General features: G+C 33.5%; 6 protein-coding genes across 6 annotated transcripts in view; 2 read left to right on the top strand and 4 right to left on the bottom strand.

Moving 5' to 3' along the window:
* The window catches only part of LOC133789457 (vesicle-associated membrane protein 711-like), a 1,427-nt gene extending 1,168 nt beyond the window's left edge, over positions 1–259 (top strand). Inside the window, exon 1 of the mRNA XM_062227305.1 lies at positions 1–259. This exon is cut by the window's left edge and continues 1,168 nt beyond it. The gene's annotated coding sequence lies outside the window, so the exon portion shown is untranslated.
* Positions 260–16,488: 16,229 nt separating this feature from the next.
* LOC133790645 (uncharacterized) lies at positions 16,489–17,603 on the bottom strand. Its single transcript, XM_062228344.1, has 2 exons — positions 17,330–17,603; positions 16,489–17,254 (listed from the first exon to the last, which is right to left on the bottom strand). The coding sequence occupies exons 1-2, from the start codon at positions 17,467–17,469 to the stop codon at positions 16,999–17,001; spliced, it is 396 nt and encodes a 131-aa protein (XP_062084328.1). The 5' UTR covers positions 17,470–17,603; the 3' UTR covers positions 16,489–16,998.
* Positions 17,604–20,934: 3,331 nt separating this feature from the next.
* LOC133790644 (protein neprosin) lies at positions 20,935–24,828 on the bottom strand. Its single transcript, XM_062228343.1, has 7 exons — positions 23,985–24,828; positions 23,767–23,853; positions 23,335–23,592; positions 22,653–22,823; positions 22,461–22,514; positions 21,603–21,749; positions 20,935–21,478 (listed from the first exon to the last, which is right to left on the bottom strand). Exons 1-7 carry the CDS (start codon positions 24,207–24,209, stop codon positions 21,101–21,103), a joined length of 1,320 nt encoding a protein of 439 aa, XP_062084327.1. The 5' UTR covers positions 24,210–24,828; the 3' UTR covers positions 20,935–21,100.
* Positions 24,829–28,757: 3,929 nt separating this feature from the next.
* LOC133790643 (protein ILITYHIA) lies at positions 28,758–56,932 on the bottom strand. Its single transcript, XM_062228342.1, has 60 exons — positions 56,708–56,932; positions 56,166–56,542; positions 55,837–55,977; positions 55,250–55,631; positions 54,921–55,067; positions 54,565–54,749; positions 54,340–54,466; positions 54,139–54,212; positions 53,966–54,042; positions 53,828–53,864; positions 53,578–53,744; positions 52,802–52,985; positions 52,262–52,339; positions 51,769–51,888; positions 51,604–51,663; positions 42,432–42,557; positions 42,198–42,279; positions 41,942–42,111; positions 41,530–41,832; positions 41,331–41,447; positions 41,109–41,210; positions 40,889–41,038; positions 39,677–39,841; positions 39,424–39,600; positions 39,088–39,210; positions 38,815–38,895; positions 38,587–38,703; positions 38,123–38,295; positions 37,566–37,643; positions 37,332–37,479; positions 37,066–37,188; positions 36,904–36,960; positions 36,713–36,823; positions 36,394–36,585; positions 36,106–36,279; positions 35,785–35,895; positions 35,627–35,696; positions 35,455–35,533; positions 34,983–35,085; positions 34,725–34,895; positions 34,504–34,626; positions 34,317–34,430; positions 33,863–33,969; positions 33,694–33,745; positions 33,485–33,591; positions 33,328–33,387; positions 33,133–33,247; positions 32,846–32,956; positions 32,411–32,548; positions 32,211–32,333; positions 32,015–32,086; positions 31,648–31,760; positions 31,034–31,192; positions 30,671–30,767; positions 30,407–30,589; positions 30,080–30,274; positions 29,819–29,998; positions 29,596–29,728; positions 29,277–29,355; positions 28,758–29,140 (listed from the first exon to the last, which is right to left on the bottom strand). The coding sequence occupies exons 1-60, from the start codon at positions 56,820–56,822 to the stop codon at positions 29,098–29,100; spliced, it is 7,878 nt and encodes a 2,625-aa protein (XP_062084326.1). The 5' UTR covers positions 56,823–56,932; the 3' UTR covers positions 28,758–29,097.
* Positions 56,933–63,838: 6,906 nt separating this feature from the next.
* On the bottom strand, positions 63,839–65,478 carry LOC133791361 (GPN-loop GTPase QQT2-like). Its single transcript, XM_062229291.1, has 3 exons — positions 65,377–65,478; positions 64,990–65,118; positions 63,839–64,725 (listed from the first exon to the last, which is right to left on the bottom strand). The coding sequence occupies exons 1-3, from the start codon at positions 65,476–65,478 to the stop codon at positions 63,961–63,963; spliced, it is 996 nt and encodes a 331-aa protein (XP_062085275.1). The 3' UTR covers positions 63,839–63,960.
* A 1,934-nt stretch (positions 65,479–67,412) lies between these two features.
* On the top strand, positions 67,413–71,390 carry LOC133791360 (uncharacterized). Its single transcript, XM_062229290.1, has 5 exons — positions 67,413–68,373; positions 68,432–69,917; positions 69,992–70,091; positions 70,180–70,814; positions 71,033–71,390. The coding sequence occupies exons 1-5, from the start codon at positions 67,413–67,415 to the stop codon at positions 71,388–71,390; spliced, it is 3,540 nt and encodes a 1,179-aa protein (XP_062085274.1).
* Positions 71,391–72,089: the final 699 nt, after the last annotated feature.

Here is a 72,089-nt window from a genome sequence, read left to right as displayed (position 1 = left end):
TTTTCTCTGTAATTTGGCCGCAAGTTCATATTTTTTGAAGTTTGATTTTAAGCTCTAAGCTGTGTTTTTGATGCAAAGTGATATTAGAAACCGTTGAAATTGTCAGTTTCTGATTGTTTTGGGATTAAAAGCTTAAAACGACATGTCGTTAATAGTTGCAGTGAGACAACCTTCAGCTCAAAGCACGACATGTCGTTTGATAGCTTTAAGAAAAAAATTAAAATATATCAGAAAAAATTTATGAAAAAAAGTTTGACCATCTTTCGTCAATTTAGGCGTTTTTAATGATTTGGCTCAATTTTATTTTATGCATATAATATTTATTTTGGTTTAGTTATATGCATTATTAATCTAAATCAAGTATATATGTTGATATTTGTGTTTGCATGAATTGACTATTTTTGTTCAGAATAACATTATATATGTAAATTTGGATGAGTATTTTGTATGTTTTTTAAAATACACATGATCAATTAAGTATACGCATAATATATAGAATTTTATTTTTTTTTTATTTTTTTTAGAGAAAACTTGTTTAGTGAAGAAAACAATTACATAGGATTTGGCAACTTGAATTGCTAATATAGTAGCAGATTCGATTCAGTACAATTGGAATTTAAACTAAAAGGAGCCAGTAAATGTGGCACCTTATTAGCATAAAAAAACAACCTTAGAGCACTCTCATCCGGTGCTCTACTTCAACCTTTAAAATATCTCCCAAAAACACACATTTTTCTATTTTATCTCTAAGTTTTACATTTTACCATACATCAGATTCTCTATTTTTTTCTCTATATCATTTAAATATTATATTTTCAAACATTTTTTATTCATTTCAAATATTTTTTATAACTATCAATAATATCCTAATATATTTTAATATTATAATATTGGGTTAAAGGATGAATAGTATACATTAAATATAGCTTGGTACTGTAGCTTTATGTAAAAATATTTGTAAAATACATCATCCAATGTATACACATTTTTGTTAGTTTTAGCTATTTTTTACATATTTTGGTAATATAACTCACCCAATATGAGTGCTCTTATAAGCATAAGAAAACATGCTGCTAAGAAAAAAACTCTTAAAAAATATGGTGTATATTTTGTGCTATATTTCGCCCAAAATATGTAGAAATGTTATATTTGGCCAACTTTTTGCATTTGTACTCAAATGCACAAGATGTAAACTAGCTAAAAAAGTCAACACATCTATTGATGCTTATTTAAAATATACAAAATAATTAGTTCACTACTAAAAATATAGGCTTTTACTTCGTCTTTTATACATACAATATAAAAAAACTAAAGTAAAAGTCTTTTAATGGGTTTTTACTTCGCTTTTGGGAATGGTAGAACATAAAAATAAGCTATTACTTCAGTTTCTTAAAAAAAACAAACTTAAAATAGAAAATGAGCAAGGGTCATGTTTGGTTTGCACACTATATTCGGGCTTTTCACTTCGGTTTTTATGAAAAAACCGAAGTGAAAAGTGGAGCAAACTAAACGCGGCCCTGAAGGCTTTTACCTCGGTTCTTATATAAAAACTGAAGTAGAAATGGTACTTTCTACTTCGGTTTTTATATAAGAACCGAAGTAAAATAGTTTTAATACCCTTAATATATAGCTCTCACCTCATTGTCTCTCTAAAGCAAAAATCACAAATGTCAAACCCAGAAAACCTTCATTGTTGTTGTACTCCCACGAGGGTTTCACTAAATATATCATTTTTTATGTTTTTTTTACCATTTGAAACCATTTTTCTTACTTAAAAACATAAATATTGGTTCCATTTTTATTTTTGAGAGAAAAAATAAAGACTTTGGGTGTGGGTATTTTTAGGGTTCGAAAATGGGTATTGTTATTGGATTTTAATTGGTTTTCTTACATTAAATGTGTTCTTGAGCTTCAAAAAATGTATGAATCACTAAATCTTTGTTTGAATGATTTTTTTTTATTTTCTATATTATTTTCATTTTTTTTAATGTGTTTATTATATATAAGTTTTAGAGTTGCTAATATTGATTTAGAGGATATTTTGAGCATCAAAGAATATTTGTTACCTTAAAACTTTATTTGTGTTAATTTTTTTTATATTATTCCGAATTTAATACTTATTTTTTAGTACATTTGTGTTATATTTTTTTATTTATTTTGTTATTTTATATAATGTTATTAATTATATATATATTGGTAAAATTTAAAAATTGTTGTGACTTGCTATTTAAATTTCTAAACATAGCTTCAATAGGTAATATTGTTATCAATGTTAGAACTTGAAATGTTTGGATTATTAGTGACATTTGTTTTTTATTTTCTATAACTAGCTAGCTTGATATGTTGTTTGATGATTATGTAACTAGTTTAATTAATTATGTAATTGATTTTTATTTGTTTTTGTTTAAGCATTTTAGTAGGGTTGTTGATTTAATTGTCAATTTGGTATTGATTTTGGGTGACTTCAAGAGTAATATTGGAGGTGAATAATCTTTAAGTTTTATTTATTACTATTGCAATATTTATTTATAAAATTAGAGTTAAATCATGCATGTTTTACTTTAGTGAAGTAGAATTTGGGAAATTTGTTGTTGGCGGTGATATAAGGATGGAATTATGTGTGTTGATTTTGTGTTTGTTTGTGTTGAATTTATATATAATTATAAAATTGGGATATGCTACAAAAACAAATGAAACTCTGCCAATTTTTTATAGATTTTATTAATTGTTTTCCTTTTTCAATTCGCACACTATGTCAAGATATTTTGTGTGTTATTTACAGGTTTTTAAATTTTTGGAGACGTTAAAATGTAATTATTATGCTACCGAAATTTTGTTAGACTTAAGAAAATTTAATAATTAAACTCCATGAAATTTGGATAAGAGCGCGAGAAACGAAGAAGACTCTTGTTGAAGATAATTTAGACAAAAAAATTGAAGAAAGAGTTGTAAGTATTTTAAAGTAAAGTAAGAATTTTTTTTAAGTGTTGTTACAAGTTACTAATTTAATCTATCATTGGTTTGTTTCGTAGAATGAACTAAATGATAAAGTTACTAGTAGCTGAATTGTCGCCAAGGGTTGGGAGGACATCTTGCCAATCCAACAAGAATAGTTAAGCCGATTGATGACTTAAATTTATTAGTAAGGCTATTTTGTTTATACATACCTTTAGTTTTATGTGAATGTATATATAAATGTTTAGGCTATTTTATTTAATTACAATTATGTGAATGTATATATGAATGATTAGATTATTCTACTTAACAATTATGTGAATGCATACATATTTTATTTTATAAGAATTTTAATTCTAAGTGTATAAATTTTGTGATTTTTATTTCTGTTATAAATTAAATGAAAATAAATCAATTCCAATTGTAAAAATATATATAACTATAAATTCATATAATTAGACTATTTAAAAAAAAATTATGGCAAAATATATATATAAATAGAGTTTGGCCATTTAAAAATAATTAGAAATAATTATTAAAAAATTGGGGCTTTCTACTTCGATTATTATGTAAAAACCGAAGTAGAAAGTGGGGATTCTACTTCGGTTTTTACATAATAACCGAAGTAGAATCCCCACTTTCTACTTCGATTGGATTCTACTTCGGTTTTTAACCGAAGTAGAATCCTCACTTTCTACTTCGCTTTTTACATAATAACTGAAGTAGAAAGCCTATTTTTAACTTCGGTTTTTAACTACTTTTTACTTCGTTCCGAACTACTGCGGTTGCGAATTTTAGCGAAAGCCGAAGTAAATCCAGCTTAAAAACCGAAGTAAAAACCTTTTTTTCTTGTTGTGATTTTTTTTATTAAAAGTTAAATTAAAAATTAAAAACTTTTTCAATTAATAAATCATATTGTGGGCTAAATTTGGCCCATTCTATATTTTGTGTTAAATTTGACACAACTTTTAGCCATTGGAAATGTAACGCCCCACGTCACTATGGTTGCTTACTGGAATAACGACTGGCCCTACAAACCAACATAAGTCTTTCCAACGTGTTTTGTCCTCACTCGCACGCTTCCTGGGAAAACTTCCCAGGAGATCACCCATCATAAAATTGCTCCAGGTCAAGCACGCTTAACTTTGGAGTTTTCAAGTGATGGGCTACCGAAAAGAAGATGCATCTTGTTGGCATAGGTAGTACCCATCAATCCATTTAAGTCATCTTCAAATGTGTAGTCCCATACCTACAAGTCTTAGAATAATAACATTTAACCTTCCCCAGGCGGTGTGGGATTGCACAGCTTTACCCGTTCTTTCCCCCTACGGATCACGGGATACTGACTGTCATAATCACCCACCTTTAGGGGTCCGACGTCCCCGTCGGCCACACTTTCGGCTGGATCAAAGCTCTGATACCATTTGTAACGTCTCACGTCACTATGGTTGCTTCCTGGAATAACGACTGACCCTACAAACCAACACAAGTTTTTCCAGTGTGCTTTGTCCTCACTCGCACGCTTCCTGTGAAAACTTCTCAAGAGGTCACCCATCATAAAATTGCTCCAAGTCAAACACGCTTAACTTTGGAGTTCTCAAGTGATGGACTACCGAAAAGAAGATGCATCTTGTTGGCACAAGTAGTACCAATCAATCCATTTAAGTCATCTTCAACTGTGTAGTCTTATACCTACACAGTCTTAGAACCATCACACTTAACATTCCTCAGGCGGTGTGGGATTGCACAACTTTATCCGGTCTTTCCCCTTACGAATCACGGAATACTGACTGTCACAGGAGATGCTCTTAAACTCTAATAATAACGTACTTCAATACCTTTTAAACAGTGAGACCAAAGGCAAAATATAAATTAGTAAACATTGATAGTAAATCTTTAACTCTAATAATAACATACTCCAACACATTTCTTTTTCTTAAAATTATGAATTTTTAATGCATATTAATAAGGTGTTAGCTTACGTTATTTTTATAATATAAATTGCTCCATCTAGATATTATACGGTTGTTCTTTCATTCATAACTTAGTCACATAAGGAAATTATTAATGTCAATTGGGGTTAGTTGGGTGTGGGGAAGGGAAGATAGAAAATATTAAATTGTTCATGATATATCCATTAAGATAGTTTAATACTATATTGTTATCAAGAATATAATAATGAAATCTTACAATTTTTATATCAATCAAATTAGATAATTATATCGTATGGAATGAAAAAACTCTCTTTCATATATATATAGGGTGGATGGATATTGATGGACTATGCTATTATAATAAAAAATAAAAAAAAAGAGCCACTCGCGAATTTGAAATGACTGAAACCAGCACCAATAATGAATAATACCACTTCCTCTATTTAGAAGGGGCTTTAAAAAATTTCTTTGCGTCCCCAAAATTTTGAAAAAAAAATATATAAATGTAATTTTATATATATAAAATAATTTTTTTAAAAAAATTATGTATTCCACCTGCTTTAATTTTTTTTTTTTTATGAAAATTTTCTTTTGGCGTAAATTCCTACTTCCATCTATCTTTCGTAAGTTAACATAATTCTCATTTGTATATATTACTATAATATTAGTATTAATTAATACCTAATAAATTGATTATGGATCCATCGATGACACTACAACAAAAATGGTGATTACCGGCGGAAGTATTACCGGCGGAGGTAGTCCGCCGGTAATAATACCTGTTAAAGACTCTACAGTTGCTGAACTGTAATTAGTTAGGATTAGTTGGTTTGTTATGGTTAGCTCTCTGTTTAGGCTAACTGTATTCAGTTAGCTGTTTTGTCTGTAATCTCTGTATATAAACAATTGTACTATTCTGTTCAATAATTAATTGAGATTACTTGTTCATTCTCTTTTCAATATTCTAAAACTTCACATGGTATCAGAGCTCTCTCGTTCAAAGCTATGAATCCTCTCAATTCCAACAATGGAGGTCCTTCGTCCACCCTGCAAAACCTTCTTCCCAAAACTAATCTTGTTTCGTTTTCTCATTCTTTGTCTGTTCGTCTTGATGACACAAATTACCTTCCCTGGAAACAACAAGTTCTTGCAGCAATCAAGGGAAGTCGTCTTCAACGCTATCTCGATCCCACTGCCGCTCCATCGAAGTTTCTTACCGACGACGATCGACGCAACCACTTGCTCAGTGCAGAGTTTGAAGACTGGGAACAGCAGGATAATGTTCTAGTTTCATGGCTCCTATCTTCAATGTCCGAAAAAGTCCTTACTCGAATGGTAGGGTGTGATACTGCTGCTCAAATATGGATCACTCTTCAAGAATATTACACAGCACTTAATCGTGCTAATATTGGTCAATACAGAACTCTGCTTCGCAACACCAAAATGAAAGATCCTCTCAGTGACTATCTACTAAAGATCAAGAATCTTGTGGACACACTTGCCTCCATTGGTCATCCTACCTCTGCGCAAGATCATATTGAAGCCATTTTCAATGGCTTAACCAGTGATTACAACGTGTTTATCACCTCTGTCAACACTCGTACCGATGCCTATAGTGTTGCAGAGATTGAAGCTTTATTAATGGCACAGGAAGTGTTCTTGGACAAATCTGCCAAGGAACTTGACATTGTTAAGCATGAAGTCCATATGGCTCACACAAGACCTCCAGCTGGCCGTGGTTCAAATTCATCATTTTACCCCCACTCTCCATATGGATCTGGACAACACCTGTCAAGAAATGGACCACCTCACTTTTACAATGGACAACCAGGACTGTCAGGACCACCTGGCTTCAGCAGTGTTTCCCCTGGTTCACGTGGTCCCCCACCAACTCGTGGCCAATTTGGAAATTTTCGTGGAGGAACATCTCGTGGCAGAGGAATCTTTACAGTGTGGGGTCAGAAAACCCAATGCCAACTTTGCCATAAAACTGGTCACACGGTCCAACAGTGCTTTTACAGGTTTGACAAAACTTTTCTTGGTCCTGAATCATTTCAAACCTTCTCTGGCAGTGCAAATGTTGCTGAGATGCAGGCCTATTATGCAACCCCTGAGGATGTAGCTGATCCTGGATGGTACCCTGACTCTGGCGCCACAAACCATCTCACTCCAAACAGTCACAATTTACACACCAGCACAGAGTTTCAAGGAGACCAACAGATACACATTGGTAATGGTAAAGGTTTGAACATTAGTAAAATTGGCAATTCCTCTTTCATTTCCCCTTTTGCATCTCAAAATCTTGTTTTAAAGAATCTGCTTCTTGTGCCTGACATAACCAAAAACCTACTTAGTGTGTCTCAATTTGCTCTTGACAACAATGTTTTCTTTGAGTTTCACCCATTCTATTGTGCTGTCAAAGATCAGGTTACTCAGAGGACTTTAATGCTTGGGAATCTTGAAAATGGTCTCTACAAGTTTGACACTACTCAGCTTATCTTGTCTCACTCCACTCCGAAGCCCTCAGATGCCACACTAAGTCAACCTCCTTCTTGTAACTCTCATTTTTTACATGATGAACATGATGACTGTTTTCTTTGGCACAAGAGACTTGGACACCCCTCATTTCGGGTTGTTCAAGCCACTCTTGCTTCTTGTAATATCAAGCTAAAGCATAATAAAAGTTCCTTTAATTCTGATCTGTGTAATGCTTGTTGTCTTGGAAAACATCACAAACTTCCTTTTCCACATTCTACTACTATATATACAGCTCCCCTCCAAGCCTTACACTCAGATCTTTGGGGACCCGCACCTGTCACCTCCTCCAATGGTTATAGGTACTACATAAGCTTCATAGATGCCTACACTAGACACACTTGGATTTACATGTTGAGAACGAAAAATGAGGCCCTATCTACTTTTATCAGCTTTAAAACCCAAGTTGAGTTACAACTAGATGCCAAAATCAAACTCATTCAATCTGACTGGGGGGGTGAATATCAAGCTTTCACAAACTTTCTTCAAACCAATGGCATTCTACATAGAGTCTCTTGTCCACACACTCATGAACAAAATGGCATAGCTGAGCGTAAACACAGACATATAGTAGAAAGTGGCCTTACATTGTTAGCTCAAGCATCACTTCCTCTCAAATTCTGGGATGAAGCATATAGGTCTGCTGTTTTTCTAATCAATAGAATGCCTACACATCAACTAGGTTACCTCTCACCTATGGAAAAACTCTTTCATGTCAAACCAGATTACACATCACTTAAAGTTTTTGGCTGTTTGTGCTTTCCTAACCTTAGACCCTATAATAAAAATAAAATGCAGTATAGGTCACAACCTTGTACTTTTCTTGGTTACAGTTTGGCTCATAAAGGCTACAAATGCCTCTCTAAAGAGGGCAGACTCTACATCTCTCGAGATGTTCTATTCAATGAAAGTGTGTTTCCTTTTGCTGTTGTAGCATCTTCACATACTACTCCTGTTTCTTGTCTTCCTTCCTCTTCTGCAAGACCACCTACACTATCATCTCCTCACTTTCCTCAACCCCCTCCACCCTCTTCCCCAAACTTCATTCCTATTATTGCTGCCACCCCAAATACTTCACCTCAATCTGAACCGTTAGTCTCTCCTATTGCCACTAATGTTCAAACTGCATCATTTGTCCCTACTAATATCTCTGCTGTAAGTTGTGTTAATGACAGGTCTGTTGTAGCTGTGCCCTCAGATAATGCAGAAACTGCTGACTCTCCTTCTCCTACTGCCGTAACAGCCCCTCAAATAGCATCCCAATCTGTTGTGGTCTCTGAATTTCATGCTCCAGCTGCATCAAATATTCATCCAATGACAACAAGGGCAAAATCGGGTATAAGGAAACCGAAGGTACTCATGGCCTCCATCACTCCCACATCTGTGAAGGCTGCTCTGCAAGATCCAAGGTGGTTCCAAGCTATGGATGTTGAGCATGCTGCTCTTAAAAAGAACAAAACCTGGACATTAGTGTTGCTTCCACCAAACCGAGTACCTATTGGTTGCAAATGGGTTTATAGGCTCAAGGAAAATCCTGATGGCAGTATTAACAAGTTCAAAGCTCGACTTGTTGCTAAAGGTTATCATCAACAAGCCGGCTTTGACTTCAATGAAACATTTAGCCCTGTTGTCAAACCTATCACCATTAGAATTGTCCTTACTTTAGCTGTCTCAAGAGCTTGGAAAATTCATCAACTTGATGTCGACAATGCCTTTCTCAATGGTGATCTTCAAGAAGAAATCTACATGACACAACCCCCTGGTTTTGTTGATCCAGCTCATCCTGAAATGGTTTGCCAACTCCACAAAGCCTTGTATGGCTTGAAGCAAGCTCCTCGCGCTTGGTTTGACAAACTATCTTCAGCATTACACAGCTTTGGTTTCATAAGTGCCAAGACAGATCACTCTCTTTTCATCAAATGTACCTCCCACAGTGCCCTCTATGTCCTTGTGTATGTGGACGATATCCTTATCACAGGGAGTGATCAAACTCAAGTTTCCTCTCTCATTGCTGCACTTAGCTCAACATTCTCTCTCAAAGACCTCGGTGTTGTCAATTTCTTCCTTGGTATTCAAGTTCTTAACACTGCTGAAGGGTTCTTACTCTCTCAACAGAAATATCTTCAAGATCTCTTGTGCAAAGCTGAAATGCAGGGAGTTAAGACTCAGAGTTCGCCTATGAATAGTGGACTGAGACTTTCCAATTTTGGAAGTGATCCAGTACTTGATGCAGCTGCCTACAAATCCATTGTTGGAGCCTTGCAATATGCGACCATTACCAGACCTGATATTGCCTTCAGTGTTAACAAGGTTTGTCAATTCATGCACAATCCTCTCCAATCTCATCTTGTTGCTGTAAAAAGGATACTCAGATATCTTGCTGGGACATTGGACTATGGACTTCATATTAAGAGATCACCCCAGTTGCATCTTGAAGCCTACTGTGATGCGGATTGGGCAGCTGATCCGAATGACCGGAGATCCACCACTGGATATTGTATTTTCTGGGGAGGTAATCTTATCGCTTGGAAATCTAAGAAGCAAAACACCATTTCCAGATCCTCTACTGAAGCTGAATTCAGAAGTTTAGCCTCTGTGGTGTCTGAAATAAGCTGGGTTCAATCGTTACTCTCTGAACTTCATGTGCCATTGCCCTCTCCTCCTCTTATTTGGTGTGACAACCTCAGCACTGTACTCCTTGCTGCAAACCCTGTACTTCATGCACGAACCAAACACATAGAGATTGATCTCTATTTTGTTCGAGATAAGGTCCTCAACAAAGAAATATTAGTGCATCATGTTCCTGCTGACCATCAAATAGCTGACTCTCTTACAAAACCAATTTCCAACTCCAAGTTTCCTTTCCTACGAGACAAACTTGGTGTGGTCTCCTCTACCACACTAAGTTTGAGGGGGCCTGTTAAAGACTCTACAGTTGCTGAACTGTAATTAGTTAGGATTAGTTGGTTTGTTATGGTTAGCTCTCTATTTAGGCTAACTGTATTCAGTTAGCTGTTTTGTCTGTAATCTCTGTATATAAACAATTGTACTATTCTGTTCAATAATTAATTGAGATTACTTGTTCATTCTCTTTTCAATATTCTAAAACTTCACAATACCATCTTTACGGTATTAATCTTATTTTTATTTTTATTTTTATTTTTTAAAATTATTTAATTATTACCGGCGGGAAATTTATTATTACCGGCGGAAATCCCGCCGGTAATAACCAAAATTTATAACCGCGGGAAACTTACCGCCCATTAAAATTTTCAATTATTACCGGCGGATTATTACCGGTGGGCTCCGCCGGTAATAATATTTCGATTATTGCCGGCGGATTATTGCCGGCGGGCTCCGCCGGTAATAATTAATAAAATATTACCGTTATTTAAGTATTACCGGCGGAGTTATTATTGCCGGCGGACCTCTGCCGGTAATAATAATCTATAAATAAAAACCATCCGTCTTCTTCACGGCCGATCCTCCAACTCTCCCTAAAAAAAACCAGAGAAAACCATTCGTTTTCAGAAGCTCTCTTTGTTCGTGGGCAGCTTTGGTTCATCAAATTTCTTCGTGGGCAGCTTTGGGTATGTATTTCTTTTAATGATTTCTTTGCTGATAGTATTTTTCATCAAATTCATGTATTTCATTTAATAATTTATTTGCTGACAGTTATAATCTTTGGTTATAAACCATTTATCTTTTTATGTATAGGTTACTTGCAGTATCTCTTTCGCTTTGACATCCATATTTTCGACCAAATTTCTGGTGCTAGTCAAGGTAAAATTTATTTTGTTAATTATATATATTGAATTTAATTATTCAATTAATTTATATCTAATATATATATATATATTTCAGGGTTTTATTGGGAGTACTGAATCTTGCTATTGTTGTACACTGGTAATTAATTTTCTATTTCATACATTTTTATTTTGTTCATTTAGTTTTAAAGAATATTAAATAATTATTTTTGGGTATTATTAATGTATAATTTTTTGTTATTGTTAAATTGTTATTATATTGTTAGAATGTTATAATGTATTTTTGTTATAGTTTAATTAAAATTATTTTAATATTGTGAAGTTTAGATTTTAATAAATTTGTTATTAATTATTAAAAAAATAGTTTAATGGTAGAGAAATAAAATATTAATAAATATTAAATTATAGAAAAAAGTTATTTTAATAACTTAGATAGTAATTGATATAAAAATAATAAAAATTAAATAATTAAAAATTTATTTATTAAAAAGTAAGTATTAAATAATATATATAAACAATTATTAATTAAGTAATTATATAAAAGAGTAGTTATATGATTAATTAAATAAAAATAATTTCAAATAATTACATATTAATTATTAAGTTTTTAGAATAGTTATAATTAAATATGTTAAATAACCAAATAAATAATTTATTAATTAATTAAGTAATTAATTAATTAATAATTAATTATATAATTAGGAAAGATTTAAATTAATAATATGATAAATAAATAATTAAATGAATATTAAATAAATAAATAATTAAGTATTAATTAAATAATTATTTTTTTAGTAAAGGAAAAATATTATATTAAATAATTAATTAAATAAATAAATAAATAATTAATTAATTAAGTATAAATTAAATAATTAATGAAGTAATTAGTAAACATTAGATAATAATAATTTATATAAATAACGGAAAAATTAGATAATAATTATCTAATTAATTAAATAATAAGTAAACATTTAAATTAATAATATGATTAATAAATAAATAAATAAATAATGAAGTATTAATTAAATAATTATTTTTTTAGTAAAAGAAAAATTAGATAATAGATAACTAATTAAATAAATAAATAAATAATTATAAATTAAATAATTAGTAAACATTAGATAATAATAATTTATTTAAATAAAGGAAAAATTAGATAATACTTAACTAATTTATTAAATAATAAGTAAACATTTAAATTAATAATATGATTAATAAATAAATAAATAAATAATGAAGTATTAATTAAATACTTAATTAAATAATTAGTTAACATTAGATAATAATAATTTATTTAAATAAAGGAAAAATTAGATAATAATTAACTAATTTATTTAATAATAAGTAAACATTTTAATTAATAATATGATTAATAAATAAATAATGAAGTATTAATGAAATAATTAATATTTTAGTGAAGGAAAAATTAGATAATAGATAACTAATTAATTAAATAATTAATTAATTAAAATAAATAAATAATTAATTAAGAATAAATTAAATAATAAGTAAACATTTTAATTAATAATATGATTAATAAATAAATAATGAAGTATTAATGAAATAATTAATTTTTTAGTGAAGGAAAAATTAGATAATAGATAACTAATTAAATAAATAATTAATTAATTAATTAATTAATTAAAATAAATAAATAATTAATTAAGTATAAATTAAATAATTAGTAAACATTAGATAATTATAATTTAATTAAATAAAGGAAAAATTAGATAATAATTAACTAATTAATGAAATAATAAGTAAACATTTAAATTAATAATATGATTAATAAATTTGGGCCGTTCATCCAGCAGCAGCCGGTATATCCTCATTATGGAGGATCGACACAGCAGCCCATTTATAATCAGCAGTACTACACTTCTCCGAATCAACAACAGCAGCAGTCTCCTTTGATTCGTCCACAGCCTCGACCATATTATCCTTCGCCGCCAGCACCACAGTCTCATGAAGGTTTGAGTCGAAGCACGAATGTTGAAGATTTTTTAAATGAAACTTTTGATGAAGACAATAATAATTAGTTTAGGTTTTATTATTTACTATTAAATTTAAGTGTATGTTTTTTTTATTTTTGAAAAGACAATTTTAGTATTTTAAAGTTGTATTTTTAATTTGGATATTAATTTAAATAATATTGATTTTATTTCTACATTTTTTTAATTATAAGTTTAGTTATTTAATATTAATTATATATAATTTATAAAAATTAATTTTTTTTTAAATATATTTTATTATTACCGGCGGAGACCGCCGGTAATAATGGGTCAGACGTGAATTCTGACCAAATTATTGCCGGCGGGATCCGCCGGTAATTATCCGCCGGTAATAATATTATTACCGGCGGGAGGCTAGTTCCGCCGGTAAAAATGGCTTTTAACGACCGGTTTTTACCGGCGGATTATTGCCGGCGGAGATCGCCGGTAATACTTTTACCGGCGGCTTTCTTGACTATTACCGGCGGTTTCCTCCGCCGGTAATGGCTTGTTTTCCTGTAGTGTGAACCAATGAGGAGAAAAATCTAATTCATAATTGCAAGACCCAACAATATTTATAACCATATATATGAGTACACTCTTAATGGTTACTACTTGGTATGGATAGTTACTTTAATATTAATTATTGGATTAAAATCAATAGTCTATATTTATAATTGTTAATTAATATTTCTAACAATAAATATTGATTTTTTCAAATTTTTTGAAATATTACCTCATGAAAAACGTATATTTATTATGAAAATATAATATTATAAACTTTTCATTTTTTAAATGCATCTCAATTTCTAAATATAGCTAGTGTCTCTCATTGGTTGTAAACAACATTAATTATGACAAAAATAAAAACTCAATTCAAAATTAATGTAGAAAAAAATATTCAAAATTAATGTAGAAAAAAAATATTTACGTGTTGGTGACTTGCTATACCAAGTCACTATATTGCTACATCATCATAATTGTTAGTACCCATCTATAGTAGTAATCATTGAGAAGTCTTCCACATATATTATTTTCTTTAGGAATATTGTTACGAGATACCAATGGTGGCTAACACTATTTGATGTAATTTAATATGTGATGATTAGTGTAATTTAATATGTGAGACTCGATATTAAATTGTACCAATTACTATAACATTATAGTCTCATGATTAAGTGATGTTGGCATACACTAAAATAAAGTTTGGATGATTTATTCAAGAATCAAAGTATGATCAAGCCATTAATCAGAAAACATGTCCCCATGAACAACTTGTGGTTTGTGATTGTGAATATATAAAATTTGAAAGGTGTTGGTGAAACTCCCTTAGCTATGATCAAAGCGAAGAAGTAATATTCTTTAGGCAGAAGATGCTATATTTATATATATGCGTTTGTTTAATATGTTTGTTATGAGCGGTTTCAATCAATCAACTTATTATTCTATATATCCAAAGATATTATTCCTTTTTGTACTTATTTTTTTATGAAAGAGTGTATGAACATGACTGTTTTGTTGGTTACAATTCATGACATGATTTGAGAAAGCGATGTTAATATTCGAATAATAATCAACAATAATATTTAATAAGATCGATCGATCGATCACCAGTTTATATGATTTTATTATGACCAAAAACGTTGTGATCCAAACCAAAAGAATCAATCAAAGTCGCTTTATTACCTCAATAATTTCAATATGAAAGAAAAGAGAAGAATAATAAGAGCACACTTTATCAACCTTTTCTAAAAAACGTGAAAATAATAAACAAGTTTGGGTGTGGATCGACTTTAGTTTAAATAGTACAAGTATATATTGTGGGAATTTCACGTGTAAATATGTTCTCCTAATATCAAGATTATAGTCGTTCAAATCAGTTGGAGCTTACATCCATTGTCGAAAGAATGTTTTCTCTTTTTTCATTATCATTATTTAGCTCTCTTTAATAGTCAGATCAATCCGTACAAGATACATATATATTTCTTGTCATCACTCTCTCGTATTAATAAATATAAATTGAGTTATCTAGTCAATAAATATAGCTTGACTTATCTAGTCACGACTTGTTATATCAATAAATATAGATTAAGTTATTTGTCTATTACCAATGGTACATCCAAACTAATTTAATTACAAAAATAAATTGAATATCCAATTATAATTAAATTTGATTTGATTTGAATAATTTGATTTTAATTGGATTGGATCATATGGTGATGACACTGTCAAAATCTAATTAAAAACCGATTCAATTCAATTACATATAATATATTTTTTTAATACATTATTATTGGCTAACTATATTAATTAGTATGTCCCTATACACTTCTACATCTAATTAAAGGAGAAAACACTAAAATTAAGCATATGTTATTCTCCTCATTCCTTTTCATTTTCAATATTACTTCAAGATTTAAGTTAGATTAAACTTGTAAGGCTGATATAACTTTATGTAGTTTAAACTTAATAAATGAATTGTGTTATTTAGTTTTTAAGTGATAATTTGTATGTTTTTAAGTTAATATTAAAAATCAACTTCCAACTCAATTTCGAAAAGAAAAAAAAAACAGGCTCCAATTCGAAATCCGATCAAAAAACCAAACAAATTCATACTAATTAGATTGGATTTGATTATGGTGCTTAATTGGATTGGATTTGATGATTATTTTCAAAACCCAATCATTATAATTGAATTGGATTAGTACAAAAATGTTAGATTTGATAAGATGCCCAACCCTAGTCTATAAATAAGAAAATAGTTAGCTATAGTTACATTATATATGATGACATTGTCTCACAATTACAATCCCTAAAATCACACCCTTGTGTGGTCGCAATGTTGAGGTTGCAAGATTTGAGCTAGCTATTATAACACTTATCCTTTTTGCTTATTATATAGAGTTTTTTCATTATGATTTTGCATTTGATTAGGAATTTGAATACACCATTTGATATTTATAGGAGTTAATATATAATATACTGATTTGCTATTATAAAAATCGTGTACATAAATCCTATTTAGTTGTAGTTGTTTAGCTTTGTTGTTTTCTCGTTCTTATCTTAATTAGTTTTTTTTTAATGTACACACTTACTAAAAACAACATTTCTTTTACTCAAAATCTATAATTGTTTTGGACCGCCGTAACTGTGTTGTAAAATATCTATATATACTCTCGTAATTCATCTGTGACATCATTCATATACCATTCAAAGTTGATAAAAATTATAAAAAAAAAAAGACCAATTCAATTAGGTGTTGGCTTCATATATAGTTAGCACATGTCCACAAGTATGGAGTCTAGAGACTCATAAATATATAGATATTATAGTGTGCTTCAATCTCACGTGCACAAAACTACAAACTTAAAAAGGAGGCATTTGCTCACTGATGACACAATAAGATAAGAAACCCTAAAAAGCTGACCAAGACCAGTCAAAAGGAACAGATCATATAAAAAAGATCATATAGAGAGACAAATATTCCAACAAGTAGTGGATAATATTTGCTCATTTATTTTGTTCTTTTCCATCTTTGTGTCCAAGCTTTCTTTCTTTCTTTTTTATTTTCTCTTCTAATATATATCATGCTCTTCACAATTTGAAACCATATATAAATATATATATATATATATGGTCATTATATAAACAAAGTAATTTTACACTATAATTAATAAGTTAACATGTATATAAAAACTAGGTAGCTAAAAACCGATATACATATAAGAATTGCGTTTTATGCATGCATATACATAATATTGGTGCTGATCTCTAGCTAGCTAGGAAGGTAATTATTAATTAGTCTCTTATATTAATTTAAGTGGTTGAATTAGAATCAAATTTGTAGTGTTTATCAACTGCAATTAAAACATCCCACGTGCAACTAAGTCCCTTAGGAATGATAACAAGATCTCCTGCTCCAAACTCTACAAAATTATCTGATGTAGATGATGATGATGATGATGATGATGATGATGAGCCTTTTGGATACACCTTAACCTTTCCTTTCACCAAATAACATGTCTCTAGGGCATCAAACTTTAGGGTGTACTTCCCCGGAGGACATCCCCATCTATAATATTATATATAATTATAAAAATTATGATATAATAATTAATGAAACATATATATATATAGATATACTCACTTGGGCCATGAGTTGATACCCAGTTCTGATAATCTGGAAGGAGAGATATTGCTTTCAACTATGATCTTTAGATCATCATTAGAAGATGGAGTAATCTCAGATTGTGATGATGATGATGATGATGTGGAAGCTGCAGCCATGAAATTAATAAGAAGATAAAAAGACTGAAAATGAAGGGTTGTTATAAGTAGAAGAACAGAGAGAGAGAGAGAGAGAGAGAGAAAGAAGAAGAAGAAAGAGATATTGAAAGAGACGGAATAGTAAAGAAAGGGAAAAGAGAGTTATAAGGAGTAGTTGGCCTACTCTACCTATATATAATGAACTTAAATTTAGTTGGGGACCCCAAGATAGAAGAGAAAGGAATCTTTCCATGAAAAGCCAAAATATATATTTAATTAACACAAGGAACAACGAAAACAAATATGAATATTGCATTGGGGCTTCTTATCGTTAGGGATGCACATTTTCGGTATGGGGATGGGGTTGCAGCTAATGGGGCGGGGAATTATCGTCTAAATGGAGAACGGGATAGGGACGGAGATAATTTTTTATCCCCGAATGTTAAATAGAGTGGAAGTAGGAATGACACTCCCTACCCCGATGGAAACCCGTTTAAATTATTATATATTTTTGTAATATTTATATGTATTTTATATTTTTCTTTATGTGTTATTGTAGTATATTAGTAATTTTTTTAATATTTTAAATTTTGTATGGGATAATGTTTAGTATTTTAAATAATAAATATTGTGTAATATTTTAATTTATATATAATTTATTATTTTTATTTTAAAATTTTAATCTAAAATTAATTTTTTAAATAAATGGGTTCCTCCTGGGGATTCCTTATCCCGTCACCGACAGGGAATAAGCGTGGATGGGGCGAGAACGGGGATTAAAATTATAAATGGGATAAGGGGAGCACTCCCCGCCAATTCTCCTTCATGTGTGCCCGCCAATTCTCCTTCATGTGTGCATCACTACTACTTATGGTGTTGAATATCACTTAACACGGTAAATCATTATTATTGATACAATTTAACATCGAGTTTCACATATATTATAATCTTGTCATAACATCAAGTTTCACATATTATAATATTGGCAATATAAGAATATGTGAAACTCGATGTTAAATTGTAACAATAACAGCATGTCGCGTCAAGTGTCAAGCGTCTTATAACAATAAGTATTGTTAAGAGGCATATCAGTGCCCAACACAACAAGGAAATTACATACTGTTGTTGGTATTATCCAATATATCAGGCCACACTATATTTTAATTTAATAAGTATTATGAGTATCACCAACCAATTATAGGATGTCACATCCCGTAGTATTGGGTACCTTAACATGTGAAATAGCAACACTCTATAACAACACTACTCAACAAATATTATGAATATATAACAATTTATAGAAAAAAGATTTTTATATTGCATGTGCTGAGTTTTTCGTGTTTTTATTTATTAAAAAAAAAGATAGGTGATAGAAAATTAGGAGGAAGCACAATAGATATTTATTTATTTTAGGGTTTATACCTTTTTGGACCTGTGTTTTTTCTCATTACCTGTTTGAACCTTGTGTTTTGACAAATTATTTTTTAGACCATATGTTTTGTAAAATGGTTAAAATAGAACCCTAAACTCAATTTTGATGAAGAAAAAATTGAATATAACAACACAGTTTTTAAGCAAAATGATTTTATTTTTGTTTTGAATTGTTAGTTTGGTAAATTATTTGTGATTTTAGTTGAGAAAACATTGACTAAAATCGGGTTTAGGGTTCTATTTTAACTATTTTACAAAATATAGGGTCCAAAAAATAATTTTTTAAAATACAAAATTCAAATAGGTAATGAGAAAAAATACAGGGTCCAAAAAAGTATAAACTCTTTATTCTATGAATGTTTTTGGGTTGAGATGCAATGTATGTTGTTTGTTTATTATATATGCATCGGTCAAAGAGTTGACTTGAGTAGCTTTTATTAAACTTAAATTACCACGAGTCAATTAGTTAATAACCGTTGTAAAAATGTTTGACTTGGACTAGGAGTGAGGGTAGTGTGAATCATATAGACTTAGTCAATTATTAATGTATTATTAATGGATCGTAATGGATTAATTTCTTTTGGCCACATCCCACACATATATGCACTAACCTATCTAGTGCACTAGCTAAATTGGATGTCTTCGTCAGCACACAAATTAAAGTTGGGTTTGGCTAAATCACTAATTATATTATAATAATATTGGGCTGAATGTCATATAAATATATATATACACAAACAACTGACAATATTGTGCTTTTAAACTAGAAAGTTTTCACTTTTGAACTTTGTTTGTTTTTGTGTTATTATTAATTATTTTATATTTTTTTCATTTAAAAACAAAATAATCTTATAACTAATTAGTTTTTATGTAATATGCAACTTCATTGACATTACAATGCAAATTCATGACTCACTGACGACTATAAATAATTCTGTGGTACTTTTGATTTTGACATGGATAAGGTAGAGAAAGATCATACAAAAGGAGAATCATTCAAACTGTGAAAATTAAATCATCTACATATAACTTCCATTTATAATTAAATTCTTTTTTATCTTGTTCATTCATATATATATATATATATATAAGATTAGAGACTCATTCTTTCAAATCATTCTAGCAATGTGGGATACATAAAATAAAAAGCTACTACTCCATATCATCATGTAATGATTTTTACATAATCTAGCATATATATATATATATTAATCACAGCTACAATAATGAGATATTGGACTTGTTTAGATTAATTAATTTTATATATTGTAAGCTTTTCATTAATAGAAAATATGAGTCTTCTATTTTACAAAGTTTGTAATAATTAGGAAATTCTAATGAAAAGTAACAAACTACTTCATAATACCGGTTATGCATATAAAGGTTACTTACTTATACCATAAATAGTATGTTATATTTAACACAAAGAGTTAATATATTATATATTTAGCACAATTTTTAGTATTATGTTCCAATGCACAATTATAAAAACTGTTGTAAAATTTAATATTTAATTAATGCTAATTTGATATTTATTGAAAATATACAAAAAGTAATCATTTTTCTTTGTATTTTATTATTGATAGTATAAGATAATAATAAAATAATAAGGTAAAAAGTATAGCATTTAGTGCAAATAGATAAAAATAATATTAAAATAATAAAAATGACATAAAAGTAAATAAAAAAATGTAGTATTTATGGCGATGCAAAATATGCACCATGCTATATTGTATACCAAATTTGGCCCAACTTTTAGCATATGTCAAATTTGGCACAATTTTTGACACACCATTAGAGCAAGGATTTTGTAAAGTGAGTTATATTTTAGTAATGCGTCGCTAATTTGGCACACCATTATAGATGATGTTACAAATTAAACATATTTATATATATATATATATGTTTCCCACCCATATTTCCAAATTGAGAAACCAAAAACAAAATTAAGCTACACCCTCTCACTTCTAAATTTATTTAAGTTCAAAATAAATCAAGCAAAAGAAACACAACTAAAAATGGGAAATCAACACATTTAATTACAGAACTAAAGAATTTTGACAATAGAAATTTTTGAATTTGGGATAGTTAATTATACAATATACGAGAAGATGATAATGAAGATGAAGATGAGGATGAGGATTAAAGAGGATAATAATAACAATAATAATAATATTGTATATGTAATGAAAAATATTAGTAGAAGTAGTAGTAGTAAGAATCATGGGCATCGTGGATTTTTGCCAGGCCCACCATAGTAGAAGTAAGTGCCCCATTGGTCATTGTAGAAGCTCTTGATGTTATAACAATTGGTATTTTCAGCCAATGTGGAGATGCCTCTAACCGAGCTTAGGCTGTTGTCCGAGTCCACCACCTCAAGGTTCCTAAAATAGCTAGCTTTACCGAACCCATCTTCGGCGAAGTGGCCCGACCCCATCTGCGTCGATGTGTGCTCGCCATTCGGCCTTGAGTTCACCACCTCGCCACCCCACTCCACCATAGTGGCGTGGTCCGCTAGGTGTGTGAATAGCTCCGCTGGCCAGTACCCTACTAGGGTATTGTCACCAAATCCCATCCACCAATTTCCGAGCTTCGGATCCTACATGTATTGACAGATTCAGAATTTTGTTTTAGTGGAAGCAAAAATTAAATTATTACATTTATTATAAAAACAAATATGTGTATGACATATTGTGATATTTTTATGTTCTAATTTCTAATACCTTCCAAATCAAAATAGTAACATCATATTGGTTGGTAGAATATGAAGAGAATGGAGATATGGCTGCTCCAATGGCTATTCTGCTATTTGTTTGAATAAATCCTGCGCACAGAAGATTGTAGCACCCTGTAGCTTGATACGAATCCGTCTGTAATTTTACAAGTTCACCAAATTTATTTTATTTTATTTTTTAAAAATAAAACATTATATTATATGCAGAAATGTATTATGAAGTATAGTTTGTACTAAAACAATATTATTAGTAAATAGATATAATTAGTAGTTTTTTTTTTAATTTTATGTATCCCACATGTTTAGAAAACGATTTAATTTTATAAATAAATTTGAAATAATATGACAAATAATTTCATAACATGAATAAAATATTGTATACTTCCTTCATTAAAACAATTATAAAAAATTAATGGATAATTAACTTATTAATTTTAATGTAGGTTATTTTTAATTAAATGTTAGAAATTCATACGACCATTCACTATTATAATTTACAAAACTTGTTACCTAAGAGTACATAATTAATGTGCATAATGACTTTCTCTTTCACCAAATTATTATTATTCACTATAAAAAGTTGAAAAAAAAAATCTTTTTCTCTTTTAAATCTAGAACCTAGATTCATTAAAAGCTATAGATAGGGTTGACTTTGACCTGTAGAGAGCACAGTAGTTTGAGCACACGGAAACAAACCACATGAAAATGTACCAAAATGATTCCATTCGAACTTTAAATATCAATAATTTGACTAAATAAATATTTACGTGCATTAAATTAAATTTTAAAAAATAATTAATAAATTGGGTTGACAAATTTATTGGAGAGAGAAAGAGAGAGATCTGACCGTCCAATAAGTGAACAATCTGGGCCTGGTGTCACCATAAAGCTCCGGACTGACCTGACTAGTAGAATAATCAAAGCTTAAGAAAATTCTAATTAAGATTATAATAATAGTAATTAACAAAGTAAATTAATATAGAAGAAAGGAAAGAGTATGGGATTGTGTGCGGGAAGGGACAGGAAATGGAAGGAGTACCTGCCATCCTGCTTCTATGCTGTTGAGATCTGAGCCGTCGAATGATCCCGAAAGAACCCAAATCTGAGAGAGACTAAACTCGTTGACCACTTCGATCGATGGGTCCCACACGTTTATGGTCGCCTTTGCTCCGTACACTTCTTCTGATGATCCTGTGTACGCGATCGCATGCTGTTTTCCATGCAACCCAACCCAAAACCAATCAATAAATACTCTTCTACTATCAATTCTCCACCAGGAGATTGGGGAAACGTTACACAAAATTAAATTTAATAGCTAATAACATAATTTCTCTAATTAATATTAACCGTTTATTGTTATCATACACACTTTAGATGAATGATTAAGATTATTTCACCCTACGGAAGAAAAAAAATTGTATAAAATAAGGTGTTATAAAAAATTGGTTATTAAATGAGCAATTAATGATGAGATTGAAAAAAAGATTTCATCACTAACTATGACTATACTATGGTACTAGTGCCAATATATTCAATGAGATACAATGAATTATATATATACATATTCATTGGCCTTTGCGTAGGGTCATTAATACCCATGTTTCATATCATCATCATCATCATAATTAATTAAGGCCATTATACATTATATATGATGATGATGATGATACATATATATATTATATATATAAAATAGTGATGATTAGAGAGTAATTAAGTACCTCATGGCCATTGCCACTGACAACATCTGGAGCGTCTGCTCTACGGCGGCGATGGAGTGAGTTGAGGTTGCGTTGCTTCTTACCAAAGTCAAACAAAGACTTGGCTCTCAATACATCATGAGTGGTGCTCCGGCGAATGGGGACCGTTCCTTTTGGGCATCTTGTTCCATTTGTGTGCCACATTTGCCTTAACAAACTACTACTTGATTCTTTCTCATCCATTTTCTTCTTAGATTTTGGCATTTCTGGTGCCACTTTCTGTTCAACATTAATAATATGATCATATATCATTACATATAAATATGAAGAAGAAGAAGAAGAAGAAAAAATTGCAACTTTTTTATACCCTTTTGATTATTTATTATTATTATTATGCGAAAAGGAGAGAAATTTATTATATATGAAGATGATGATGATGATGATGAGTAGTACCTGGATCTTGTGATTCTTTAGTAAAGGATGGTCTAAAGCTGGCTGTTTTCTCTTGTGAACACAGTCGATGATATCTCCATCTGGGCTCTGCAAAATTAATTATATCATCATCATATAACAAATAATAAAAATCAACCCAGCTGATACATTAACAAGTGTATTATACACATTATGTATAGAGATTTCTCAATGTGAAAAATAAATATAGCTATACATACTTGTATGGTGATGACAGGAGGCTTGTTAATCTTGTCCAAGTGCCTTCGAATCCTATCGAGTCTCAAACTACTAAGTTGGGTGTACTTGGTGGTGTAGTTTAGAGCCGAAACGAGTGAGAATCTTTGGACAAAGAATGAGATGAAAACCACAACAATAAGAAGAAGAGCTGAGGATGTTGAGAACACAGCTCTCTTCCTTCCAACAATAATAAAAATAATACCCATGTTATTATCTCATTCAGTGCCAATAGAGAAAGAAAAAAAAAACACAAGAAAACAAAACTTAAATCTCCATTACTAGTTAAAACTAAGACCAGAAGAAGAATCTGACTCTGTGTTTTTTTTTTTTTAATAATAATAACCTTCTCCTTTGATGTTTTACTAACACCAATACAAACAAAGAAAATGACTTTCAACAAAAAGCCAATAAACCCTTTGGAGTTACACACTTTCTCTTTCTCTTTCTCCTTATCTGTCTACTCTTAATAAAAAAATTTCTCTTCTCTCTCTATATTAATGGCGAGGAAGAAAAGGTGGGTGAAGAGCAATTAAAACCCTCTTAGACCTTCAGCATCAAGATCATCATTGCCTGCATTGGTTTCATATACACTGATATCTCTATATATATATATATATAATATATCTATATGTACATTCAAAAAAACTTCTCATCATATCTTAATTTTTGGATTTGGGGGGTTGCACAGTTTGACAAGGCAAAGGAAAAAGAGTAGTGAGGAGTGAGGAGGAGAAGGGTTGAAAGCATTATAAAAACTCAGACCTACCCAACTGAAAAACACCCTTCTTTTATTACACTCCTCTTCAATGTTCATCTGCCACCATACACTTTCCCATTAATATCGATCCATATTATATATATATATAATATATAAAATATTTATATATATATATATATATATATCTTTTCCTCTCTTCTCTTTTTTTTTTTTTCTTTCTTGACTTAACAAAAGAGAACCCTATCTATACTTTATAATTTGGTTTATAACAATATAATATATCTAAAAACTAGCAAGGCAAGTACTGATAATATTGGAAAATAAATAATAAATACATTCATTTGTGTGGAGTTTCCACGTGGCACTGAATTTGGTGAATATGATATGTCACCGTCTTCACATACAAATACGTTTTCCCACTTTTATAACTTTTAAATTAATACACGTACGTTGTTGGAGTAATTATATATATATATATAGCTAAAGTAAAGTTAGATTACTTTTAAAAATAATAAATAAGGATGTTCTTAATTAGAATTAATTCTATATTATGTTCTCTTTTTCCGTTTTGAAAAGGTTTGCAATATATATACAATGTGTCTCTCTTGTCTTTATTGTCCTCTATTTATTTTATTTTTTTCGATTAATAAAACGTACCTCTACTAAATTTATTATACATTTTTGTGTCTCATCTTTATGACTTGCTCTTTAATATATATATATATATATATAGGCTATATATGCTATACATAATGACAAATTTTAGAAATGTGGCTTTGAGTTTATTTGTTACCAAACAAGGAAGCATGGAGAGTACCATATATTCAAAAAAATCATTTATAAAAGTTACTTAGATGTCGATAATCGATTACATGTACATGTACATGTAATGTCATGATTAAATAAATAGTTATTAAAAGGGTTACTTATGTTCAAGTTGTTGATTAAAGTAATGAGATGATGAGGGGTTTATTTGAAGACTTTGAGGAGATGAAAACCAAGAATGGGAAATAGTAAAATTGTTGAAATTTCAACGTATTGGGGAGGCTTCTATGCTAGCTTTGTTGTTGTTTATTTGAAAATTATGGGCAATTGGGTGGTCACAAGCAATCCCTTAATCTAAGCCGGAAATGCACTCTTCTCCATGTGGAAAATTAATACTAATAATAATAATTATAATTATAATTCATTGTACACAATAAATAACAAAACAAAATGTACATTAATGTTATAAATAATAAATGAAATTTATATAAATATATATATGGAGTAAAGCTAGATATATATATATATAGTTTCTATCCTCGACCGAATCTCGAATGCTATAGCTTCTTTGCTCATTAATACAGAAAAACTTCGTTGTCAGCCTCTTAACTCCCTCTAACTCGAATTCAGGATTTTGACTCAATTTCAATACCCAAAATTACTCTTTTATCCTTGGTGATTATCTCATGATATATATTTATTCCAATATCTCGTTCGTTCGCATGAATATTATATTTGGGGGAAACTAGCTAGATCATCAATCTTCACATATAATAGCATTGTGCCTAATAAAATATATGCAACTCCAACACTCAACCACAAATAATCACACACACAAAATACCTATATTCTAATTAGGTTCTATTTGTGAATACATTTATCACTTTAATCTATACAACGATTTAATTAGTTCAAAACCATATATCAAATTTTCTAACAAAAAAAATGGAAAAGATACACACTAAGTTAACTTTTAAATAATTTTTATAATTTTCCTTGATGAGTTTCCTATAAATGTAATATCAAAACTTTAAGTAACAGGCAAGACTCAAGAAAAAAGAATCATGTTGACTTAGGTTCTTTCTAGGGTTATAGTGTATAATCCTCATTTAAAGTTCATTAAATTATTGGTTTTTATCAATTTCTTAAGTATACAAAAATATGAGTATTTGAGCTAAGATAACATAATAATTATAGTCCATACAATACAAAAGAAAACTTAAAAAACAATATAAATATAAATATATATCTAAATTTTTGGAGCCTAATTAATTATATCTTAAATAATATAATCCTTAACATTAAGTGTAAATTTAACTTTAAGGTGAGAACATGTAGAAACATAAAATTTGAAGTGAGAGCAAAGTGATCGATATTATTTATTTAATTTTACATATAAAATTTAATTTTAATCTAAAAAATAATTGAGGGTTGTCACTAAATGGATCCGACATTAATTATTATATAATTAAATAGTACCCCTATTGAAGATCTTCACAGAAAAAAGACACGAGTTTGATATATCTATTGGATAACACTCAGGAGAAGCTATGATATGTATGTTTTGCATAGTTCCAAAACCTAGGAATATAGCTAAGATTACTCTTCATTATAATACCCACACACAACCAAAAGGAGCATGAGTACTTAGGAAGATAAAATATTGGAACTATATATTCGCTAAATTATTGCATGGATAACAAATTCTCCAATCAATTAACTCAGACATTGTCTAGTTTGACATATCATTATTATTTTTTTTAAATTGAGAAAATTGCATCAAAACTTCAAATTGCATGCTCGAAAATTATTCTCCGATATTAAAAAATTAACACATATCTTATTTATTATAATAGATACCATATGATGAAATTGATCAATTTGGACCATTTTTTCGCTTGATTAATGGAACCCATTTTACCAAATATAGAGTTGAGATTAGTTTAATATATTATGGATCTAACCTTATTTAGTAATCATTTACAAGCTTCAAGACCATCCTCAACCATAATTCATGCATAGCTACATAATATTATACACACAATAACTTTGGAGTCACAATGATGATATGTGACTATTGACGATACATTTCATGGTGGGTATATCTATTTCTTTTTTCTATTGACAATTTCATCTGACTGGAACAAAACATGCAATGGAAGAAATAATAGGAGCAGCTTCCTCATCATAGGGGCAATTTGGTCAATGCCTGCTGAGCTTGCTTTTAAGGCAAGAAGCTGGCATGAATGAAGACTTTGGCCGTAATATTTAATATTGCGTCACCTAACTATGCAAGTGTTGAGCAAGTTTACCAAAGTGACCTTGATCCCTTTCTTTCTTTCTTTCTTTCTTTCTTTCTTTCTTTGTAGCAAACATGGCTTTGACATTACTCCATGACTATGGAACTTTAACGGCCAAGGAAAGATAAATACCATGAGTTCAACAGTTGGCTTAACCTTTTCAGCTAAGCAGAGACACCACCACCACCAACCACTTCACACTTCACATTACTCCAACAGTTTGATATTTTCGTCTACACCAATATGATATAATGAGCTCCTATTGTTTCTATGTTTATAGGTTTATGAAACAATACACGTATGTATACATTGTGTCACAAATATGTGTTTCATAAGCTTTGAATGTAGTCCATTCTCTTCATATTGTAATTAATATACAGCATCATATATATTGAGATATATGTACTACAAAGATGATGAATAGTCTTGTATTGTTTGAATCAATGCCAGTAGTGGTATTTAAGAAGACATGTAACATGGTACAGTTCAAATTTGGAATTAATTCTGTTTTTGTTTGTGAGTAACTTATATTCTTATATGTTGCAACTCAACTTATGCCGGGGGTTCTTTTTTAAAAGAAAACAAAGTACAAACTTGTACCATTGGAAAATAAAATAATGCCGAGTAATACGTGTAGAAACAAATTTACCCAAGAGGTTAATTCAGCTTTTAACTGTGGACTCTTTTCTATTTATGAGTACATTGTTGGGCTCTGACGCATAACAAGTTCAGTTGGCACTGTGGATGACGCTGTGACTGTAAAATTAGAAGCTTGCGAGACCAAAATTTCATGGTAACTGGGAAACATTTAAAGAAGGAAAAACAACTAGAGTAGGCATTTATTTGTATTTTACCAAAGAATTTCTGTAGTGAATTTGCTTTAATGTTTAAAGTTGAAACATGGTAAGTTGATACATGCGAAATAAAGGGTCTGATTTCTGACAGTGTAAAAGAAATACACAACTTTGACATTAGTTTTAAAATCCGTACTTGCTCATTATAATGTTACAAGTTGATACCCAAAATTGACAACTGGGAAGACCTTATTCTACATTACTTTTTCTCCCAATAAGCGAGCTCTTTAATACATTCAACTTCAAAAAAAATGGTATAGGAGATAGTCACAAGAGAATAGATTACAAAAAGCCATAAATTATTCCTATACACGATCCTCAAAATAATTTAATAACATTTGAATTTAAAAAAGAAAAACACCCAGGTCCGAAAAATTGGGTATCATTGCCTCTATTTTCTCTATCTACTCATTTTTGTCTCTGATCCAGCACAATGGTGTTGCAAAAAAACACTTTCTCAACCACTTCTCAACTCATCCTCACTATCATCACTGCCATCACTGCATTTCCAGAAAAAATTGAATTAAATCCTCATATGGAAAACATCAAAAATATCAAAGAAACCAAATGCCGCTGACCATGTGTCAATCTTCAATAGTCAAAGACTAAAAGAGGAATTTTGTTTAAAAAATATACCTATGATCTTGATATTTTGATAATCGTCTAGCATCCAAGCCTGTGATGAACTTTTGGGAAGCTTGAACATTTTCCGTGCCTGAAAAATAAACCGAAGTCAACACATTGTAACAGCTTCATTATTTGCTCAAAATTTAAATATGCCAATGTTCTCATATGTCAAAGTGATGTTCTCATATGTCGAAGTGATGGTGAACAACTCGTGCAATTTGGCCATAGAAAATGAAAAAAAAAAAAATACACTGACTATTATTGTGAAGATTACCATGATAAACATCCAAAACAGTGATTGAGAATAACAAAAAGTAAACAAAATTACCCTTCGTTAATTGGAAGACATGCAGAGCACATCTTTCCGCAGCAAGTCTCACGGGAGTGCTTCCATCCTTCATACACTCAGAAAGTGCAGGACCAATCACATTCACATAACCCAAAACAATAGAAGGATTTGCCTGAAAATTATTAGACGCAAATAAGATCCTTAGAACAAAACCCTATTTACTGTACTTGCCTCTAAACTAGAAGAGTTAAAAGTTACATACTTTTGCAACTGCTTTAAGAGCAGATAATCCCCTTCTTCTGACTTCACTGGAATCATCACGCAGAGCTGAGACTAGGCACGAAATAATATCTAAATGTGCGGAAGAGTTTGATGGATCGCTTTGAATTTGACAAAGCAGAAGTCTTCCAAATGCCTTTGTCGAAGCTTCACGAAGAGGGAACTGTTTGGGAAGAAAAAAGTTGTAGGAATTGGCCCAATGAAAAAAAAAATTGAAAAAAAAGTGTCTCAAGGATTAAAGTACCTTTTCATCTTTCAAAGTGTTTTTAAGATGGCGCAAGATAGAAGGATACACTGTAGAAGTATAAATTGCTGATGGATTATGCCTTAGAATGGAAGAAATTGTGAGTACTGAACCATGCCTAACAGACCAGCTAGGAGAGGAGACCAAATCTGAGATTTCCTGCAGCAACTCACCCAGTTGAGCTACATCCATGTGCTGCAAAATTAAAGTTAAACCTGGTCAATAAAAACTGAACAACTTGCAAGAATGAACGGATATGGATTTCATTCTCCGATATTAAATAAAAGAAAAGTAGAAAGAGAGAAACAAATAATGGTAACATCGTACCTGGGATGTAATACCCAAAATACTTGCAGCAGATATGCGAACCTGTTCATCATCCTGATTAATCAAATCTTTAAGAGTAACATACACACGTGTTCTAACAGCCTCACTAACACTCTTCCCAGCATGCTTTAGAACACCTTTCAGAGCAGACAAAATAGCCTCCTGAACACCACCATCTGATGCCTGTACAGTCAGTCAAATCCATTAACACAAGTATTTCATGGTTAAAAGTAATCTTGCTTGATGACTTTAAATTATAATCACCTGCAAACTGATTAGGAGGTCACCCACTAAAGGATCAATCCTGGTACTGAGAGCACTAAGCTTCCCTAGTGCAAGGGCAGCACTCGAACGTACAGTCCTGCACTCATTATCTAAAATGGTAAGCAGAAGCAAAATAAAATAAAAAAAAATGCACAAACAACATTTGGTTCCCAGGTGGGGTTGAGGGGATAAGTTGACGTCTTGATGATGTTACTTACTAATATTAGATAACTTTTGTTTTTAAAATAAAAAATTAGCCAACTTAAAAAGCATATGATGACAGTAGTTACTTTCAGATGCAAAAAAGTACAAACACAAAGCCCTCTATAATCTAGAGACGTGATCCATGTACTCTGCACCTACCTTGTGCTATCCTGTAGGCATTTAACAAATGTTGTTTGAAGCTGAGGAAGAAAAGGTTTCAGGGCCATCCCACCCTTTCTTATCATGATGGTTAAAGTAGAAAGAATGGCACTTTTGACCTGCCAAGGGAATCGATCACCTATTATCCGAATAAGAGGCCTGTTGTTTGAGAAAGAAATAATCAGATCAATAAATTGACAATATAGTTATCACACATGAGAAAATGCCTTGTAAAAGATGTGGTGTTTGATAATAAAGAAGAGCCAATAAAAAAATAATAATAATCTTAGGTTGTCATTGTCTAATAACAATTTTAGGTCATCACACTTGAATTTTCGCAATGAGGCGCAAGATGATTAAAATAAGATTCAAAATATATATACTAAGCATAGATCACAATTTATCGAGTACATAATTAACACATCCGTACATTATATTAGCCGATGTAGTATGTGTAAAATGAAGAAAAAGAAGAAGAAAAGACTAAAACATCAGTGTAACTGATGGAATGTAAAGAAGAAATATAAGAAGCGATCAACAACTCATGCTACAAATAAATGAAATTAGCTTCCAATATCTGAAGTATAACTGCATGACATTGCAGGGGCACATACCCTGTTATTGGGATAACAAACTCTTTTAAGGATTGTTCGCTAGTCACTTCAACCAGTTCCCCAAGACCAAGTGCAGCCTGCTCTCTTAATTCCGCTGAACCACTTATCAGACCCTAAAAGGAAAATATCAAATCACATCTCAATCTCATTAGCCTTTCACAGAAATATAATATACAGACCTCATCAGAATAATGAAAACAGATTATTGACCCGCCTTAATGTAAAAACAAAAACTCTTTAAATTTACTGATGCAAATGAGTTAAACACAACAATTTAAAAACAATTTTATTCCCTGCTAATTTTATTATAAAAAGAAAACTAAAACAAGCATGTAAATGATATAGTAGCAAGGAAAGGAAAAAATACTTGAAGAAATATAGGGAGCAATGGTTGAAGTGCTTTGGGTAGGCAAAATCCTGGTATGAGAACTGGTCCCCCCTGTAAGTTAAAAAACATGATGATTAGGATAGTCACGTGAGTTTCACAGATATAATAATCAGCATCAAAGACATTAGAACCAGAACATATTAGTAGGCATATAATATCTTAATTACTCTCCCACCTTCTTTTTCCTCCGTTCTTTATCCCTAGATGTAGAAACAGCATCTCGTACTAGTTTAATATAGGTAGGAAGTACATCCTTGGGAACAGAACCTACAACCCTTGACAAAGCTTCCCAAGCAGCCTGAAAGAGCATAATTTATTATGTAAGCATCGAGGATTGAGAAGAAATGTGACTTATTCATAAAAGAAGGAACATACCGCAACAGTAGCTGAATCTGAATCACTAAGCAAAACAATCAAGGTGGTTATCATGTTTGGAGCTTCATCAACCAAATATAGTTTGCTGTTTTTAAAGAAATATCCAATGAGATATGCAGCGCTTCTTCTTATTGATGCCTGAAAAATATTCATATTGAGAACAAGATTAGAGAGAGATTACATAAGCAAGGATCTTCAATTAGTCACTGCACGTCCACAAAAGAACAACCCTTGTATTCATGGGTGGTTAAGAAAGCCACAACTAGAAAAAAGACCTAGAGACTAGAAAACTAATGACAGAAAAAAAAAAAAAAAAAAAAAAAAACCACTTTATCAGGAACTGCACGATTAGAAATCATATAAAAAGTATAACCTTGAAAAAATTCACTTCTTGATGGTACTCATATGTATACAAATCCAGGTTGAATAAAATACCTGACTATCATTAGAGGCTCTAAGAAGCTCCGGTATAAGATATTCGATACCTTCGTCATCAATGACTAAGACCACAGTCTCTGCTGCCTCCCTAGCCAGATTTTGAACATCCTACCGTATCCACAAATAACAAATAAGTTAAATGAATATTACAGCATGTGAAGGTAAAGTAAAAGTCAGCATATGATCAAAGGCCAAATAAAAGGAAGCAAGAAAAGGTGAATTGATACTTAAGTTGAGCAATAAAGAGCCCCATAAAACGTGAAAGTGAAATGCTAGTTGCATACCTTGTCAGTACCAACCATTGCAGAGAGTAGAGCAGGAAGAACAATACCAAGATGAGGATTCAGACCAGGTCCAGCAACCTCAGCAAAAGCTCCTAATGCATGTGCATTGAAAGCACTGAACATAACACAAAATTCATATGAATGTCCTCATAAAGCAACAGCTAAGACATACTAAATTTGAGAAAGAAGACATACGAAAGAGGAAGATGGACCAGCTTCGGCAAAATATGGGGTAAAATAGCTGAAGTCCTGACACTGAAACATCGAACACAATTACTTAGATTTTGGAAGTAACTTATATGTGCAGGGGAAAGGATGAAGATTAGAGAGAGAGATCATATGTATATTCTACCTCAAGATTTGCTTGAGGCCATCAAGAGCAGTATCAGAAGTCTCATCATCCTCCAAAGCATGCAAAAGGGTCGGGACGATTTCATCAATTGCTTGCAATCCAGCACTCTACATCAAAACATATTGATGATTAAATTAGATAATGAACAAAGAAAGAAGAGAAAATCACATGTCCATTTCAAAAGATAACAGAATCAAAAAACAAAAAACCTTGTAGAGAGTGCTGAAAGCTTGGCCTGCAGACTCGCGAACTTCAGGTGTGCTGTCAGCAGATAAAATAAACTAAAATTAACTCTTACATTAATAATAATAATAATAATAATAATAATAAAAAATAAAAAAAAATAAAAAACAGTAGACCAGAAACAGATTCACAAACCTATCACAAAGCGCTGTCCGAATAGTTGGGATGAGCTCATCCATGAAACTTATTAACTGACTTTTACCAGCACTGGCCATCACTTCACTCAAACCAATACATACTCCCTATAGATCATGAAAAATAACTTATTAGAAGAAAATGTCCTGAATGCATGTTGCTAGGAAATCAATTAACTCTTATTATACAATAAAATGTGAAAATGATGCCAGAAAATGAAATAAACAGGCTGGTCACCGCATATTCCAAATAAGAAAACCAAGATATTAATTAAGTACATATACACTGCACTCCCTTTTTATATAATTTCCTTCTACCACATTTGCAGTCTATTTCTATTGCATTCCTAGAGGACTCTTTAAGATTTTCATGAACCGTAATTAGGTTCTAAATTTTATCAGAATATAAAATTTCAGTATGATGCAAAAAAATAAGCTATACAAAAAACACTGACTTGTCTTCTGCTTGCATCTGGATCCTTCAGTCCTTTGGATAAAATTGGTATGATTAGAGGCAGTACTCTTTCCCCAAGCTTACGGACAAGCTCACCAAGTGCTCGCCCTGCAACCTACGTGAGAACTTGAATTAGCAAGGTTAAATGAGGACTCTATAAATAACCAGACCAACCAGACAATGCAAACCTGTCGCCTCTCAGATGATGATGAAGCAAGAGAAGTAATAAGCGTATTCATCAAGACTGGCATTATATCTTTCAGAGTTCTTGGAGTATTTACAACTATAGTTTTCCAAACATGTAAGGCAGCCTGATGCAGTACAAATCAGTGTTTGAATGTTGTGTATGAGGTTAATATTGAAATAAATATGAAAATAACATTTATGCCAAATGACTGGTTCTCCCTACCTGACGCACTGATAGACTGATATCAGTTCGAACCATATATAATGCAGCAAGAACCTCATCACGTTTTTCCTTTCCAAGAACCTCAATGATAGCACGCCCCTGTGCTTCAGTACTAGCACCTTCATCATCGCTGCCACCCTCAAGTAAGGCTTTGCCAGAAGTTCCAGCAACCTGGATGAAATGAGATTCAGCTATCAAAGAATGCAAGTGTGACAACACTCCTAGAAAGAAAAATGGACAAGGTAAAAAGGTGTTTACCTTAAATAAAAGATCACCTAACAATTCCACAGAGCTTTGCCGAATACGCCAACTATCATTAAATATGCCATCCTCTACGGCCGGGAGGAGCAAAGGCAAAGATCTGAACAAGTGACAAAACAAGAAGACAAAAAGGGTGAAAAACAAAACAAAAGAAAATTTATGATGAATTGCAATGCAATTTGAGAGAAAAGTCCATGACATGCCAACATATTCCCAGAAATTGGATTTTTACAAAAGTAAAACCCACAGCAACAACTCATAAACCAATATTTCAGAAAAGGTTTTGACACACCCAAAGTGTGCAAGATGTAAAGCATTTGCTATTCATAAAGGTCAGGCATATTTTCTGTAATATATGCTCCACAATAACCTAATAATTTATGACACTACAAAGAACAAACTCTATCCATCTTAAGAATCAAGTAACATAACAGTTTTGGATGGGGGAAAATGAAAGCAAGAAACTCACGTTGCTGCATAATGTTCAACCAGGACATGTCCTGCCCCTAGCGCTGCATCACGTACAGATTCATTTTCATCGGCAAGACCTGTAACAAACATACATTTTGTTTAGATCGAATAAGAATCCTGATAAGAGGAGTTTAAAATTCAAATAAATTTTTAAAATGAAGTTTAGTTACCATCTAAAATTGCAGGCAAGACCTGCTGCAAATACTTCTGAAACTGGGTGCCCAATGACCTCGGGAAATACTACATACATATTTAAACAGAACCACCATGTTAACTTTCTGAATCCAACGAGAATATAATGCTAGTAAAGTCATCATCCACAATGCACCTTAAAAAGTGTCAAATATCCATCGCGTACAGATGCCTTTGAATGAGAACAGTTTCGAATAAAATCAGGAAGTAAATGCTCAAAGTACTCGGTTCCAAGGGCAGCCAAAACCTGGAAAGTGATTTACCAGAGACAACACAAGTATTAAGAAATGTTGAGAATACATAGTAATCTAAAAAATATTTCCAATTGATCTATCCATAGAAAGGGTTACTTTAACTCAGTTTGAAGCAGTTCATACATCAATGATGATTAAGAACAGACATAAGTTGGCATCTAACAAGACATGAAATTAAATCTTCCTCAAACAGAGAAACTGACCTCACTCAATCCCTGAGCAGCTCCAGAACGCTCAACATTACTATTATCAGATTTCAGTGTATCTAATAACCAAGGAACAAGATCTGGGAATTTTTCTTCACCCATTCCACGTATAAGTGATCCAAGAGCTCTTGCTGCAACTGAACGAACTTCCGGAATTGGATCCACTAGAACCTATTTTTGTTGACATGAAAAGTAAGAGGCTTTCATAGACAAAAAGATATGCATAAATGATGAATCTATGAACCAACACTGACAAGGAAAGATGCATAAATTTATGAAATAAACCTTTTTAACTTCAGGAAGAAGCAACCCAATATATGGAATCATATACTTTGGTTCTGTAACTAATGAACACATATTTCCAACAATTTGTGCTGCTTTCTTTTTTGTCTCAGCACTTCTCTCTCTTAGTCCCCTATGAACGATTGGAACTAATAATGCAAGTGACGGTGCATCAATTGAATTAATAAAAGTAGTCTGCAGCAAATCCATTAAGCATTTCAGCCAATAAACAAACAACACCATATGATTGAAATATGTTAGTCAAGTCAATATAAAGTAAACTCAGAATATTACAAAATAAGATTTTAATGCGAAATCTTACTTGCAGAAGAATATCAAGGGAGTATCTTGTATGGTCATTGGGATCTGTAAGACCCATCAAAAGTGTAGGTACAAGGGAAGATATTTCTGGATTTTTTATTACGCTCCCCACCTAAATAGGAAAGAAAAAAAATTACAACTGCTATAGAACAAAGAAGAAAGAACTACTATATGAATCAGAAAAAATAAAACCTGTTGAAGTGCGGTTTGCCCAGCTGACTGGACTTTTGGATGGGTATCTGTTAAAACCTGCATTCATAAGCGTTTAAAGAAGACAAAGATAAAACAAAATTAAGTATGAGCATGAAATATTTTACATAATAAATTAACAAATTCACAAACACAAAGAGAGACCTCTGTCAGTTTTGGTACAATCTTAGGAAGACACTGGGACAATTGCTCAGGAGCACAATAGGCCATTGCACCAAGTAATTGAACACTACTTTGCTTTGTTCGCCAAGCTTTATCCTCAAGACCCTGCAAAAGTAATGCATTAAATTACATCTTTCATATAAAGAATTAACTTGTAACTGTAAAGAAACAAACACAATAAGTAAGCAAATGCTCCAAAAATATTAATTAATATGTATGTTCATATATAATAAGTGCAAGGTATACACCTTTAAGAGAGATGGAAGGACCAACTTCACCCCCTGAGCACTGAGTTGCGACATCATTGCACGAGCAGCACCTTCAGCAGCATCACGAACAGCAATAACTTGATCCGAGAAGGAAACCAGAAGTAATGGTAACATTTGAATCACATAACTGAAAATATAATGAACAGTAAACATCAAGCAAATCATAAAATGAGAAAGTAAAATTGTGTAGCCACTAAAATTTCTTATACGTACGGCTCAAATAATCGTCCAAGTGTTTCACAAAGACACTCAAATCCCAGCAAGGCTCCTTCACGACATTTTGCAGAGTTCCTAATATAAGAAGAGATAAACAAACATGGAAAGCATTGATGCAGTCTTATTATAGTAATTAGAGATATTCAGCTGAAAGAAAATGTTAACGTGATAATAAAGTATAATGAAAATTAAAATGGCAACTTACTATTACGAAAATGGTAAACAAAAAATCAGAATCACAAACATCTCTCACCCCCCACACCCCTTTTCTTTCCTCATCTTAGAAAAGTTGCTAAAACTATTATGAGAAAATTATATTTAGTAAAAGAATGCTTTTATGAAACTTCTACCCATCCTTATTCTTCTCTAATCTCAGAAAAGTTGCCAAAACTATGGTACAGTTAGATAATAATTCATTTAATGAAACAAAGATTTTGGAAACTTCAACTCTGCCAATAATCAAATGTTATAAAGTTTCTTCGAACAGTTTGGAAGTAAACATAATACTGCATATTTAACATGTCTATGCTTGAAACATAAAATGGAAGACAAACCTGTCTGCGAGACCTTCTCGTAGTACGGTCACAATGTTGTATTTCTTCAAGGAAGAGATTCCAAATCCCTTGACTACTCCAGCTAGCCCAAAAGCTGCTCCACGACGCTCCCCATACTTTTCACACTTCATTAATTGATCCAAAAGCCTAGTAATGAGTGCCTGAGCATCATCCTAATGCAAGAAAATGAAAAACATAAAAATAAAATTAGCTTTTCCTCTAAATAAGGCTGAAAAATAATAAGAGAAAAAAAGCCAGCATTCTACATATGTGTGTGCAACAGGAATGAATGAAATCACACCACATGAGATATTACATTTAATTTCCTTCTGAAATCTTTACTTTAAACATCAACGGTCAGGTCAGTAAATAAAATCATTGGGTTGAGATGACAATTATACTAGACTTAAGTGCAAAAGAATTGAAAGTACACAAGTTCCTACAACTTATGAGTTGTCTGGTACCTGCTTTGATTGCATTAATGGAGATAAGCACACAGAGACTGCTCTTTGAACAGCTTCTGAAGGGGTGTTCAGAACTTCTAACAATTTCTCTACAACAGTATGAACTTTAGGATCATCCTGTTTCAAGACACATATGTAAGAAAAATATCATTTCATCAATAAATAGAAGGAAGTGATAAGACAGAAAGTGAGGCTGATAGAGAATTAAAAAAAAAAAGAAATAAACACCTTTGCCAAATGCTTTGCCAATGCCCCAGTGAAAATAACAACACCCTCGCGAACCAAATCATATTTCTCCTCATCTGATGCCTAAGAGAAGAGGAGGAAAAAAATAAACATTAAGAAATACATTATATAAACACATACACATGAAAGTATACATACTCTTCGCATAAAATAACATTTTATTCCTCCACTTTTAACCATTTCCAGACAAAAAATGAGAGCAACTCTAACAGGTAGTTTTGAAAACAGATCATATTGCAGGAAAAGAGGACCTACCTTTTTGTTCAAGTAGTTCTCAAAGATGGGAAACAATAAGGAAACATTTTCTTTGCCATGCCTATCGATAATCATGATGCCAGCATTAAGCATTCTTCCTCGAACATCTGCATTAGGATCTGCCTGCACATTCAGAAGCATACAAAATGTTAATGCCGCCAGTTTTCTCCTTTTGAAGGAAAGGATCAAAGGTTGAAATACTCATTAGTTAAGGTTATTGAATAAAGCATAACGTACCACCAACTAGTATAAACACAAAGCATAAAATAGTTTTTTGTTCACCTATAACAAGTGTTCAAATAAGAGAATGACATATAAAGAAAATGCAAACCCTACCAGTGCTCGTGAAATCAGAAATGTCATGACAACAGGAAGGTCTTTTGTTCTCAATACATCAGCAGCAGCGTGTAATGCCAAAGCAACTCCTTGTCGACCCAGCCAGCCAGCATCAACATTATTCTCCAATAAACCAGAATCTCGGATATACAGTGAAAATAAGGCAGAAAGAGATTCCTAAAATATAAAAAACATTATAAATAAAGTACAGTGCTAAGACAAATGAAGCATGATAGATCAAACATAAACTCACCTGTATGGTATCAGGGCATTCATCCAAAGCAGCAGCTAATGCCTCCGCCGCAGCCAACCGAACATTGTAATTAATGTGGGAAAGAGCTTTAAAAAGTCCAGAATAATCAGTCCCAAAGTCGTACCCATAGCGATCCCATATATCTTCTGCTTTTTCTGCAACTGACTGAAGAGAGATATAATAAAGGGGCAAAAACCAAAACAAACAATACAGGAGTTCAAAAAAATCTTCCTTCACCATGTTGCCTACACTTTTTTAAAACTTAATTTTAAAAAATAAAAATAAACCAATGGAGAGGAAAAACAAAATTTCCTCACCCTGATCATTAATGGGCTAAAAAGATATTAAGAATTCTCAATAAATCAATGTAAGAAAACAGACACTTAAAAGAGAAAAGCTTGAAATCAAATTTGATATAGATTACTCTATTAAAGCCAATTAACAATATAAAGACCAAACTAACCATCATACATGACAATGTAATTATGTAACACATTAAAAATTAAAATATAAATTTACAGCGAGGCATTGGAGAATGTTTGAAGATGTTGAAGATAGTGAAGCTCTTTGGTATACAGTGAGACATTGGGTAGCCATTTGAATCTTCAACAAGAAAGAGTTTAAGAATTGGCCTTTCACTGAGTACTGACTTAAGTAGAGACTGGCAGTGTTTTGTGCAATGTTTTGTGTTTAGTTCCTAGGCTGTGATTTAGTAACTTTTATCTTGTTCTCTGCTTTCCTGATAATTATATGGGTGGTTCAGTTTTTGTACTTCCCTAATCCTTGTATTGTATTATATTTTATATCAATGATACAAGTAGCGATGTTTTGTTTCCAAAAAAAAAAAAATCCAAATTCACAGTGCTGTAATGAACTTCTACTTCTTTTTTAACATCTGAACAGGTTTCTCTATTTTCATTTAATCAAAATGACAACCCTATCAAGTAGTGTTACTAAATTGATAGACAAACATTCAATGGCTAAACTTGAAATTGCAATAATTTGATTAAGACATCCCAAGCTATGCAATGAAAATGAGAATAAATCCTTAAAATAATTATAAAATGCCTTGAAGTGCATATACACAATTAATTAATACATAGCAACAAACAGTAATCTGCTAACTGGCAAACAAGAAGCATCACAATGAAAGGACAAGATACAAACAATATAATTTACATATGAGAAAAACAAATAATTCGAAAGCCAAACCTTTTCTGGATCATGTAAAGCAATCCATATGCTTGTAGCAATCTCAACATCTTGAGGAAGAGATCGACCAGCAACCGCAGGAATGCATTTAATGGCATTCAGGCATGCCATTCTCACATGAACATCTTTAGCATAAACTCCATACAGAGCCTGTAAAAACGTATATTAAGATAAATATGTACAGATAAAGAACTTAAGATGCAGAGTTTAAGGAGCATACAGGTGCCACTTCATCTGGTTGCAGACCTAGACACAACTCATTTAGCGCAGAGCCAACAGAAGCTTGATAAGCTGGGGCAACACTAAGAACGTGGTAAAGAACCTAAAATGCGAGAAATGAGTAATAGAACAAGAAACAATCCTAGGAGAATAAGCATCCCCAAAGTAAATGGAAATGGAAAAATGATTTGTGTGAGCAACACAAGAAAGTTAGAATATTTACTGATAGCATTCTTAGCCTAGGAAGTGGGAGTAAGGGATCCATATGCAAGTAAAGAATACGAAGCACATCATCATGAAGCCCCGTCTTCTTAGAGGACAACAGAATTCTCTCCATTATCTGATGTAAAATTATGACAAAATATTAGGAAAGAGAAGTGCCATTGAACTTAATTTAGTCAAAAAGAAGCAAAACAACTTACTGGGAAAACAAAAGTAAAAGAATCTACAGGAAGAGGTCCATATTTAGAAGATGCAGAAAGGCCAGTAACAATTCGCTCAAAAAGACCCAAAGAAGGTATAGCATTTTGTTCTCCTTCAACAACCAAAGGAATCAAATCCAACTGAACCTGAATCTCATCAGTTGTAATTAAGCGTAAAGCAGTGGCAATGTCAAGGGCCCAATTACAAAGCGGTGCAGCAGTACATCTTGAAAGCTTCATCATTGTTTCATAGGCAACATCACCCACTATTGGTGACCTTAACAATGGATTGACATACTTGAACTGATGGAAGACGCATGAAGAACAAATAAGTTAAAACTTTGCTGTAGAAAACTCAGACAAGTTAAAGACACCAATATAAGTGGATTGAAAAAAGTGGCGTGAAACAAACCAGAGAAGCTAGTTGACTATGTGCGAATATCGGATTTGCAATGGCCACCTCGCCAAGAGCCCTAAGAATCACAGAGAGATTTTTTTGTATTTGTCGCACACTCTCCCGTATTGATGCCTCCTCCCTAAGTAGTAACTCACGTGCCTCCTCTTTTGCAGTCTTTCCTTTGTCTAAGAATAAAAAATAATTACGTGTTATATAAATGGCATTGAGAATAAGAAATTCCCAAAAGACAAGAAAATGTAAAGGTACATGCCAGCTTTCTTTGTTGACTTTATAGGCTCCCTCTTCCCAGCAGCTTGCTCTCTTTTCACAGAATTATTGGAAATACCATTACCCTAAGAAATGAAAATGGATACAAATGTGACACATCAATTACAATAAAAAAAATTGCAAGAAAATAAAAAATAACAGATGAGCATCACAAAATAAATGGGTATTTGTGAAAATTACAACAAACAAATTCCAAAAAGAAAGTGTCAAGAATTACTGCATCATCTTCATCTTCATACATCCGAAAACGGCCCTTAGCTTGCTTCATGTTCTTAGTAGCAACAGACTCTGCAACATATACACCTTGTTCATTGGAAAGCATCCCTTCAGGAGTGTGAAAAATCTGAAACAAGGTGAACAGATAGTTTAGAAAAATACAAAGGCAATATGCATTTAATAGTACAAAAGCAAAACAGGAAGAAAAGCACACGATAATGTATGAACACCTTTATACACAGACAATAAGAGAATTAAATTTCTCAACGAAGTAATGTATCAGTTGATTAGCCAAGATATTTTTAAACATTATATAAATATTACGAATAGGTTCAACGGACACATTTTTACTAATATTATACAAGTTGATCTAATGTATGAAATTAAATCAAGTTGCACACATATAACAGAATTTTTTTTTTCTATTTTCAACAAGTGTTTTAATTTCAGTCTCTAGATCTTTTAAATCGGACAGTGTTTATCGCCATGTAAAAACTGTGTCAAAATGTGTCTATTGAACAAGCCCTCACATATATTATATTTGTATAAAATGACGCAAAACACTCTAGGTATGCAAATGTATAAGCTTTAGTCCGCTGTCCAAGGTCAGGGCTGCCTGAAAGTGATGGGGGTTGGCCAAACTTAGCCCACATCGCAAAATGGACCTTGCCATCAAGGTAAAATTTCATCTAATGCATGGAAGCTTGATGGGTCATTCCAAATCTATCTAACGAGGCTTTTATTTGCCTCATTCCTAAAAAGCTTAACAGTTGTCAGGTTAGCGATTTTAGTCCTATCAGTCTGTCACTAATTTGTACAAGATCATTTCAAAGGTCCTGGCAAACAGATTGAGGGGGTGCTAGCGGATACTATTTCTGAAACTCAAGGGGCTTTTGTAGAGGGAAAGCAGATTTTAAATACCGTCCTCGTGGCAAATGAAGCAGTGAAAGAGTATCGTAGTAAAGGGAAGAGCGGGTGAGTGTTCAAAATTAATTTTGAGAAAGCTTATGACCGCATGGAATGGGATTTTCTGAATTTTGTTTTGGAGCCGAAGGGGTTCGGTATTGTTTGTAGGAAGTGGATGGAGGGGTGTCTTGCTTCTGTGTCCTTCTCGATGTTTGTTAATGGTAGGCCTAGGGGGAAGTTTGGAGCCTCCTGTGGGCTCAAGCAAGGGGATCCTTTATCCCCTTTTTGTTTACTTTAGTGGCGGATGTGCTTGGCGGTTTGGAGGATAAACGATAAAGCTAAGGCTTCATCTTTATTCAGAGGTTTTTTGATGGGGAAGGATAAAGTAGAAGTGAGTCATCTTTAATTTACTGATGACCCTGTGTTTTTTGTTAATGATGAGGACTCACTTCACGTTTTATTAGATATTCTTAAGGTGTTTTATGTCGTCTCTGGTTTGAATATTAATTTGCAAAAGTGTCAATTGTTGGGGCTCAATGTGGCGGAGGACGTGGTGGTTTCGCGAGCAACGACGATTGGTTGTGAGGTAGGAGAGTGGCCTATGAAATATTTAGGCTTGTCTTTGGGAGCTAATCCAAGGTTAAAGATGTTTTGGGGGCCAATATTGGCTAAGTGTGCTAAAAGATTGGCGGGATGGAAGTGTGCCTTTCTTTCAAGAGGGGGCGACTTAGTATGATTCAATCAGTGCTTTCGTCTTTAGCAGGGTATTATCTATCCCTTTTTCGAGCTCCTAAAGGCGTTCTAAAGGATATGGAGAAACTGATGCGAGATTTTTTGTGGGAAGGAGCTGAACTTTCGGGTTCGGATCATCTAGTAGCTTAGAGTGAGGTTTGTAAGCCTTTATTTCATGGTGGTCTTGGGATTGGTAATTTAGAAGACAGAAACAGAGCGTTCCTATGGAAGTGGTTGTGGAGATTCTCGTTGGAGCGTGAGTCGTTGTGGCATAAGGTGGTTCTAAGTCATTATGAGAGAGCTGATAATTGTTGGGATACAAAAGTGACAAATAGATAATCTGTGGGGGGGCCTTGGAAGGATATCTCTTCCCTTTACAGGGAGTTTCTGGGTTTCGTTCATTTCAAGATGGGTAGTAAAGAAATAGTGAGGTTTTGGGAGGATGTTTGGATTGAAGGGAGAGCTTCGAAGGAGCGGTTTCCTGCCTTAGCATTAGTCTCTGAAGCAAAAAATGCTTCTATAGCTGATTTGGGTGTTGGAAGGGAGGATAGTGAAAGGGTTGTTTGGGATTTGACGTTTAGAATGTCTCTTTTTGATAGAGAACATCCATCTTTAGTGGAGTTGTTGAGAATCCTAGAGTTTGTTAAATTGTCATCAATTCCAAATGACAGACGAGTTTGGGAGCCTGATTCTAGCAAGTTGTTTTCTTATAAATCTGCTTTTCAGAGGCTCAGATCAATCAATGAGCAGGATGACGTGAGGTGGGCTATGATTTTGTGGAAGAGTGTTAGGCCTCCATTGACTTATGTCTACAGTAGGAAGGGTATAAAGGGTACACGTGTTGCTGATGTAGGGGAATGAGACTTTAGACAGTTAGTTATAAGAGAAAGGACTGTCTAGGAGAGGGTGCACAGTAAGAAACTGTTAGGGGTATATTCTAATCCAGCAGGGATGGGGAGAGGTAGGAAGTAAGTAGAAAATTGTAACCTGTTTGGGAGAGAACTAGGCTCTCGAATTTCCTAGCTATCAATACAATCAAGGCTCATCCATTTTTTCCACTCTGTTATTGCATTTTCTATTCTGTTTCTGGGTTATTTGTCACTTGAATTGCAGGTTCATCCTATCAAATTGGTATCAGAGATTAGATCCAGATGGGACCTAAGAAGGCTGACAATCCGAATGAGATGTGGGAGGACAAGCTGGAAGCAGTGCAATCAGAATTTCAGAAAGGGCTCACAGAGGTTAGATCTGATTTTCAGCAATTACCCAGGGAAATCGACTTGCTGAAAACAGAAATTCAAAGGCTACCTGCGATTGAGAAGAAGATGGACTATCTAGTTACTCACTTAGCTCAGCTGATGCAAGTAGCAGGGAAGGCGACAGTGGAGGGGACAGCGACCACCATTGATCGTCAAAGGCGCGCAGTTGAGGGCGAATCGCACCAGCTACCGACTACTCATTCTCCGATGCCTCATCCAAGTCCATCGCACTCGAGGCAATCTGAACAGCCACCACAAGCAGTCGGCCAGGCCGATTCTGCATATACAGGTCTGGAACACAGTCAAAACTATAGGCCTCCCCGAATGGAGTTACCACTTTTTGCTGGAGAGAATCCGGAAGGGTGGATTTATAAAGTGGAACGCTATTTTCTGCTAAGTCGTATGTCGGAACCGGTTATGCTTGAGGCGGCCATAGTGGGTTTGGAAGGTGATGCGTTGACGTGGTTTCAATGGGAACACCAAAGGCGGCCGATTACGTCATGGGCGACCCTTAAGGAAAGATTGTTAATGCGATTTCGCTCCGCACCTATCGGTTCCGTTTCCGAAGAATTTATGTCACTGGTTCAAACTTCTACTGTCAGAGAATATAGGCTGAAGTGGGAAGCATTAGCATCCAGAGTTCCAGACGTACCTGAACATATTTTGGAAGGAAGCTTTGTGAAAGGGTTGAGAGATTACATTAGAGGTGCTCTGCATATTCTACAGCCTTTAGGATTGGCTAACATCATGGAGACTGCACAAAGGGTGGAAGAAGGCCACCAGTTCTGGGCTTCGGGTCCGAGCCCTAGATCGCACCCTTCTAGGCCCACTTCCAGTTGGGGCCCAATCAGTTCTGGCCGACCCATGCCGATGTCCCATGCAAGTCGTTCTGGATCGAGTTTCCACCCCTCATCGACACCCTTCCAACCGCCCCTGTCGCCGACCACCGTACCCAGCGTGGCTAAGTCGGGGAAGCTGCCGCCTGTGCGCCGCCTATCTGAAGCAGAATACCAGGAGAAGAAGGCCCGAGGGGTATGTTTCAAATGTGACAAGAAATTCCACAGGGGCCATGAGTGTGACCAAAAATCACTCCAGATTTTGCTCACAGTTGATGACGAAGACGAAACAGTCATGGGGGAAACACCACCATCTTCGCCAGAATCAGAGGAGGCAGGGGGATCGGATGAAACTCTTGCAACACTATCTCTCAATTCGTTGGTGGGGATCTCATCGGCGCACACCATGAAACTAGCGGGGCGTATTGGACAGCGAACGGTGACAGTATTAATCGATAGTGGGGCGACGCACAACTTTCTTGCGACGGAAATCGTTTCGGCAGCAGCGATACCCATCACACCCACATCATGTTACGGAATATTACTGGGCACCGGTGGCAAAGTAAGGGCAGAAGGCATTTGTGCTCAAGTTGAGTTGGACCTTGGGCCATTGCGGGTAGTAACGGATTTCTTACCACTTGAATTGGGCGGTGCGGATGTAATACTCGGCATTAAGTGGTTAGAGACTTTGGGTAATATGCATGTTAATTGGAAGACGCTCGTCATGAAGTTTGAAGTAGCGGGGTCTTGGATTACTCTACAAGGAGACCCAAGCCTCTGTAAATCACCAATATCGCTGAAGGCTATGATTCATACCGTCGAACAGGAGGGTGGTGGTTTTTGGGTGCACTTATACTCGCTGGCAGCGATGTCAGAGACAAATTCAGCGAAGATCCCGACTGAAGTTGCCCAGATTTTGCAAAAATATCAGCCTGTTTTTTCTGTGCCACAAGGCCTGCCACCATCGCGACCCAAGGAGCACACCATTACGCTGAAGGAGGGAGTAGGGGCAGTTTCGGTAAGGCCATACCGCTACGCACAGGTACAAAAAGATGAGATTGAAAAGCTCGTGACAGAGATGCTGAACGCTGGAATAATACGCCCAAGTGCAAGTCCATTTTCCAGCCCGGTTTTACTAGTTCGAAAGAAAGATGGGAGTTGGAGGTTTTGTGTCGATTACAGGGCACTCAACAGAGAAACGGTGGCTGACAAATTTCCAATACCAGTGATAGATGAATTATTGGATGAGTTACATGGAGCCCGAATATTCACTAAGTTGGATTTGAGGTCCGGTTACCATCAAATTCGTATGGCTGCTCAAGATGTACAAAAAACAGCTTTCCGCACTCACGAAGGCCACTACGAATTCCTTGTAATGCCATTTGGACTGACAAACGCCCCAGCCACTTTCCAAGGATTGATGAATGAGGTGTTTAGAGAATTTTTGCGTAAATTTGTACTTGTATTTTTTGACGATATTTTGATTTACAGCCGGTCTTTGGAGGAGCACGTAAAGCATTTGGAGCTGGTTTTACAAAAATTACAGGGGCAGCAACTTTATGTTAATGCAAAAAAGTGTTTGTTCGGACAGTCACAAGTGGAGTATTTGGGGCACATTATTTCTGAACAGGGAGTGGCAGCAGATCCAGCAAAGTTGGAAGCAATGGCCAGCTGGCCGACCCCTAAGAACATCAAAAGCTTGCGTGGGTTTCTTGGCCTAACAGGATATTACAGGAAATTCGTGCAAGGATATGGAAGTATAGCTAGACCACTTACGGATCAGCTCAAAAAGGATGCGTTTGGCTGGAATGCAGAGGCTCAAGAAGCGTTTGAACAGCTAAAAGAGAGAATGTGTACAGTGCCAGTATTAGCTCTTCCTGATTTTTCTGCCCCTTTTATAGTTGAGGCCGATGCTTCCGGGACGGGTTTGGGGGCTGTTTTAATGCAAAAGAACAGACCAGTAGCTTTTTTCAGCCAAATACTTTCGGCAAGGGGGCGCACAAAATCTGTCTATGAGCGGGAGTTAATGGCTATTGTGTTAGCCATTCAAAAGTGGAGACCATATTTACTAGGCAGGAAGTTTATTGTGAAGACAGATCAAAGGAGTTTGAAATACCTGTTGGAGCAGAGATTCATGGCGACTGAGCATCAAAAATGGCTGACGAAAATATTGGGTTATGACTTTGAGATAGTATATAGACCGGGGCGTGATAACAAGGCAGCTGATGCGCTTTCGCGAATGCATGAAGAACCAGTGTTGCTGGCCATTTCAGCCCCTAATATTATATCTATTCCAGATTTACAAGCTCATATTTCTTCGGATCCGACGCTGTCCAAAGTATTAAAGGAGCTGGACGAGGGCAAAGATGGGGGCGAGTACACTTTATCACAGGGCTGTCTCAAGTTTAAAGGGCGTTTGGTAATTCCAGCAACATCGCCATTCATTCCAATCATTCTACAAGAGTACCACAGCAGCAATTTGGGCGGTCATTCAGGCATTTTTCGCACATTTCAGCGAGTCGCAGAGCATCTATACTGGCCAGGAATGCGCAGAGATATTCATAAGTTCGTAACAGAATGTAGTGTTTGTCAGCAGCAAAAATATACCGCGCAATCTCCAGCAGGTTTACTCCAGCCATTGCCGGTTCCAGACCAGATTTGGGAGGATATCTCAATGGATTTCATTGAGGGACTACCCATTTCGAATGGATTTGACTCCATTTTTGTTGTAGTGGACAGATTGAGTAAGTATGGGCATTTTATACCATTGAGGCATCCATTTACAGCAGCTACAGTTGCTACCATTTATGTCAGGGAGATAGTTAAATTACATGGTATTCCTAGATCTATTGTGTCGGATCGGGACAAGATTTTTCTCAGCCTATTTTGGAAGGAGCTCTTCAAGTTACAAGGGACTTCATTGAATCGCAGCACAGCCTATCACCCACAATCGGACGGCCAAACGGAGGTCGTTAATAGGTGTTTGGAGACCTATCTTCGCTGCTTTGTGAGTTCCAAACCCAGCAAGTGGTCTAAATGGATTCCTTGGGCCGAATATTGGTATAACACCACCTTTCATATCTCGATCGGTATGACACCATTCAAAGCTGTTTACCACCGTGATCCTCCTCCAATCATTCCACTTGAGCAGTACCGCACGCCCGTTTCCGCAGTGGAGCAGAATCTGAAAGAGCGGGATGATATTCTGGTGTTGTTAAAGGAGAACTTGCAGCGGGCTCAGCAGAAAATGAAATTTCAAGCCGATAAGAAGCGAAGGGATGTTCAGTTCAGCGTGGGGGACTTTGTATATGTGAAGATGCGGCCATACCGTCAGCGAACAGTAGCCAAAAGAATGAATGAGAAGCTGGCTCCAAGATTTTTTGGGCCATTTCAGGTGCTGGAGAAAGTCGGCTAGGCAGCTTATAAGCTGAAACTGCCTCCTGAAGCAGCGATACATCCTGTTTTTCATGTATCATTACTGCGCGCAGCGTTGGGACCAACTCAAACAGCCACCCCACTTCCCCCAGGTTTGAAAGCTGATATGGAATGGATGTTAGAACCCGAAGAGGTGTTGGAGATACAGCCAGGAACGTACAAGACAGCCCCACAAGCGTTGATCAAGTGGAAAAATCTGCCAGAATTCGAAGCTACGTGGGAAGATTTTGGCGTCATACAGGAGCAATTTCCAGATTTTCACCTTGAGGACAAGGTGCAACTTCGAGGGGACGGTATTGTTAGGCCTCCATTGACTTATGTCTACAGTAGGAAGGGTATAAAGGGTACACGTGTTGCTGATGTAGGGGAATGAGACTTTAGACAGTTAGTTATAAGAGAAAGGACTGTCTAGGAGAGGGTGCACAGTAAGAAACTGTTAGGGGTATATTCTAATCCAGCAGGGATGGGGAGAGGTAGGAAGTAAGTAGAAAATTGTAACCTGTTTGGGAGAGAACTAGGCTCTCGAATTTCCTAGCTATCAATACAATCAAGGCTCATCCATTTTTTCCACTCTGTTATTGCATTTTCTATTCTGTTTCTGGGTTATTTGTCACTTGAATTGCAGGTTCATCCTATCAAAGAGTCATGCTCCATCAAAAGTTAAATTTTTTGGGTGGTTGTTTGTCCAGAAGCTTAATGTTAATCTGCAACGGTGTTGTCTTTAGCAATGCATGTCCCCCAGTTGGTGCATTTGTTGTAAAAGGGGGCTGAATCTTTTAGTCACCTGTTTTTGGAGTGCGACTTGGCTCGAGCATTATGGTCAAGAGTTGTGGGGGAGTTTAGTTTGAGTTGGTGTATGCCAGTTTCTTGTATTCAGTTATTGTATTGTAGGTTACTGGGGGATAAAAAATTGAATCAGATCTGGAGGTCCACTATCTTGGCTTGTCTTTGGGTGATTTGGCTAGAGAGGAATAGCAGAGTTTTTGAAGACTAGTATTTTTCGTGTGATCAAATTTGGGAGAGGATAAAGCTCTGGGTTGGCACTTGGTTGTATCGCACGAGAGGTTTTGAGGGGTTATCTATTTTATACCTCACTAGGGAGTGGAGTAGTTTTCTGTTTGTGTAGTTTTTGTGTTTTGTAGTAGGGCTTGTTCTAAAAAAGTTTGTATTTATTTGTTCTTTTGTCCTTTGATTGTGTTGCTAGAGATGTCTTTAGTTTCTTGTATTTCTCTAGTATTTTGTTTGTTTCCAAGGTTTTCCTCACTTGTGGCATAAGTGAGGGTTTTCAATAAATTTGGGAGAAGGTCACTCTTGGACATGTGACCTTTATCACTTTTTCAAAGAAGGATTTGAAGAAATATATACATTTACACTAAGTACACAAACAAAATTGATAAGTGATTAGTAAGTTAGTGACTATTATTTTTATTCTCCATATTAATAAACTACCTATTGGACATGCCAAACTTGCCTAGGCCCGAGCCTAAATGAACCGACATTTGTAGGATGATATCCAAATGATAGACATATAAAAGTTGGTTTCTCTTGTATTACTTATGGAAAGAAAGTAGAATAATAAGAATAGGATAGCTGCCAAGTTAATGTCATTTTCCACAATGAAGCCATATACAAAGAGACTCCCTCAAAGAAAGTACCCGACTAAGCTCGTGTTGTTAATCTACAAACTTTCACTAATCATTTAGCAAAGATAAAATGATAAAGAGCTAATCACATTTATTAAAAAATGATATAAGAATGTACTAGGAACTATTGCCTTGATAGATAAGTTATATCCGAAGATTTATAGGAATTGGCATCTTGTTATTAGAAATTTGTCCCTACCATTGGCACTTTTCATTTTTATTATAATATATTTTTTCTTGCAGTGGCAATCACAATATTCTAATTGAACTTGTGTTCGCCACCAGCAAGGAAAAAGGAAAAAGAAAAAAGACTGTTGAGTTCTCTGCCTTAAATTAAATCAAGAGATAAAGCCAAAACTTACCCGAATGTCATCTTCAGAAAGAAGATCGTGTGATTGTCTGTCTGGAAGACTTTTCAAGTGCTGGAATAGTCACAAGATCCCAATTAGAAACAATTAAAACTGATAATATGGGCCTACTAAACCAAAAACATCCAACTATTGGGTAAGAAATCAATTATGCACAACCTTTTCAAACTCTGTGTACGTTTCTCCAGGAGATATAGACATTAAAGTTGATAGCGAGAAAATTGCTGCTTGTTGTGTACTTGGATTGGCACTCATCAACCCCGTTGGTCCAAGTAGGCCCTAAAACTCAACATTATCAAATAATGACAAGAATACTATTGAAACTATATGATGCCAAGAGAATTCTCATACTTTCAATTCGATTCTCAACAACAATATAAAGAATCTATTATTTATTGTCAGTTCAGCTCAAGCATTTTATGATCGATCTATAAATGCACAAACTTCTCAAAATACATAGAAGTAGTTTTAGCAAGTACTGAGTTTAATTTGCACAAATTCTCAACATTATGTCAACAGAATTCTCAAATGATACAATCAATTTACCTTCAATAATAAAAAGAACCTAAAAAGAAGAATATTAAAGATTGATCTAAATGAACAAAATCCTCAAAAGAGAAACACGAGTAGAAGTAGCAAGTACTAAGTTTACCTTGCATAATTTCTCAATATCAGCTGAAATAATACCAATGACATCAAAACCACATGTTTGACAGCATTTACGCAGCCTCTGGAAACAAAAATAAGATGAGCAATTATATCAGCTACAAGAAGGCAAATGTTTGACAACAATTATAATATCTTAAAATTAAAACATACAACAAGAAAAACACCCATAAATGAATGAAATGCCTTAAATATCTTGCAATTACTGCATAGTTACATTAGTACATAAATTTATAATACTTTTGTAAGACTTATATCAAAGCTCTTAAATAAAAAATAATAATAAAATAAATAAGAGGGAGCAACTTTTTGAAGTATGCCTTCCTAGAGCTTAAAGCCTTAAAATACACATTTGGTTCCACCAGACAGCTTTTATGTATGTTATTGTTACATATTGATACAACAAACATAATATAAAATTTCCTGCTTCCAAATTAAAGATGACATTGAAAAGAAAATAAAGCAAAAGATCAAATCCATTTTAAATCTCCACTATTTCCACGTCAATCAATAAACAAATATTTACCCTCCAAACTGCATCCCTTTTTGCAGTGCCAACAATGTATGGATGATGTGCACAGAGCATAACTTGCATGGATGCACTTGGATCAACAGCAAGAGCTGCTGATGATATCACTATTAAAGCCTTGACCGAAACCTCAACAGGTGGAAGAAAGGGCACTTGAGTGTCCAATGAATTATCTGTGTCACTACAGAAATACAAATTTAGATCTCCCAAAGAATGGCAAATAATAGAAAAATGAATCATCTATCAGCAAACAATAGGACATAAACTTTTACAATAATTAAAGAATGGACAGCAAAGGGGCATGGAGGTTTTTTTGACATACAGAACATATTGTATTTATAAACAAATGTTAAAAGCATACGAGATAAAAAAAATCAATATATATATAATGAAACCCCCCAACCAAAGACTGGATTCACGTTAGAAAACCCAATCTCCCAATGCAACTACCAAATTTGGATCAGCAAAATAAATAACTGAATCATGTACACGAAAAACATCTAATGAACTATTGTAAAATAAAGTGATGAATAAGATATTAGTGAAGAGACAACCAACAGGTACAGAGAAGCTAAGACAGTAAAAGTTGTACACATGTGAATGCAAGTGTGCTTGTATTTCCCTTGAAAAAAGAAGACAATATAAATAAGCCAATATCCCTACCACTTGATATACATATATACATACCCAACACCCAACACCCCCCCACCCCAAAAAGAAAGTATAAAAAAGCAAAACTGAGATAAAAGAAGGATGTCAGAACCAAGATGTACCTTGTTTTTGTAATCAAGAGTTTTTCCGCAGCAAGAGACAAAAAATTCATAAATTCAAATAATAGAGTTTCAGTTAACTGTGGGGCAGCAGCAATTATCTTTTTGATAGCATCATAAGCCCTTCTTCGAATTTCCCAACTTGGGTGGCATACCAAAAAGATTACAAACTGCACCATACAAAAAATCACTTATTGAACTTCATGAACGAAGCAAAAAGATCAAGCCTTGCAACAAACAGATTCAGTTTCACCTGTAAAAGTGATCTCATAGAAAAGGCATCTACAATCCTGCATAGTGAAGAAGCAAAAACGTAGCCAATAACAACTTGTCAATATTAACTAATAAAATAATAAGTTAGGCATATTCCAAAAAGATAAAGGAATAGTACCTGTGCAAATGTTCTACCACCAGAACCTCAAGAAGATCAATACATGTCATACAATCTTCAGTTGATAATTTTGAGGCCTGCACCAGTATTCAGGTTATAATATATCAAAGAAGAGAAAAAATGGGAAGATAGGAAACACAATTTCAAAGTAAGAAAAATCTTTAAGTAGTTACCATAGTTATTGGTACAAGAGAAGGCTCGTTTTGAGAAACCAAAGACCATATTTTTTCCTTCACAACAGTTTCCTCTGAGCGGGGATTTAGAAGGGCAGAGTTAATAAAATTAATACATAAAAGAGGGAAGAGGCGGAGCAAGCAATAAGCGTACAGGCTCATTGATGTAAAAAAAGAGAGAGAGAGAGAGATAATGGAAACCTGCTTTGATGTCAACAGCTGCAATTTTCCCAACTAAAAGTAAAGCGTATATGCCATCTAGACGTTGAACTGCCTTTGTGAAACCAGTTTTCACAAGTTGGATAAGAGGAGCCAGCAATGATGAGATCTGGAAATTCATAATGACAATATTAGTGAAATGGAAAATTCTATACAATAGCAAGCCAACAGAAGCACAGCCAAATGAAACTATTGCTGCCAACAAACCCGCAAAACAGCATCAGCATTTTTGCATAATGCTCGTAGACAACGGAGGTGCCCCCTTCTTAATGCTTCCTTCTCCTTAAGACCAGAAGCAATGAATGAAACAACGTCGGGTTGAACAACATCAGCATAGTGTGCTGCCCAAGATCCCAAAGTAGACAGAGTTGCCAGCTTAACCTCCTCATTGCCTTTTAAAAACACCCCATTTCAAATTAAAACAATATAAATGAAAGATATTGAAACATTTACGTCAAAATAGAAACCCATAAAGATAAATTGAAGGGACTCAAATTTTCACCCAAAAAGAAGTCAACAGTTAACAGCAAAAGAGAAGACAAAACCAAAGTGTAACAAGTTACCGTCATCCTTGTAGAAAGACAGAAGGAAGCTGCACACGGTCTGTGATAGGCTATTGAGGTGTTTCCCATCAGGAGCATTAGACAATTCTTGCAGCACATTGATCAGTCCGATTCTCTGGTAAGGAAATGCAAGTCTTCCTTCTGAGCCTGTTGAAATTGATATCTAGAGTTAGAAGTAGCTTAGGAGAAAACTAGATAAAGTTGAAAATATAATATAATGCTTCATGTTCTTCAAAAGCCATGGAGACGAATCCTGGCAACAAACACAAACCATATAGATCTTATCTTTTTTTTTTATGATAAACTTAATGGTAGGGTAAAAGCCAGACCTCCAAGCACAGATTTTACAGCATTAAACATTGCTTCCAAAGCATCTGGATTACTCGACTTTTTGCTCAAACACCCTACTATTGCCAATGCCTCAATCCTTCTGCCCTCATCTGCATGCCGAGCCTGTGGCAACACCACAGAAAGAATCTCCAGAGCATACTTGCTCAAGTCCAGGCTGACTGATTTTAAAAGAATTCCAATAGACTCCAATACAATCTCAGGGTTCCGCTTCAGCATTTTAAGAGAAGCTGGAACCACAGTATTTTGAAAATCTTCATGCAACATATGTGTAAAAAGGGGTTGAAATGCCTCACTAAGACCCCTTGCAGGCTTCTCTCTGGCATTTAGGACTGCTTTAACGTATATATCAAGAAATGTTGGCTGTGAAGAGAAAAACAAAAATTCACTTCTTAACTGACCCAATATAAGCAAGTTCAATATGAGTACTTCAGTGTCACCATCTGGAAGTATTGGATGATAAAGCCGAGTGAACTGTTTTTCCCTTTCACTTTAAACACACAAAGCACATATAGCTCCTCACATAAAAGAGGGAAGAAAAAAACAAAAAGTTACAATAATTTCTTACCTTGAACTGTTCAACTAAGGAAGATGATTTACTCGAAGTACTCGAGAACTCCATTAATAACCCTATAAATTCAGGACTATCCATGTATGGGATCCGCCCGACCTTTAATTCCTCTATATACATTTTGTAGATGTCTGGTGACTGCAAAAGATGTATACTTTGGTAAGAATTTAGCTAAGAAGGATTCCCAATATGTACATATAATGCATAAAGTTGTCGTAGCTTAGCCTAATTGCAATTACATTAAATGTCTAAATTCCCGACCCTCACCAAAATAACCCCCACCCCAAAAAAAAAGGACAATGCATATAAACTTAGGCGGATTAAACCTGAGAAAATAACTGAAAAAACGTCCGTTTGCAAGCCCTTCTCTCCCGAAAAGATCTTTGCATAAGGAGATGGATCAGCGAAGCCTGTGCTGTGGCTACCCTACAACACGCATTCTTCGAAACTGTAGCAAACTGACTCTTCGTAAGGAGAAATAACGACCATTGAAGAAGCCTTAAGCCACCAACGTATGACTGAACCTTTCCCTGCTTCTCCATTGATTGAACGAGAGCTCCCGCAAAGCTTTTCATGAAAATAGTGTCACCCAGAGACTTTATAATAATGTCATCTACAGCTCTCCTTGAACCTCGATCATCATAAATGTACAATGTCTTAAATATAACATCTACTAAACTGGATGCCAGCTCAGAATTCATCTCTGCAACAACAATTATAATCAAATTCAATCTATAACACAGCTTATTGACATAAATTCGAAATCAGCGTCCACTCCTTCAAATTAAAAAATTTCCATAGCTCGGCATTGAAACGGATAAGTTACGAATACACAGAGATTGAAGTCGAAAAGAAGAGTTAGAGTAACCTGAATTGTTGACAATGGCAAGAATATCATATCGGAAGATCCGAACCCGAATCGAGGTGGACTGAGTGGAGACCAACCCGGCGATGGAGACGAGAGACTCCGATGGGTTGGCCATCGGAAATTGGGGATAGAAGAGAGCTCAGAAGAAGCTCCGATGGTTAATAGTAGTGATAATGGTTACTAGGGTTTTAGGAAAAGAGCATAAGACTGTAAAAGAGAATTTGTGGAAAAATGTATTTATATTTTGTGCTTTATTGCAGATGAAGCACAGTGAGGGCGGGCGATGATGATGAGACCTTGGAAGGGAAAGGCTTTGCGATCATTGGGCTGGGCCGGAATTTTGAAACAATGGTGGGCTTTAGGGTTTCAAACAGCCAGATCTAAAAGTCTGGCCCGGAAATTTTTTCTGAGAACTTTTTCAAAAATACCACAATTTTACAAACAACCCTCCATATTTTTTTTTATCAACTTCGCCAAGTTGCACTGTAATTTTGAAAACTACGCAAATTGGTATGTGTTGATGAATGTAATTTATGGTTTTGGAGTTTTTAAAATCATTTCAAATTGTATGGCAACACACATATGTATATAATTTTTTTTAGTTTTAACATAAATTCAAAGTAATGATAATGGCCATCTTTACACACAACATGTTGGGTGGATTTTTGGTAGGTCGTGCGGTATTTTTATTTGATAATTTTTGTAAAATGCAACTCATAACTATCCAACAAGTAAGCACTTTAAACGATTTTGATACAACTCATTTTATGAGCGGCTATGATGCTTTCTTGATGTTTTAAGGATATTTTGAAAATGTTATTTAGGATTTTTGCCCCTCGAATTATGACTTATACATTATCGTGCTCCCTGATTTTTTTGCGCCATTAAAAGTTCCCCTAGAACTATTCAATGTTGTAAAGTGGGACTTTCATCCAATTTTGTTCAATGTGGCTAACGACATGCTGACGTGACTCTTTAATTGCTAATGTGGCATTAACACGTGTATAATTTAAAAAATAAATAAGATTTTACCCCCCCACCCGAACTATTACCACTACCAAATCATGTCCCTCGAACTCAAAATTTTAAAATTTAAAAAATATTTTGAATATTAAAAATAAAACATAAAAAACATTAAACTAAAAATCCATTTAAATTAAATTAAATCATACAAAATTAAAAAATCAAATAGATAAAAAACACAAAACTATATTAAAATTTTCTTTCACTTTTTCTTACTTTATTTCACTTTCTCTCGCTGTTGCACTAACAATCTAAACAACACTCATCAATTTATCACAACAAAAACTCAACAAAAAAAAATTATCACAACATACAAATCAAAGTTTCAATCTCTCAAATTCATACGCATTTTAATGTGATATTAACAACATAACGAAAAATCTAGTTTTTCTATTATTTTCCTTACATTTTGTTGATTTTTTATCATGTGACTGACAGTGCAGCGGAAGCATGAGATTATATTTCAATATAATAATACAAATTATTAAAGCATAAGAACAAATCACTCTAAGAACCATAACTAGATTGAGATGTTTTTCATGCGCATGAATCTGAATAAAATAGAAACTTAGAAATACATTTTCTAGATGTAGAACATGTGTAGATCAAATAGCGTCTTAGTCTCCTAACCACAAAGAGAATGAGACAAGTGGATGTTTATGCTATTTGGTAGGATACACAAGAACACACTTTTGAATCTCAACACATGAGAGAGTGTACTTCTCACAATACAGAGTTCTCTATTTTTCCCTCTTGGCAAATAATGTTAATTGCGTGTGATGTCTCTCTTTCATGATATTATATTATATTAATATAACAATAGAAATAAGACATAGCCCTAATCACATTGGGCCTCTGTGTGGGTCATAGTCCATTTGGACTATGGTTGGTGCCAACTACAAAGTTTTGGGCCCTATGGTATTTTATTTCTATAAAATGTTATTTGTTGGGCTTTTATCATATTATTTTATGTTATATACAGTTATACCACAAAATTAAATATGATTGAATTAATTTTCAATAAAAATTAATTTTACAAAATTATTAATATAATTTTATTTGCCATTAAATATTATTTCACAAATAATATTATTTTGTGAGATTAAAAATAATACTTTATTATTTTTAATTATTTCATTTTAATACAAAAATCCTACCTTTGTGTTATCGAGCTAGTACGGGGACAGTATGGACCCATAGTTCTATGCTCCAATAATTTAATTAATTTCACTAACTCTTAGTTCAATTAATTAATTTATTAATTATGAATTATTCCACTAGAAATTCATAGTTGAACTCTTAAAACTATAGTCTTATATTATTAGAAGCTATAATTATAAAGTCGCTCGTTGATTTAATCATTACATGAGTTATGACAATTTGCTAGTTGTTCATAATTAAAGTTAGGTCTTGATGTCTGTTAACCTCTCTAATTATGTCTCTCTCAATTAGTTCCATTGATCCTCTAATGAACATTATTCTATAAATTTAATTATAGAATGAAATTTCTGTTTTCTAACATAAATTAAGCATTTTATGTCCAAGTCCCGAATCAATACTAAAAGGAACAACTATTCTACTTACATTTAAGTAAGGAGAAGATTTCATTAGGGTTGTACATAAATGGTAGTGGGCCAACAACCCAACCCAACCCACACCGAAAATGGGCCGAGTCTTACCAAGTCGAAGCCCAATCGGTATAAATATTTACAGGACGAGTAAGTACGGCTCGGCCACAGGCTTGAAATTCTTTGGGCTAATCCAGCCCAACCTAACCGTATAAGCCTAAAGGGTTATTCATTCAGAGACCTAACCCTAATTCATCTCACCAGTCACCACTAAAGCAAACGGCTACTCCTTCTCTCTCTCTATTCATCATTTCTTCCGTCCCTCAATATATGTTGTCTCTGTCTCTCAATCTCACTGCCTTCTGCCTTCTGCCATCTCTCAATCTCTCTTGGTGAGACTCCCTTCACTCCGTCTGAGTTATATATACATATATGTGTACCATAATACAATTCTCTTTCTCTGTGTTATATATACATATATAAAGAAATATTGCCATTGTTCGTCACCTTTCTCTTAGTCTTAGATTTTATATTGATTGGTGGCTTCAGGCTTGCTTTTCTCTCTTTGTATAAATATATATATGTAAATATAAATGGTGTTCGTTAACTCCCAAACGCAAGCACCAAAGCAGTGAGATATTACATTGATTTTTTTGTTAATCTAAAAATTTAAATAGAAAAGTTAGATATGTATCTGTGAATGTTCAATGTGTATTTATATATATATGTGAATATATAAATGTATTTTTATGCAAGAACTTAGATCTTACAAACTTATATGTATGTGTGTAAATGATGTTTTCGGTGATGAATGCTCTCTTTCTCTCTCTCTATATATATATGAATATATAAATGTTTTTTGATGCACTAACTTAGATCTTATAGACTTATATATGTATGTAAATGTTGTTTTCGGAGATGAGAAACAGACATCAAGTCTCAAAGGCAATAGTCCAAGTCTGAGTTCTTATATTGATTCATTGAATGAAGCTTGGTAACATTTTACTCTTAATAATTAACGAGACTTATAATATATATCACTCTAACATTATTAATTATAACTAATTAATTAAAGATAGTCCACACTCTTAATTATTTGTATATGGGTAAATAAGTCTGTAATAAATGCCATTTTTTTCAACTATCACTGCTTAGAATAGTTGTATTACTAACTAAATTTGTTATTTCTCTATTATGTGCTTATCTATGTTATTTTGTTGTGGAATCAATGTGTAAGTTGTGCTTGTCCTTTGTGCAATTGTGGTTGTCTTTGCTTACTATTGCTATTGTTATTTGGCTTACCCTATATGTTTGTTTTTGGCTGATTTAATGAAAACAGAAATACTTCAAGAGTTCGTTATTGTGTTATTGATGATTTTTGGTTTGCGAAGGACAAAAACAAGAGGTATTCTCATCATTATAACTATGTATTTATATTTTGTGTGTTGATATACATATGCTCTAATCTCAAAATATATATATAAGCATCTGCTTTCAAATGTGGATGTGATTTTGTACATATATATATATATTTACTTGTTTGTTTTGGGATTATAAATTATAATCATAAATATGATTATTTTTTATGTATGGGATTAATTCACTAACTTTCTTATAAATCTGTTATATTATGCTTAATGTTATAATCTATTTTTTATTTTGATTTAGTATCTTGTTTGTTTACTGCTTCAGTATTTTAATAACTATTTGTATTTTTTTTTAAAATAAATTGAGTAATGATTTCATACCAGTTCATTAACGAATTTCATATGTCCACTATTAGTATGCTATTTTAAATCCAGAACCTTAAGTGTATGAGCTGGAAACCATATGTAAGAGGCAGATATATACAAGTATGCTCTAGACTTGCAACAAATAGTTGATCTGGTTTATCCTGAAGTTTTCTGCCCTTTCAGGTATAACAAAGCCACACACAACAAGGTTGTTGACTGGTATCATAAAGGTTTTGCTTAATTGTTATTTTCTTTTTAATTATGATTGGTTTCATTATGATATTGCTTAGTGAGTTGTTTTTATACACTACTACAATTTGGACATCAGCCATCGGACATGAGAGGTCGGTTCTCCTTAAACCGACTTAACACATGTTCATAAGTCGGTTTACACAGAACCGACCTATCATGTATGTCCAAGGTAAGCATGGGAGGTCGGTTGCGCGAGAACCGACCTACTATGTGGACATGGTAGGTCGGTTCTCTGTGAACCGACCTCCCATGCTTATAGAAGACATAATAGGTCGGTTCATGCAAAACTGACCTACCATGTTGTCATGGTAGGTCAGTTCTGTGTGGACCGACCTACCATGTCCTACCTTGCTGACATGGTAGGTCGCTACTATGTGAACCGACTTATCATGTCTCATTACAAGAATTTTAAAATATATTAATTTATTTAAACTATAAATATATATATATCTATATGTAATAAGCTATAAATATATATATCTATATATAAAAAAATATACTTATTAATATTACATAGATTATAATTTTTGAAATATAAATAAATTAATAAATTATTTGAAATTAAAAAAAATTAATTAAATTTTTTATAAACAAGAAAGTATTTTAATTTAATAGTATTTATAATTTAAAATACAAAAATTTTATAAAATAATTTAGAGTATCTCTTTAATAATTTTTTAGATGACATGGTAGGTCGGTTGTGTGGGAAATGACTTCTCATGTGACATGGTAGGTCGGTTGTGTAGAACCGACCTACCATGTCATTATAAAAATACATTATTAAAGATACTCTAATTTGTTTTATATTATTTATAAAATATATTAATTTATTTAAACAATACATATATATAATTTATTTAGGTATGAAATAAGTATAAAAAATATATACTTTTAATATTACATATATTATAATTTTTGAAAGATAAATAAATTAATAAATTATCTATAACTAAAAAGATTTATTTCATTTTTATAAACAAGAAAATCTTTTAATTTAATAGTATTTATAATTTAAATTAAAAAAAATTATAAAATAATTTAGAGTATCTCTTTAATAATTTTTTAGATAACATGGTAGGTCAGTTGTGTGGGAAATGACTTCTCATGTAATATGGTAGGTCGGTTGTGTAGAACCGACCTACCATGTTATTATAAAATTACATTATTAAAGATACTCTAATTTGTTTTATATTATTGAAATTTGAAAATATATTAATTTATTTAAACAATACATATACATAATTTATCTGGGTATAAAATTAGTATTAAAAAATATACTTATTAATATTATATATATTATAATTTTTTAAATATAAATAAATAAATTATTAATAATTATAAATTTTAATTTAATTTTTATAAATAAGAAAATATTTTTATTTAATAGTATTTGTAATTTAAAATAAAAAACTTATAAAACAATTGAGAGTATCTTTTTAATAATTTTTTTAAATAACATGGTAAGTCGATTGTGAGGGAAATGACTTCTCATGTGACATGGTAGGTCGGTTGTGTGAGAACAGACCTACCATATAATTATAAATATATATTATTAAAGATGCTCTATTTTTTTTTAGATTATTGGAATTTTAAAATATATTAATTTATTTAAACAATACATATATATATATAATTTATTTGGGTGTGAAATAAGTATTAAAAAATATATATACTTATTAATATTACATATATGTTTAATTTTTACATCATAGATCAGTTCTAGAACAGACTTATCATGTTGCATCATAGGTCAGTCGCTAATGGACCGAGTTACCATGTTAAAATTAGGGCATTGAAAATAAAAGCCCAATTAATTTGAAGTATCCCGCGTACTATTCTTCTTCCTCACCGTCCACCCCGCGTATTTCTTTCTTCTTCATTCCGCCAGCAACCCAACCCTCTCCTTCCTCAACTCCGGTCACAACAGGGACCTTCGCCTCAGCTCCGTTCGGCAGCCTCCATCGTCATTCACCACAGTCTTCAGTCAGGTTAGTCTCCGTTCGGCAACCCATATTTATATTACACACACACATATATATAAATTTATATATTTCAAGAGAACGGCATGATTTCATGATTCATGATTCACTATGCTTGCCTATTTAGCACTCTATATCTACACAGATTATTTAGCACTCGAATTTATGTTGAGTTGAGTGATACTAATTATATATATATATGCATGTATATTATAGGCAGTCATATGGTTTAACTTCTAACCACCTATATTAAACTATCACAACCCCCCCTTAATGTATGTTTTTAGCCCCCAACACTAATTAAATCCATACAAAACAACCCACAAATTCACTCCCGTGCTTAAGAACATAAATGAAAAATAATCGGTACCGTAAACTACGAAGGAATTTCACGAATTTGTACCGACCTATTGTGGCTGGTTTCTTGTGGTTCCATCTTCTCTCCACTTTAGTCCACAATGCTATGGACTCAACCAAACCATTCCACATGAATTTCGTACTCAGAATCTAGGAGAAAAATCACCGCAAAATAGGTTCGGAATTACGTTTTTTTTTTTTTGACAAAACAGTGAGCACCATTATCTTCTATAGCCTCAGATCTTTAAGTTAGTTCTATACACAGTTTTGTTCCAAACAAGTCTTATACATAGTTTTGCTCCAAACAAATCATACTACCCTTGAGGGTTGAAGCATCACCATTAAAATGAGAACCGAGAAACCTCTTCATCTTCATCCTCATCTATAGCATCCTCATCTTCAGAAAATAACTCAAAATCCTCATCTACTTCTTCATTTTCTTCATCCATCATGACTTTACTGGTCTCTTCTTTGTTTTTCAAACCAGTACTTAAAACCACAGTTTCACCGTTGGACTTCTCCATATCCTTCCTCAGTTTATCCATATTCTCCTTCCTCCGCTCTTCCTCCAACCGCTGCTTCTCTGAACATCTCTTGTCAAGATCAGCCTTATAAGTTTCCATATACTCTGCAGAACTTGCTTCTATTGCCTTAAAAAAGTCATCCATTCCAGCACCAGAAACCGCAGATACACCAACAGAACGTAAATTCTTATAAAACTCATCCAGTACAAGGGAGAGGCTCTGGGTTAAAGTTGAGGAGTAAGAGTCATCTGCATTTATTGCAGCTTGAAATGCTTCAAAATCTTCCATCCACTCTAAAGAAAATTGATGTTGAGCCACATCGATCTTGTTAAATGCGAGCACAAGAGGCAACCGTGTCTTGTAAAGTATACTACAAGCATAAAGCATATTGCTCATAAAAGTTACTGGGCTAGACGAGCGGGGTGTGTCAACTACATATGTGACCACAGTAGGAAATGTAGAAGCAAAAGCTTCGGTGATGATTGCACCAGAAGCAGACCAAGTGAATATCTCAATCTGACCAGGAGTGTCTACAAGTACATAATCAAGCTCATCTTCTCGTCTCTCAATAACTGAGACTACCTGAAATAGAAAAAACTATTAGGTGAACCAAACCCAATGTGACCAAAACATTCATCATAAGAGTTAAATCTCTTGGAGAATGAGTACATATACACTGCTGAAAGCAAAGAAAAAAATAAGTAAATATAAATGGTAAGCAATACGAGTAATAGAACTATAAGTAAATATAAAGTCACAAGCTCAACCATTCATGAAACGAGTCTAGTCCAGAGCGAAGTAAAATTTGAAAAAGTTTAGAGCAGAATTTTGACAAGTTTGCTTTACCTCATCAAACTTAGTAGCAAACAAGTTAAGTGAAGTAAGAATTCCACCATTGGGTCCAAGATTAAATTGCTTCATGACTTCCATGTAGCGAACGATATCTCTAATATCAATGTTTTCTTCAAGAATACTCTAGAATTTCTACACATGATACGTGAGAATAATATATAAAGTAGTAGAAATATTTAGTCATATATAAAGTAGTAGAAATATTTAGAAATATTTAGTCATATATACATATATATTTATATATATATATGTGCATGTATATTATCGTGTGATATAAATATAGTAGTGGTCACAATGTTCATTGCAAAGAAAGAAAGAAATAAATATGGCTAACTCAACTCCATGGTTCCTCACCTAGGCAGCTATGGTTTCACTTCTAACCACCATAACCACCATTCGGCCACCACAACCACCACCCTCACCATCATCGGCCTCCATCCGTGACCACTCAAAGTGGCACCTCCATACACGGCCAGCCACCATTCTCAATCTCTAACCACCACCAAACCATCTCAAATCTTAAGACCACATATATTAAACTATCCCAACCCCTTGATGTATGTTTTTAGTCCCCCAACACTAATTAAATCCATACAAAACAGCCCACAAATTCACTCACATGCTTAAGAACATAAATGAAAAATAATCGGTACCGTAAACTACGAAGGAAGTTCACGAATTTGTACCGACCTATTGTGGCTGGTTTCTTGTGGTTCCTTCTTCTCTCCACTTTAGTCCACAATGCTATGGACGCAACCAAACTATTCCACATGAATTTTGTACTCATAATCTAAGAGAAAAATCACCGCAAAATAGGTTCGGAATTACGTTTTTCCTTCAAGAATACTCTAGAATTTCTACACATGATATGTGAGAATAATATATAAAGTAGTAGAAATATTTAGTCATATATAAAGTAGTAGAAATATTTAGAAATATTTAGTCATATATACATATATATTTATATATATATATATGCATGTATATTATAGTGTGATATAAATATAGTAGTGGTCACAATGTTCATTGCAAAGAAAGAAAGAAATAAATATGGCTAACTCAACTCCATGGTTCCTCACCTAGGCAGCCATGGTTTCACTTCTAACCACCATAACCACCATTCGGCCACCACAACCACCACCCTCACCATCATCGGCCTCCATTTGTGATCACTCAAAGTGGCACCTCCATACACGGCCAGCCACCATTCTCAATCTCTAACCACCACCAAACCATCTCAAATCTTAAGACCACATATATTAAACTATCCCAACCCCTTGATGTATGTTTTTAGTCCCCCAACACTAATTAAATCCATACAAAACAGCCCACAAATTCACTCACATGCTTAAGAACATAAATGAAAAATAATCGGTACCGTAAACTACGAAGGAAGTTCACGAATTTGTACCGACCTATTGTGGCTGGTTTCTTGTGGTTCCTTCTTCTCTCCACTTTAGTCCACAATGCTATGGACGCAACCAAACCATTCCACATGAATTTCGTACTCATAATCTAAGAGAAAAATCACCGCAAAATAGGTTCGGAATTACGTTTTTCCTTCAAGAATACTCTAGAATTTCTACACATGATACGTGAGAATAATATATAATATTTTTATTATGTTTATTATTTTAAAAATGGCCTACATTATATTGGTAGTAGAAATATTTGATCATATTTTTTTTTATTTATCAACTAAATTATTTTGCTATAATTTGGTAGGAAAATATGATTAATTGCTACCAATTATATTTGGTAGCTAAAACTCTATTTTCTTATAGTGACACTAATACAAAACATGTTCATTCTTGACTTTCTTTTTCTATATAATAGATTATATATATATAATTTGACGATGCTTAACTAATGTATAATTAATTTTAATGTTCCTGCAGGCTCCTGTTAATTATTTTTCTTGGTTATTGTTAATTGCCAGAGGTAAGTATGTTATCTTATTAGAGGAGTTTGAATATCTTAAATATTCATCCATAGTGAAGTAGGTTCTAAGATAAAATTTGTGTGCTGCGGTGACAATGGAATGTTGAGAACTTGTGTGTTTTAGTGAAGTAGGTTCTGGGAAATTTATTTGTGTGCTGTGGAGATATAAGGAAGAAACTTATTGTGTGTTGTTTGAATTGTTTGATTTTTTGTAGAAATATGGTTAGGTCACTATTATAAGGGAAATGTTGCCCGAATTCATCTAGAATTATGTTTTATTTTCTTATATTTAAATTATATTGTGCTTGCATATTTCTTCTTTGATTGGTATAGGGAAGCTCTGTCAAAATTTATGTTAAAAAGATAGTATATTAATAGGAATATGACAACGCTAAAATTTTTTTATGGAAATTTTCTACATGCAGGAGGATTTTAGTCCAATTTTAGGGAAACCTCTGTCGAAATTTTTCTAGGAAATGGACAAGAGTTGGATAACAAATGATAGACTTTCAAAAGAGTATGAAGAGGGAGTTGACAACTTTATTAAGTTTGCCTTAGAATATACAACGGATCCTTCAAGAGTTCATTGTCCATGTAGAAAATGTTCAAATTTGAAAAAATTAGACATAATGGAGATAAAGAGCCATCTATACTTTAACGGAATGGACCAAACATATGTCAAGTGGATTTGGCATGGGGAAGAAGATGACTCTAACAATAATGTTCCCAATGAAAGAAAGCAATTTGATCAAGTATTTGATGACCCTATAGAGATGGTGAGAGATGCAGATGAACGTTTTGTTGATAAGCCTGAAGAATTTTTGAAATTCTTAGAAGATGCAGAGAAACCAATATACTCTGGGGCACCTTTGTCAAAATTAGTTGTTTTAGTAAAACTATACAACTTGAAAGCTGGTAGTAGTTGGAGTGACACAAGTTTCACAAAGTTATTAACTTTATTAAAAGAAATTTTACCAAAAGACAATGAGTTGCCTTCCTCGATTTATGAAGCGAAAAAAACATTGTGCACATTAGGAATGGAGTATAGCAAGATTCACGCTTGTCCAAATGATTGTGTTCTATATCGAAATCAATATGAGAGTGCAACTGAGTGCCCTGTATGTAAAACATCTAGATGGAAAAAAAATAAGAACAACAAAGAATGTAAGAAAGGGATTCCAACAAAAGTATTGTGGTATTTGCCACCAATACCTAGGTTTATACGTTTGTTTCGAAATCCCGAACATGCCGAAAGTCTGCGATGGCATGAGGATGGAAGGATCAAAGATGACAAATTGCGCCATCCAGCTGATTCCCCAGCTTGGAAAGAATTGGATGAACTATGGCCTCAAATAAGAAAGGATCCTAGAAATCTTCGACTTGGTCTTTCTGCTGATGGCATCAATCCATTTAGCAATATGAGCTCATCTTATAGTTGTTGGCCAGTGATTCTATGTATTTACAATCTTCCTCCTTGGTTGTGTATTGATATCAGGTCCCAAGCAGCCTGGAAATGATATAGATATCTATTTAGCACCTTTGATAGATGACTTGAAGGTGTTGTGGAACGGAATTGATTGTTATGATTCTTTTAAAAAAGAAAATTTTATACTTAGAGGTGTACTCTTATGGACAATCAATGAATTTCCTGCTTATGGTAATTTATCAGGATGTTTTGTGAAAGGATATAAAGGATGTCCGATATGCGGTGAAAAGACAAGCGCCACAAGATTAGAACATTGTAGGAAGATGTGTTATATGGGTCATAGAAGGTTTCTATCAGAAAAGCATTATTACCGGAAGCAAAAATTAGCATTTAATGGTGAGCAAGAGTTGCGAGAAGCGCCTATACCAATGACTGGAGAAGCTGTCTATGAAGAGATTCGTTTAATAAAAAATAAATTTGGTAAGCCTGTGGAAAAGGTCGATGAAAGTGTAGAGACAAAGGGGAAAAAGAAAGGCAAATGTAAAACAAACATCAAACGAAAGCGCAATAAGAAAGATCAACTAGCGGAAGATTCAAAGAATGCTACATGTTGGAAGAAGAAGTCAATTTTCTTTGAATTGGAATATTGGAGACATTTGTTAGTAAGACATAATCTCGACGTCATGCACATTGAGAAAAACATATGTGATAGTTTAATCGGAACCTTACTTAATATTCCTGGGAAAACTAAGGACAGTATCTCTGCTCGTAAGGACCTTGTGTTAATGTTGGAATCAAAAAAAGATTTGGCACCTGAAACAGGTGAAAGAAGAACTTATTTACCTCCTGCTTGTTACACCTTGAAGAAAGACGAGAAACGTAAACTTTGTGAAACTTTGGCAAATGTTAAGGTTCCAGATGGGTATTCATCAAATATTCGTAATTTAGTATCTTTGAAAGATTGTAGACTAATCGGTCTTAAATCTCATGATTGTCATGTATTGATGCAACAGTTACTTCCAATTGCTGTTCGGGGATCACTAGACCAACATGTTAGAAATGCTATAATACGAATGTGTTTGTTTTTTAATGCCATATGTTGTAAGGTTGTTGATGTATCTAAGTTGGACAAGATTGAAATAGAAATTGCGAAGACCTTGTGCTTATTTGAGCAATACTTTCCTCCATCTTTTTTTGATATCATGGTTCATTTGGCAGTGCATCTTGTTAGAGAAGTAAAACTATGTGGGCCTGTATGTTTTCGTTGGATGTATCCATTTGAAAGATTGATGAAAGTTTACAAAGGTTATGTTAGAAATCGAAATTGTCCAGAGGGTTGTATAGTTGAGGCTTACATAGCAGAAGAAGCGGTTGAATTTTGTACTGAGTATATTACTGATGCAGAAGTGATTGGTATTCCCAGAAAGACAATGAGTGAAGATGTTATTGGAAGAGGCATCAACAATGGAAGGCTTACCTTAATAAAAAAAGAAGACTGGGATGTTGCTCATCGAAATGTTCTAGAGAATACAATTGAAGTTCAAGCTTACATAGAGTAAGTATTAATATTATGTGAAATGATATCTAAGCAATGATTTATTGTCCTAATAACAATATTCTTAATTTCAGAGAACACTTGGAATATCTTCATCGTGAGAATCGAAATAAATCAAGAAAGTGGATTCAAGATTACCACCATCGGACTTTTCATCAATGGTTTCGTGATAGGGTATCCTATTCTAATTCCTTCATTATAAGTATACTTAGTTTTTAAAAATAACTATATCAAAATCTATAATTTATTTTACATTATGCAGATTCAATCTGAATTGAGTATGGAGTTTCACAAAGTATCTGAAACCTTAAGATGGATTTCATTAGGTCCGACTAATATGGCAATTAAACATGATGGATTTGTCGTGAATGGATATAGATTTAGTACAAAAGCTCGTGATGATGTTAGAGTGACACAAAATAGTGGTGTATGTATTGTTGCAAAAACTCTTCAATTTGCTTCAGCTCGTGATAAGAAACCATTTTATGGAGATATGAAATTTTATGGAGTAATTGAAGAAATATGGGAGCTTGATTATCGTGATTTTAGGATGGCAATGTTCAAATGCAATTGGGTAGAAGACAAGTATGTTATATCAGATGAGTTAGGATGTACTTTAGTGGATCTCAATAAAATAGGCCATAAAGAAGAATCATTTATATTAGCAAGTCAAGCAAAACAAGTATTCTATATTCAAGATCCATCAGATTCAAGATGGTCAATTGTACTTGCATCACAACCAAAATTCATAGGTGATGATGATGATGATGATTATGAGATTGGCGAACTTCAAACTTTTGAGAAAGAAATTGGAGATATCAATGAATTTGAGGGAATCGAATCAATAGTTGGACCATATGTTCGAAGAGATTGTGATGGAATTTGGATTGTAAGTTTGTATTTAAAATATATTTTATTTTATTGTTGGCACACTTGGTGCGTAATTGAGACTAAAAGCCTCAATGAGATCCTAGGTTCGAACCTTTGAACCTGGGTCTCACCCTAATTCCCAACCCCCATAACCACTAGACCAAACATAGTGGCTTTGTATTTTAAATATTCTTATCATTTGTTTATTTTGTTTACTGATCTTTATACTTGTTTTTTCTTAATAGGATCATGGACCATCCTGAAGAGCATCCCGAAGAGGTACTTGAAGATAATGCAGACGAAGGTATCGATGTAGAAGAGGCTGGTAATGAAGACCCTACAACAAAGAAGAAGAAAAGTAGGCAGACTAAGGGGATAGTGCGATTGGCAAAAATAATTGCTGACAAAATCAAAGGAATAAAGATAAATTTAAGGTTTAACAAGAGAGGGCAATCAATTGGAACTCCGGAGAGAGCGTTACAATGCTATTTGGGGATGCAAGCAAAGTCAATGGTGTCAATTACATATGATAATTGGCATGATGTTCCTGCTGCAACTTTGGAGAATGTTTGGAAAGATGTAAATGTAAGGTTCATAGACTGAAGGTAATCTTTTAAACTTGTATATTATTATTTACACTAACTTGTATTGTTAAACTTTGTAGCTAGCTTTTCATCTTAACGAGGGAATGAGAAAGGAAGTGTTAAGTTCAGTAGGCATCAAGTGGAGGGCATTCAAAACATTTTTGACCAGAAGATTTGTAGCTCCTTACCTTAACAACCAAAATTTATTGGAAGCAAATCCCACTGCATTTGATGTGCCTCCAAAAAGATATAACATTCCTGAGGAGGAATGGAAAAACTTCGTCACCAAAAGAAAAAGTAAAGAATTTCAAGTAAGTGTACAATACCAAGTTTCAATTTTTTTTATTCATATATTAATTTATTGAAAAGTTAAATTATTCCAATTGAATTAGGAATTTAGTAAAAAACAAAAAGAGAGGCGTGCTGCTTTGGAGTATCCTCATCGTTCATCACGGCGCAGTTATAAAGAAATAGAAATTGACCTTGTAAGTGAGTTTTTAATATTGATTTTAATTTTTGTAATGGTTTAATAAATAACTAATTGAGTTTTATTTTGTTGTAGCAAACTAAATTAGGCACAGATGAGCCAATAGATCGATCTATACTTTGGAAGGAGGCAAGGAAAGATGCATCAGGAAATTATGTAAATGAGTGTGACAAGCTTATAGGAGATGCCATTGTATGTTGTAAACTAACTTGGATTTTTTTTTATCCTTCA

This window comes from Humulus lupulus, chromosome 7, assembly GCF_963169125.1.
Source record: "Humulus lupulus chromosome 7, drHumLupu1.1, whole genome shotgun sequence".
Lineage (NCBI taxonomy): Eukaryota > Viridiplantae > Streptophyta > Magnoliopsida > Rosales > Cannabaceae > Humulus > Humulus lupulus.
The sequence above is the reverse complement of the archived record's forward strand: the minus strand, read 5'-3'. Positions and strand labels throughout refer to the sequence as shown.

What these genes read in the sequence shown, in the direction of transcription:
- LOC133791360 (XM_062229290.1), top strand. Translation starts at nt 67,413, where the DNA reads ATGGACAAGAGTTGGATAACAAATGATAGACTTTCAAAAGAGTATGAA. An exon ending in TATGAGCTCATCTTATAGTT is followed by an intron (nt 68,374 to 68,431) that starts GTTGGCCAGTGA and finishes TATTGATATCAG; the next exon opens with GTCCCAAGCAGCCTGGAAAT. An exon ending in GGAATTTGGATTGTAAGTTT is followed by an intron (nt 70,815 to 71,032) that starts GTATTTAAAATA and finishes TTTTCTTAATAG; the next exon opens with GATCATGGACCATCCTGAAG.
- LOC133790643 (XM_062228342.1), bottom strand. Translation starts at nt 56,822, where the DNA reads ATGGCCAACCCATCGGAGTCTCTCGTCTCCATCGCCGGGTTGGTCTCC. An exon ending in GTTGAACATTATGCAGCAAC is followed by an intron (nt 35,086 to 35,454) that starts GTGAGTTTCTTG and finishes TCACTTGTTCAG; the next exon opens with ATCTTTGCCTTTGCTCCTCC. An exon ending in CTGGTCCATCTTCCTCTTTC is followed by an intron (nt 33,248 to 33,327) that starts GTATGTCTTCTT and finishes TGTTATGTTCAG; the next exon opens with TGCTTTCAATGCACATGCAT.
- LOC133790644 (XM_062228343.1), bottom strand. Translation starts at nt 24,209, where the DNA reads ATGGGTATTATTTTTATTATTGTTGGAAGGAAGAGAGCTGTGTTCTCA. An exon ending in TCAGTGGCAATGGCCATGAG is followed by an intron (nt 22,824 to 23,334) that starts GTACTTAATTAC and finishes CATGGAAAACAG; the next exon opens with CATGCGATCGCGTACACAGG. An exon ending in TTACTATTTTGATTTGGAAG is followed by an intron (nt 21,479 to 21,602) that starts GTATTAGAAATT and finishes CAATACATGTAG; the next exon opens with GATCCGAAGCTCGGAAATTG.
- LOC133791361 (XM_062229291.1), bottom strand. Translation starts at nt 65,478, where the DNA reads ATGGTGGCTGGCCGTGTATGGAGGTGCCACTTTGAGTGGTCACGGATG. An exon ending in GCCGAATGGTGGTTATGGTG is followed by an intron (nt 65,119 to 65,376) that starts GTTAGAAGTGAA and finishes TAGAAATTCTAG; the next exon opens with AGTATTCTTGAAGAAAACAT. An exon ending in TTGCTACTAAGTTTGATGAG is followed by an intron (nt 64,726 to 64,989) that starts GTAAAGCAAACT and finishes TTTCTATTTCAG; the next exon opens with GTAGTCTCAGTTATTGAGAG.
- LOC133790645 (XM_062228344.1), bottom strand. Translation starts at nt 17,469, where the DNA reads ATGGCTGCAGCTTCCACATCATCATCATCATCATCACAATCTGAGATT. An exon ending in GGTATCAACTCATGGCCCAA is followed by an intron (nt 17,255 to 17,329) that starts GTGAGTATATCT and finishes ATAATATTATAG; the next exon opens with ATGGGGATGTCCTCCGGGGA.